General features: G+C 42.3%; 2 protein-coding genes and 1 long non-coding RNA gene across 3 annotated transcripts; 1 reads left to right on the top strand and 2 right to left on the bottom strand.

The window, feature by feature from the left end:
* Positions 1-19,437: 19,437 nt before the first annotated feature.
* Positions 19,438-24,930, top strand: C1QL3 (complement C1q like 3). Its single transcript, XM_067292506.1, has 2 exons — positions 19,438-20,025; positions 24,733-24,930. Exons 1-2 carry the CDS (start codon positions 19,438-19,440, stop codon positions 24,910-24,912), a joined length of 768 nt encoding a protein of 255 aa, XP_067148607.1. The 3' UTR covers positions 24,913-24,930.
* On the bottom strand, positions 21,571-25,355 carry LOC106483596 (uncharacterized). Its single transcript, XR_001292416.2, has 3 exons — positions 24,933-25,355; positions 23,882-23,953; positions 21,571-21,733 (listed from the first exon to the last, which is right to left on the bottom strand). It is a non-coding gene; the product is annotated as an uncharacterized lncRNA (long non-coding RNA).
* A 1,971-nt stretch (positions 25,356-27,326) lies between these two features.
* PTER (phosphotriesterase related) lies at positions 27,327-49,781 on the bottom strand. Its single transcript, XM_067291759.1, has 5 exons — positions 49,715-49,781; positions 38,125-38,570; positions 35,474-35,739; positions 31,847-31,987; positions 27,327-28,519 (listed from the first exon to the last, which is right to left on the bottom strand). Exons 2-5 carry the CDS (start codon positions 38,554-38,556, stop codon positions 28,309-28,311), a joined length of 1,050 nt encoding a protein of 349 aa, XP_067147860.1. The 5' UTR covers positions 38,557-38,570; positions 49,715-49,781; the 3' UTR covers positions 27,327-28,308.
* Between the last annotated feature and the right edge of the window lie 13,253 nt (positions 49,782-63,034).

Here is a 63,034-nt window from a genome sequence, read left to right as displayed (position 1 = left end):
AATGCTCCTAAAAGACCCTGGAATGGAAGGGCAAAAAATGGGGTTTTAGATGAACATGGTACTCCTTTTATGTAAACAAAAAAGAGGATAGGAAGGCCAGGCCATGTAGAATAGCTTCACAGTTAGAATTATACCCATGCAAGGTACAGGCAGTTCTAAAACAAAAATAAAAAGCATCCAGTTCTGCATAGAAGTTTTCTGTTCTTGCAAACCAAATTAAATTAATCATTACATTTATCTACAGACTGTTCTATAAATCAATAAGTTCTAGCACTGCATAGCAGTCAAAATATGACAAGGCACTTAAACTTTGCCAACTCAATCCAATTAATGATATCTTCGTCAGAAAACAGTCATTTTTATAGAGTCAGTTGACTCTTTAAGGACTATAATATAAGCTTGATAGAAGCTCATTGATTTTTACTTTATGATTTCTGGTTGCAAGCAAACAGAGATCACTCGCTTTATAAAACAGTGAAAATATGTGTGTATTTAACATATCAATATTATTTATAAGCAGTAGCTAATATTTAAGTGCCTCTTGTATGCCTTGAATAGAAGTGGTTCATGAATTCAGTCCTCTCAGATGTTCGGAAGATGTTCTTTTATATTATTACTATTGTCATTTGTCTTGTATCTCTGACACGTGCAGTTTTTTATGTAGGAAAAACTCTGTAGATGAGACTCATCAGAGAAGAGTAGGGCAGCCTGAATGCCTTTGTGGTGTCACTGGAAACCAAACTCCTCATCCATGTCATCACCTCTAAAAGTCCCAGATGGGCTCTCCCGTGTTTTCACGCAACAGTCAGCGCGCGTTCAGCAATGTTGGCGCAAGGCAGAATGGTCACTAGGAGACATTTGACCTTAAGCAAAGAAAGACGGGGGTAATATTCCAGGAAAAGAAAGGTGTGGGGACACCAGAGGTAGGGGAAACCTTACAAGGTGGTGAGGAGACTTTGGTGCAAGATTCCTCACAAATACTCTCTGCTTCCAGTGGACCTTCATCTCTCTGTGGGGAGAGATGTCAGGTCAAACGGTAGCACAATGTGGGCTACAGCTGGCTTGCGTGCTGCAGACTGAACCACACTGAACCAGAAGATTTTCTTCTATCCTGTGTGCCTGGACAAACTTCAAAAAATAGGCTCTAGTATTTGAATATAGGAATGGAAATCTGTCAGTGGTGGCAGGAACATCTAGGTAAACCTTAGTGCCTCATACTTCTTAACAACCTTTTATCAAGGCAGCAATGTTAGTAAGTGCAAAAAAAACCCCAGCAGTGACATGTGCTTGGATTTTGATTGTTCAGTATCTTTAGTAGGAGGATCTTGTTAAAAAAACCTGAATCTGGGTGGGCAGAACGAACCTCAGCTGGGAAATTGCTTCTGTCCCATCCATACCCAGATCTTCCCAAAACCTCATGAGGGCTTCTAGGAAAAACAGAGATGAGCATCTGAGGTTTCAAAGAAAAAGACAAAATATGAAAAAAGGAGACAATTTTGTTTCCTATCCAAAAGTGTGAGTCTGTCTTCACTCATGAAAAAGCAGAAGCAAATGAGACCCCCCCAAAAAATCACATTTGCATAGTCATTATTTTCAGTTATATGGAGCATTGCTCTTAGTTTCCAAAATGTTTCACAACACCTACCAGCCCCCTCTTTCCAGCAGAGCAACACAAGCCCAGGGCTGTTATGGACGCTCGCCCAAGGTGCCGGCCAGCCCCGGCAGACCGCAAGCTCCCACGCAGGCTTGCTCGGCCACAGCTCCTGCCTGCTCTGCACCTGCAGCTGGGCTTGCAGCCCTGCCAACACCGTGCGTGCGCTGCAGCAGGGAGGCTCGTAAAGGTTGACCAGCTGTCAGGACCGCCGCATTAGCAGCGGTGCTTCAGCCTGACCTTTATTCAGCAGGTAGGAGAACATGCAACGGAGGCACTTTACGGCAGGAGCCACTTGCAGCATGTTGTGGGATGCAAAGGGCTACGTGCCCCTGTGAGTTTGCATCTTCAGTGGTGCGCATGGTAAAGATCATACAGGAAAGATGGTTTCAGCCCTCGAGCTGCTCCTTCCCCCTTCTCCACAGCTTTAGGATGCTGGAAAAGGCATAACAGGGTGAATAACTGGGTGAATCTCAAGACAATTTTTTGACAGTCTTCCAATCAGTCAGGTTAATAAGAATTCCTCAAATCAGTGACAGGGAAAAGGGGGAGAAAACAGTGACAAGAAAAGGAGATTAACAGACTGCACCAGAGGGAGCTCAGCCCGAATCAAGGGGAATGGATACAGAGCCAGCAGCTCTTCACAAATATTGAGGCTTGGCTAGAGCAGAGGAGGCGTTTCTGACTAGAATTAAGTGTGAGTGCACGTAATAGAGACTTCACTCCTGTCAGCTGGTGTCTCCAGGCTGACTGACAGGCGAGGAGACAGCATCCCCTCCGAAGACGCTCAGACCACCTAATTTGGGTCTGAAGGTCCCCGATTGTGAACAGATGCCACAGAAGAAAATAGCAAGGTAAAAAATCGACATTTAGGCCAAGGGCAATTGTACTGTGAAAGAGCGGTTGCGCCTAGCTGTGGCTGAAGCTGGAAGAGGCACCGGCGCTGGGTCCCATGGGCATGGATTGGGTGGCACTGGCCTGTGTCCCCCGAGAGCTGGCGCCTCAGCAGGTCTCGGGTGGGCAGCCCGTTCCTCCCGTGCTTCGGCAGCGCTATCCTCCGAGAGGGAGCCAGCCACACGCTGCCAAACCCTTCCCGTGGAGCCGTAAGGAAAAGCCCCCCTGCTGAAGCAGAGCCACCCGACCAAGCCCTTCGCCAAAAAAAGGGAAACTCGGGTGAGCCCGGCGGGCCGGCGCCATTGGGGAAGCGCGGCCGCTGTCCAGGAGCCGACGTTGTTATGCTGTGACCGCAGCCTGTCTACAGCAGCCAAACACTTCTCCTTCCCCACAGAGAGACTCTGCCTTACATTTGTCATGAAAACACAATGGCAAGAAATTCCGTACAAGAGTGAGTGACAGTAATTGGAAGTAATTTCAGCAACGCAGACAGAAGAGTCTTTTTAGTAATTCACTACTTCCTATAATATAATATAAATAATCCCCCCTAAAATGATGGTTATGACTGCAGCCTAGTAATTTGGGGGGTTTTGCCTTAAAGCAGTTGTAAACTGAGATAATCAGTTTCTATGGGATTATTAAGAAAATCGCACATCTATTACACTTTTCAAATCAGCCATTTTTCAGCCCTGTCTTTACTTAATGTCTTTTGCCTTTCATTCCTGCTTTAAAAAGAAGAAGAGAAAACAAATCTCATTTGTTACTCAGGCCTGTTTTCCTGGTTATGAGGGTCCCAGTGGACATTTCCTACGAGGAGAGCAAACAAAATTTGGCCCAAATTCTTGAACATTTTCACAAGCATTACAACTATTAGCTCTGAGGTTTTCCAAGAGCTTGATCTGCTTGGAGGCAATATGACATTAAAAGACACCTAGGCAATTGTCAGCAGTCAGTGCAGGAGCCTACTCTGATAATACGACTTACCCAGAATTTAGGTTGATGTGTGATTGATGACAGCAAGCCCCAAAATTATGTGGTTATACAGAAGGCTGACAAGAAGTACAGGTGAAGTTGTGTCCCACCTTGGAAATGATACAACACAGGTATAGCAGGAGTCATCTATACTTGAATGCTGTCCTAGTTTCAACACAAGGTCATTATCCAGATACCAATCCTCAGACTTGTTTCATGTGCAAAACTTCCAGTGAAGTCAAGAGCATGCACTGGTTGTCCTACTCCAAACTTTTAACTGCTGCAATGCCCCCTGATTTCTGGTATCCCCGCTTTCTCCATTGTCTCATCTGTTCTGAAAATATTGTACTGATCAGAGTTGCCAAACGTGTTTGCCTTGTTTACAGCCTCACTCATGCTCCTTCAGAAGATGTTGTGTTCATCCTTCAGTCTCAAGACTCTTTCTAGCCTCTATCTCATGCTCCTCCCCTGCAAAAGGTACTCATGTCCCTGGCTCATCCATCATTCCTATCGCCATATATTTTCTTGAGATGGGCCCATATGTGTGGGTATCTATAACATCAATTTATTGTCTTTTCTCATTTCAGTCAATCTTCAATTCATGGATAGAGTTTGTGTAGAGCAACCCAGAGCCTCAGCTTATATTTAACCTTAGCTTTACATTTAACAGGGCTTCCTACCTTTTTTCCTTCTGTCTCCCAGATTGTATCATGTCTGTGCTGGGAGGAAGGAATGGTTAAAATATTCAAGTGTGAGTGAGAAGGAAAGGTGCATGTTGTGTTTGGAATAACTCTCGTTCATTTGTACATTTTGTGTTTCAGCCTTACCAGGCAGCAGAGGAGGCTTGGCTGACTTCAGTGCCACATTTGTGCATACTTCTGCTTTGGCGGAAGCCTCTGTGAAGGGCATTTCTGAAAGTCTGTGGAGCCAAGGCTGGTCTTGACAGTCTCAGCTTCTAGGAGTCAAACGGCTGCACTCTGCAAGCGAAAAAGAAAGGATATAGGAAAACATGGCCAATGGGCCAAACTTCTCAACCGAATGGGATTGGGAAGATACCTGTGAGGGAAATACAAAAAGTTACAGAAAAGAATAAACCTTTAGGACACAAAAGAAAGTGCAGAGCCCAGCACAGTACAGAGGTGAGCGTGCAGTGTACGTTGGTGGGTGCTCAGTCTCCTCTCGCACTTTGTGCTGCTGCCTCTCATTCACCCTGCTAAAACTACAGTGGGCCAAGGGTGCTCCTTAAAATAAATCTCCTCAGTATCCAAGATCTGTGGCCAGAAACGTATTTCTGAAGGCCAAGCCCCTTATTTAGGTGTCTGAAAATGGCTAATGGCACCACAGTGGGAATTCTCTGCCCTTATTTCACAGAGTATCTCCCTCACAATTTTGAATAAAATAGGTTCATCAAAAAGCTGACAGATTTCCTGTGAACTTTTCCTCTGAACAAAGTATACTAAACTGCTTCTGAATAATAGTTTACTAAAATGAAATTATTTAATCTGACATTTTTATTCGTCTTGTATTCCTGTTTCCATCACTCACAAGTCGTCTTTCAGACAGCCGATGGAGTTACTGCCCCTTCTGCGCTTGCAGGTAGGTTACATAAAATGCAAAAAGGTTGTAAGGAAACTCAGATATCACCCACTGTAACATTTAAGTGACACCACTCTGGTGTGCATAGTAAATGAGGTGGGCTGCAGTGCAGCTTAGAAAAAATACAAATAATTCTGTAGAAAGGAGATGGTGCAGAAATTAGCACACATACCAAGGAGCGGAGGTCAGAGCAACATGACTAGCGCATTTGAGACAAGGAAGGTATGGACCTGGCTTTTTTTTAACTCATTTGCAACAATTGTTTTACTTGACCTTTTATTCTATAAAATTTGGAAAAAGAATGGATAAACACATAATGAATTACGGTTTCTCAAAACTGGGACATCTTTGTGCTCTCATGACTATTGAAGACTGAAGTGTCAGCATTCAGTTCTAAAAGAAAGTCGTGATAACTTCTTAACACTGGTAACAATCAGGCTTTTCTTTTGCAATAGTGCCCTAGCAGAGATCAGAGCAAGCCTCCTGCGGGGCATTTCTGGGTGTCTCCTGCTCCTCCTTTTCCCTTTGGAGCCAGCCACAAGCCATAGATGAAGGGAGTTCAGCACAGAGCGGTGCCCTGTGTCAGGATCTGCTGTCCTAAATAGAAAGTCTAGGTTCACCCTGAACTCGCAGGGCAAATCTGCCTTTTTGTAGAGTTCGAAAAAAGCGCCAAATCTGGCTCTAAACAGAAAATTAGGCACCATTGCTAGAAATAATCTGGCCTCTCCATAGTAACATGACAAAAACTTACCAATACTGAATTTAAAAAAAAAAATTGTCTGCTTTGCACGCTCAACTAACTTTCGTATCCATCATGCCGGAAATATCCGCCAGACAGTAAAGCTCACTTATCATACAGACTCTTTCTATACCAATACCAAATCCTTTTAATTACCCACTGAAGAATGACCCGTCTGCCATCACGCAAACTCACTCAGCTGAGCTACTATAGATATAAAAGCACCCTCTTGGGGACTTCTCAGAAATCCCGCCAGTGCCTGTCTGGGTTTCCGTATTTATGGGATCTTATGAGAACAAATTAATGCTTATCAGTATATGCAAGAGCTGGGGTTGGGACACCCTGGATCTTTCCTAAAATGTGGTTTGCTTGTGCAGTTGTCCCACCACTTGCATGGCATTGGTATCTACACAGTAATTCAAATAAAGCCGCTAATTTCTGGGGAGAAAATTATAAATCGTATTTCCCTAGCAAGCCATCAAAAGCAACTTTTTCGAATACTAGGTAAGGCAAGCAACTGAATCAACTCAGTTTCTCTGCAGCATTTTTGGTATTCAGTTGGTGTTTCTAAGATTTCTCATTTCTCGACACATTGAAACATCCATCTTCAGTTACAGTGAAAACCCACAGGTTTGTAGAAAAGTCAAAAATTTGTCCTCATCTGCCGTCTGTGATCCAGTCAAATGTTGCAATCCAGCAACTCTAGAATATCTCACTGCTTTTGCAGTGTTTGCTCAAATAGGTCCATTTGTCCCTAGGTTTTTGCTCCTCTCACAGTGTTTCTCAGATAATGGCTGTGTTTGAAGAGGGCTTCACTATGCACTTGCAGCAATACAAACATAAAGAGCATTTGAGGTGCTCTGTGAAGAGGCTTTTAAACAGCAGCGCAGCTGTGGGGAAAAAAAAGTGGTTGCAAAAGTAAAGCCAGTGGGGCAAATTGAACCTTTATACCTCACAGAAACAGATCAACAAAAACATGAGGAGTATGGAAATATCAAATTAAACAAGTAACTACAGGCCAGTGCCAGTGGGAAAAACACTAAGAATAATACATATCTCAGAGGAAAAAAAGAAAAAAAAAGAAGAGACATTGTAATTCCATACAAAAATCTGAAGTAGAATATACCTTCCAGCTGTTGATTGTTTTTTCCTGAGCTGCTGAACAGAGTAATTCTTATGGAAAAACACAGCAAAGATGTGAAGAAAACATATCAGTAAATCAGAATACATTTGTCAATCTAAATCACCGAGCTTTAAAAATGCAGTGGGATAATCCCACGCTGACACACGCAGGCTGGCGGAGCAGCTCCGCGCCGAGGTGGTGGGGAGGCTGGGGAGCGGCTGCGGGGCAGGCCGGGAGCCGCAGCCCCCCTCGGGCGGCCCTGGGGTGCCTGGGGGGAGCAGGGTGGTGCAGGAACCTGTGGGAGGCATCTGGGGGTCGCAGAGGCTCTCGCTGCCGGTGCCAACGCAGCCCCGAGCGCTGCAGCACGGCCTGGCCGGCCGGCAGCACATCACCTCTCTGAGCACCAGCATCGCCCTGACTGCTGAGCTCCTGCTGCTGCGGAAGTTCGGATCTGGGAAGGGAAAGCCCAAACTATGCTGGAAAGGAGCAGGCCCCTGATACAGGGAAGGGTTTGCCCCCTCCTGTAATCCCCGTGGATGAAGCACTGAATCAGCGGGATTTTTTAAGCAATCAACTTGTAGCGCATGCACATCGCCCCTGCGTACCAGCCAGCAGGGTTTTGCTCAGGCGCCGTGCTGGGGCATTGCTTGCTGGTAGCTGTGTTCGCGCTTCCCTGCCAGACGCTCCCAAACCCTTGCAGGCTGCAGGTCCGGCTGCCTGAGCCGGGAAGATAAACCCAACCCAGTTCAGTGTGGCCACGCTGAGCGCTTTGGGGGAAGAAGCTGCGGTTCCTGTGACTGCCCTAGTTTAACAGGGACAAGTAGCACTTCCAGACATTGGCCTTTTGCCTCCCTGGCTCTGACAGGTAGTGGTGATCATGACTGTGTCCTCTGGAGTGACTCTGATCTGGACTGACGGGCATGTTTTCCAGCTGTAAAAGAGAATATATTTCACTCATTTCAAAATTTTGTGGTGTTGTGACTATGAGGGATAGAGTGTATTTTTCTGGATAGAAATCCAAAATCCACACATTGCTGCCTCTGTGAAATCCTCCAGGTAATTAAATTTAATTTTAGAGCTGGCTGAAAAATGGATGCCCTTCGTTAATTACATCAATTAGAAACCAATTTCATGTCATTGGCACACTCCCCTCATGTGGACACTCTGCCAGCAGACTGAGTACTGTATTTTGATTTAGCTGTAGTTGGGAAGAAATCTAAACCAGATTAGTTAGACTGTAGGATGTTTGGTGTAAATGAGGTGTTGGTGCTGTTAAATGTTGCACTTGACACTTCTGCTGCAGGAATTCTCTTTAGTATGAGGATTTCTTTTTTGTGTGTCATCAGACTAAAGCATGTTTAATTCCTGACTGGAGTTTGCTCTAAGAAGCTGTAGCGAATGCACAGCATGTTTCACGAGCTACAGCATCCTTTAGTATTGCTTGGGCTTGCTCTCCTGCTCCCTCTTTTCCTACGGCAGAACAGTTGTACCTGGCACATCTGTAGTGGACAAAGGAGCTATCGGTCCCTTTCCCCCACAGCAGCTATGAAATTAATTGTATCATCTACTGCAATTTTTTTTTGGCTAAAATATGCTTTTTCTTTTGGAGAAAGGCTCTTGATTTTTTTTAAGGCCTTGGATCTGCTCACCTTCAGTCTCTCTCTATGCAGAATGTACATTCAGAAATATGTTGTTTATTTATTCCCTCCATTCTCGTGGCACCTGAGTGCTTCAGCAGCTTCAGTGCATCTACCCTTACAGGCACTGGGGATGGTAGGAGGGAACTGCGGGGCAAGCCAGCAGTTTCTCATCTTTCTGGAGGTGATACCCATTCTGCATAAGTACTAGGAACGCTGCAAGATCCAGCCAGACGACGTTGGCTCTTGCCAGACGGCACTGCTTTAGTATCCTCAGGCAACTTGATATATCAGCTGCTACGCATGCATCCTATTTTTTCAGTGGGTCCCACATACACTCAAGCACTCTGCTTTCCTGGCACAAGTGGGCAGCCTCATCGTTCACCATCTTCTAAGCTTTAAGAGCCTCAAAACAGCATTCTCTTCAAAGGGGAGCAGTCAAGGAGAGCTATGTTAATTATCCTGAGTAGAGGATCCTTTAGGTCTTTGCCAGCTTTTATTAAAGCATTAAAAGCAATTATTAAAATTAATGCAATTTGCCATGTGTTCTACTTCTAGCAAAGCTATTTTTGGCAAGGGTTGCCATCTGTCCCATTCAGCGAGATCAGCCACAGACTTTTGCTCTCTGTTCCACTTCCCACAGCTCTCATGTAGCACTAGGCAAATGCATGCCTCCTTGCAGACGCGAGTGCCTTAACCGCAGCGTCTAACTTACCTGAAAATTGCCATCATCTGATGGCAAGTGTCATCTGCATGCCAAATACATTTTCCCGTTTCCCCTCTGCCAGCGCTACGGACGCTCCGATGCAGCGCTGGGGGGGGGAAGTGCAGTGGGGCAGCTGGTGGCCCCGTCCGCAGCGCGGGGACCTGGCGAGGGGCAGCCTGAGCTTGTTCAGGCAGCTGCAGCTCAGAGCTGCAGAGCTCCCAGTGCCTCTATATGCAAAATCCTGCGCTCTCTAGGAGTAAATAAGGTGGGCCTGGGACTGTCACTCAGCACTGGGGCCCGGTGACCTGTGTCCATACTGTTAAACACTCTCACCCTCCAGAACCAGGACTTGCAAACCGCCTACAGGGACTGGTTTCTGCCCTGGGCTGATTCCCGAGCTGTGCATGTGGAAATGCTAATTGCCATGGGACTGAGGCCATCTGAGGACTGGCCCGACAGTGCAACAGGATAAATGATGGAGTTCCTCTGCCCAAAAACAGTTCCTGGCACTATTTAATTTACTAGTACAGACATAGCACTTCAATCCAGCAGCATGGCTCAGATCTCCCCCTCCTGCTTCTGGCTTTACCCATTTCTTCTTCCTCATCTCAGGATTTGGTAGTGCATTTTATAAAAGCAGTAGTTCTACTGTGTTCCTCAGCTCAGTACTGGAAAGCCTGTTCCTAGCCTTTTATAACCCTTTATGGTCCTTAAACCCTTGCTTTCTTTGTGAAAGCATCAGAGCCAAGCAATAGATCACTTTGTCGCCAGGTGTCTGCAAGATATGTAGCCAGAGCCTCAAACTGGACCTAAACATTTTCATTAATAACAGAAGATCAACTTCCATGTGGATTTCTCAGTCCTTCCCAGCCTGTCTGACCTGAAGCAAGTGGAAATTAGTTTATTCATATTTTTATGTCATTGAAGATAAACCAGCAGAATAAATATTACTGAAGTGTGTAGGGAATAAAGACCTGAATCCGGGATAGTGTTGTGGGCCCATGAACGTTCAAAGTGTTCTTGTGAGGGGACTTCGGAAACCTGGCACAAACATCTACATAAATGGCAACACAAACGGCCTGATCATTGATGGTGGAAGCAGGTGAATGCTGTCCTCAGAGGGGCTGGCGTGTTGGTGATGGCTTCGTTCTTGCCCTCTGCTCGCACTCCTCTGTCAGCATCATCCTCTGCATTGAATTTTCTCCTCTGTGCAAACTGAAAGAGAACCCTGCCATGAAAATAAAAAGGGCAACTGAGTTTATTCTTTGTGTAACTCCTTTGAAGTTGGGTGTATCAACAAGACACAGTGACATACCAAAGTCATAGTTGTGAGCCAGTGAAAATCTCTGCTCATTTGAAAATAAAGAATCTGTCATTTTAACTGTCTACTAAGCATAGTAAGAGGAAGGGAAGCCCTAATGTGATGCTATCACTGAGATGCCTAGTTACTGGCTTCGTATCGGCTACATATTAGTACTTTAAAATGTAGAAAGGTGTAATAAATGCAGTGAGAAGGTAAGATAATGATATGATTAAGAATGGAAGCCTATTACAAGGTATATGTTAAATGCAGAAGAGATGCCTAACCACAAAGAAAAACTCTGGTATAATCCATAAGGAAATGATTAAATGTATAAGGAGGGAACTATGACTCCAAGTCCATGCTTGACAGTATATTGCTTTCCACTTGCCATACTCCCCAAATAAAGGAACCTGGGTGACAAATCTGACAGCAAATAAATTTGTGTTCAAAGCAATTAGTATTCCTACCTTATGGGAGACAAATGTTGGAGGAGCAGTTACCAGACAGGTCATCTGGAGGAAGAATTTTGTCAAAGCTGCCTTGAAATCACCTGCTGTTCATCGTCACTGCAGTGCTGCTCCAGGCGTTAAAACACGAAGACTCCTCCTGAAGACAGACTCTCTGCATTGTGATGTTCCTTGCTTACAATTAACTTAGTGCTATTTTCAAAAAAATACATGAATATATTCATCTGAATACATTATCACTGCAACACCATTGCTGGAAATGCTGCTCTCAGGCAATGGCATTCCCTTTGTGAACGAAGTCCACAACAGTCTCCCAGTCAGATGGTCTTGCTCTGCTCAGAGGCGATGCCTTCTCCCTGGATATCCCGTTTCTGATTCCTCCCAAGACCTCCGAGAGCAGTGGCATTTATCAGAACGCTCAGTGCAAACTCTTCCCATTTCATTCTCCCTCGCAGGTATTAAACTTGATAAAAGATTCTTGCCTGTTTTAGATATTTAAAGACTGACATTATAATGTAAAGTTAATTAAACAGAAAAGCCCAGGCTAAATTCTGTTCTCATGAGTACCAACAAAACTCTAATATACGTTCAGTGAACTTCACTGTATAATAATACAAGAGTGAGTGTTTCTTTTAGGCTAATGGAGTCGCTCATGTGTTAAGTGCAAACAGCATTTGGCACTCTGTCAATTAGTTCAGTAGAGTAACTCCATGTGTACATCAGTGATTGAGAATATCTTCACAGACTATTCAGTATATTTTCCTGCTATTTCTGTTTGTATTTAAACAATAAAACACAAAATGGCAGGTTGCTGAAATATAATAGCCACAAATCTTAGGGTTCTGTTCTGATTCCAGCAAAACATACTCATTTTTATTTTATATATGTGTGCATATATGTGCCTGTGCTTGTGTGCATGTGTATTATAAACACACATATAATGCCTCACTACATAAAAGGAAAATTCTAACTGAGATTTTATCTTCCTAGAAAGTAGAAAATCCCAGTCCCCAGATGGCACATGTGGTCTTCAGCCAGGCAGATTCCTCTTCTCACCTGATGCTTTTTGGATTTGTACAGTAATTGTGCATACTAGATTTGCATTACTGTATAGAAAGCTTACCAGCTGTCTAGCTAAGAATGAATGTATAGCGTAAGAGCACAAACCTCTCTCTGAAGGCAATGAAGACTTGGATTTTTCTCCCCAATCTGCATCCCTTTTTTTTGTCATTGCTAAATGCACAATGTGAATTTAATTTACAAATACCAAAACCAAAGTTACATGCAGTGTAAGGCAGGCTACTAAGAGCAGCGTCAGCAGTACACGACGCTGCGAAGCGCACACAATGGCTCCTCTGCGTGGCTCGTACTGCTACAACGGCGCACAGGAACGGCCCAGGCTCTTTCTCATTGTGAAACCACAACCAGGCCCGTTTTGGGAAGAGACTATTCATTGCATTTCTCTACGCTTCATAACTCTCCCAGTCTGATGCAAACAGTGGACCTAATTCTGATCTTGCATGCACTAGTTAACTTAAATGTAACTTACTCACTTCAGTGGAGCTGTTCCTGAATTTGTGATGGATCAGGCCTAGAGATCAATACAGCGACAAGCTTTTTCTAACAATGCAAGGCCTGATTTCACAAAGTCCTGAGCATAGTTGCCTACCACAATAACCGAAGGCTCAACACCTTGCAGGATCATGCCAAATACCACTGTATGTCATTTTGTTGAAAAGAAGATTATTTAGGATCAAATAGTCTCCTGATTTAATTAATGAAACATATAGGAAGAAAAATGAATAATGAGAAATAATTGCAATTCACAAAGTAAATTGCACCATTAACTACTCCAGAAATCAATAATCAGGCACAAAAAGAAAATTATGTTGAAGGGATGACAGAAGAAAAAATAAATCTCTTGGGCAACTTGCCATTCTTGGGATTTTAATTTTGAGTTTTCCACTCCCAGCTATCTCTTACTGCCCATCCATCATCCTCTTGATGAATATAAAGGACTCTGGTCTGTAACACCATAAGATTGCTAGGTTGGTGTAACAGTGGAAAGTGAGTCTTGGAGGTCTGCAGGAGTCAGGGTAGATCGCAGACAACAGTTTAGACAAGCATGTCTCTGCTCTTGCTTTTTTCCCCAACATCTCTCTTTAATGGCACTGGCAGTCTAACAACCATTTCAAAGGCATCCAAAATCATACTCGTGGGCAAATCACCTGCAAATCTCCTGATTGACTCAAACAACTGACATATTTCTTAGGAGAAGTACAACGTGATTTATGCCCTTACTTATTGGTGTAGTTTTAAGTAGGGACACAGTGGTTGTTTAATCTTACTCGCCTGTTAGAGGCATTTATCTTCCACCTCTTTGTATTTGCTATTTACATCTTCATAAGCATGCCGACTCTGTAACTTTCACTATTAGCAATACATTACTCCTTGATTTAATAGCATTTATGAAGAACCAGAAAATCTCAATATATTTCGGTTTTATTAATGAACACTGTGAGCCCCTCTGTGTGCCTGTTTATGACAGGTTATCTGCTACGGATTTTGATCTAAAGGGCATTAAAGTAGGGTCAAGCAGGAAGCCTACATGAGAAGCATCTCAACTAGCATACAAACACTTGTTAAACAAGCACCTGTGCACCTTCTGCTGCTGATGTGGTACCTAAGTTGCACAGGGTTGCACAAGCCCAGAACCTCTAAATCAAAAGCGGGTGATGAGTTAAAATGCCATTCCTGCAGAAGGGAAGCCAGGTGAGGACGGAAAAGGGTATTTGCAGCTGCTACAGCTGGCCTGGACCAAGTGTGAGCTGGACTCTGCCACAAGCAGGCACTATCAATCACAGTCTCTCAGGGAATGGGATACCCGAACTCCCAGGAAGAGAGCTAAGGAAAATGCTGTTGCATTTCATTGTTTTAAACCCATTTCTTGAAATGCAGGGCACTGAATAGCAAAACTGATGCTGCAGAGGTGGTGTTTATCTGTTGGTGCAAGCTATTGCCCAGGGGCAGTTCCCAAGTGCCATGGCTCTCAGTGTGAGCCCAGACCACATGCGAGCGGGGAGGGCATCCCAGCACCTCGCTGGAGACTGCCCAAAACACAGCCACTCCCCCCCCCCCCCCGCAAAGGCAATGGCCTGGCACTTGGAAGGGGTGACAGATCAGAGAAAGGGTCTCAGCAGATACAGCTTTACCCAGAGACTGTGACGCTGGCCCCAGGTAATAAGCACAGCTCCTGTGGTTGTATATTGTCAACAACGCAAGAGCAATCAACTGATCAGCTTCTACTGGGACTGGAGAAGAAGTATTGGTATCACGATTAAAAAATACCCCCAAGGTTCACCGCACATTTTATGTGCATCACTACAGCTTTATATTTGAGACCTTTTAGAGAATTAGGAGGGAAGGGAGGAGACAGAAGACAAAGACAGAAACAGTTTGCAACACACGTTTGAAAGGAGAGGAGAAACCTGCAAGAACAATATTTTATGCTTGCAACTAGTGGTTTAATCTTTGGAATAAACAAGGGCATTCATAATTATGAATATTGTTTATGGTTACTTACTGCTATTTATGTTAGTAATTATCAAGCGTCATGTGTGATTATTTTATAACCTTACACTTGGTCAATTAAATGTGTAATCTTTAGCTTTCTATTTGCTTAAGACTTATTTTTGCATACCCAGTAATGTTTTTATATCTGCAGCAATTCACCAGTCAAAACATGATATACATGACTTGGGTACAGATTTTTCAGTTTTAATTTTTTTACCCAAGTAACCAGTCATGTTTGAGTGATCTTTTCAGATTAAAAACTAAAAATAAAGAGATATGTGGAATTTATTTGGCAAATCACCCTTGCTGAGCCCTGTCACTTTAGTGACAGCCCTCCCTGAATTCCCCCCTCATTTTGATTTGAAAAGTGGTTGCAACCCTTTCAAGACTCAACACATTTTCTTCAAATCATTTTCTTGTGCATTTTCTGGTTAAAAGAGGCCAATTTTCCTGATGATATCAAAGGTAATTATTAATTGTGATAAAACTTAACCTGGAATATTTCCAATTACCAAAAAAGTGGCTTAAATCCCTGAATAGTAGACAATATCCTGCAGAAGGACTTGCTACATTCCAAATGTAAAGGAAAAGCTTCAAAAAAGTCAGCAAAACCATTTTTTTCTTTTGTATACAGAAGATGAGTTGCCCTCCAAAGCATGAAAACCTTAATTTTATGAAAACCCAGCAGGAAACCTGCATCACTATAAATACAGGCATTCTTCACGCATACTGACTGGAGTGAGTTTCTGGGAGAGCTTAGTTAATGCTTCTTGCACTAATTTCTACCAAAAAGTGGTACAGGAGTCTGAAAGGACTTACCATATGACACATGCCAACCCTGAGATCTGTCATGGGCGCAATGCCACAAGATCTCAGCAAATTGGGTGAACATAATTAAAATAGTGCACCAGGAATGGTCTGGAAGAGCAGGAATGGTATTTTGAGTGCTCACGATGGTACCTTTGAGCCACCAATAAAGACGCGAATATTTTTCCCCCATGCATAATATAACTATTTTGTAGTGTGGAACCCGATTCCCTGCTGAAGCGAGTGCAAGTCATTTTTTGACCATACCACAGCTTAATCTGGCCACTGATTTCCAGGTTGAAACACTAACCTTAACATATGTAGTTAAAACAGTATTTCTAATGATACAGTACAACACAACTTTATTTTTCGAGTTGACTGAAATTCGGAATGCTTCTCTAAAATTAAAAAAAGAGGTAATATATAAGCAATAGCAAAACAGATGCAGATAGACAGGAGTGAACAGAAGCAGTATGGAACTTGGCACAACATTAAAACAGTCCTTTGTTTGGCATATGTCTTCTTCCAAGTTATTCCTGCTAACTGCAGTTAGTAAAGAGTTGCCCTTTTTTCCCAGAATGTTTTTTGGGGGCTAACACTTTGCATTTCGCACTGCAGGCATAAGGAGCCATTTTGTGACTGGCGACTGCAGAACATTTCTTTGTTCCAGTTGGTAAGTTCTTACTCAGTTTTTTCCAGTTTTTCCCTTTCTTAGTGCAGAGGCAATGGCACACTCACTCACACACACACAAATTAACATGAATGTTATGCTTTATATCTTTAAGGCTCTCTATGACCATTAACTAATTAGTCAGTAAGGAAAAGAGAGGTGGGCAGGCTGTTCTGAACGGCAGAACCTGCAGGGGATACAGCCGCAGCACCAACTGTGGGGCTGAAAGTGTAAAGGCCCAAGGAGAAAGGGGAGGGAAGTAAACAAACTCGAAGCCTAGAACAAGCCTGCAAGAGGCTTTCTAAACTTTGGACAGAAATTTAGTGCTGATTGCTGTGTTAAGACTGGCAGGATCTAGCACAGGTATAACAGGTACATTATGAACAGACTGTTGATCTCAATTTCTAGCCTTTTGCATGGAAAGGAAACCATATTGTAACATAAATGCTACTCAAGCCTTGAGATCAAGGATGATCTAGTAACTAAAGCAGTGGCCTAGCATGCAAAGATCCTAGGTTATGTTCCCACCTATATACTATTCTCACGCAAGTATTCCTTCTATTCTTCTTATTTTAGACTTTGATTTTTGCAGCTGGCTTATGGATCTTCTTTGGGAGAAAGTCTGCAAGAATCTAGAGTGAATGAGCACCAGAGATTCTTGGCAAACATGCAAGAGGATAAAACTGTATATTGAGGTGTGTCATCCAAAGGCCAGGGAGAAAACAGGATAGGTACAGTAGGCCCTTGCTATCTAAACCAGGCTCACCTTAGCTGGAGTAAGGCAGTATGTTTGGCAAGTTACTGCTAATATGCCACCCAGGGTCACTGGGCATTACATGACAGGCCATAACAGGTTTGTGTCTATCTGAAGGCAAGAGATTTGCTATTTTCCCAGTTTGTGGCATGGCAATTGCAATGGAGGTTTACATGCATCCTGATGTCATGAAAGCCTCTTGGGTTAGGGAGGACTAAATACGATACCTCAAGGGCCCAGCTACAGTTTGAGACTGACCTGTCACTCTTGGCACAACTTTTCTTTTTGCCTTCCAAAGAAGAAAGAGCAGCGTTGAAAGCCCCTTCCTATGGGACGAAGAGAGTGATGAGATATAAACATGATCCTCCAAATGCGTTCAACTGCCTTCCCAGGTCTTGAGTGGAAGCCCTTAGCTAAGGGAACTGGCTAGCTTGTGCCTGTACCAGATAAAGATTTTTTTTTTAAGACAGAGCATTAAAGAAAAAATAAAGAAAGGAAAAAAGCGGCAGTGGGGGCGGGTATTTACAAGTGCAGGAAATGGGAGCTTTATCAGGAGTTTTCTGTAGAGATAAGGAGCTGGGTTGGCCCATCTCTACGTTGTGTGGACACACTCACTGCCTTTGAGTCTCTTAGGAAAGAGCGAAAGGAGCTGCTGACATTTCTGCCTAAAAGGAAGAATCAATGAATCTTTGTTTCCCACTGCCTGCTTGTTTGACCTTATTGTGTTCCAGAGTAGAAAAGGAAGAAAAGAGAACGGGCGAGGGAAGAGGGGATTCATGCTAATAAAATCCAAGACGAGATCACAGCCCTCTGATCAGCACTGGAGATGCTATTATTTGGTTGTTGTCCTATTTGCCGCTATTGCTCATTTCGGATTCTTGCCCTGCTGTAATAAGTCACACTCTTTCCAACCATCATCCCTGTATTGACAGGCAAATGTCACCCACGTTTGATTGACGTCCATTGCTCCTGAATACAGAAGTATGATTTAGGAATCAATTCTGTTTGTTTATTTAAACAGCTCTTTGTGCACCTTGTATATTTGTTAGTGGGACAAGTTGCTTAATATTTTCTCAAGGGAAATGTCACTAATATTACACATTTACCTTCCTACTCAGCCACAGAGGTGCCCACCAGCCCACGGGGGAGGAGAAACATTTCACAAAAAAAGAAAAAAAACAGACTCAACAAAATACTTTGCTGCCCCCAAGTTAAGCCAGACAGACCCTTTTCTCCGGTCCTGGCATCTGTTGATCAGCAATGCCCCAGCACTTCCCCTTGGCTTCTAAACAAAAGGGAACCCGTTTTCCTTGCTGCTACCTGGATTAGCAAAGCACTGGCTGGCTTTAACACTGGGGAACAGTGCAACCAGTTATGACTTGGTCACTTAGTTTTAATTCGCAGAAAGAAATTTGTTTTTTTTTTTTTTGCATTTATAGTTGTAATCGGGGGGGGGGGGTCAGAAGTTGTGAGAGATGCTAATCTCCACTGCTGCAAGAGGTGGGAGGTATATTTTCAAATAACTTCCACTTAGACAACCGAGCAACTGTAAAGCATCCCTACATTTAAAGTGATATTTCCCAGAAAATACTAATATGGCAGAGTGGCCTCAGGGAAACATTAAGCAGGAGGTGGATTGACCTTTTAATTCTCGATCGGTGACCTGAAGGGTACCCAGAGGCTGCTAAGCAGATCTCTTCCTTTCGGTCTGCTACAGAAAGAGCTGTCATCACAAGATCCAGCTAGTGAGTGAGGCTCACGATTTCGCTGTTCATCCGTTTGCGGGAGGTGGGGGGGGGGAGAGGAAAAAAATATATATTTCCCACACTGCCAGAGTAATGCCAAACTCTCTGTGAGTGGGAAGAGCAGAGCAGATGCTGGAATGAGATGCCAAAGCAGCTCCCCTTTCCCCTGCGCTTTTGGGTGCCTATAAATTGCTCCAGCGCGCTCGTCAGCCTCCTCCTCTCCTGGCAGGTGGCACCCGGGCAGGCTCCCGCTCTCCCTGTGGCTCCGGCTCCGGCTCCGGCTCCGGCTCCGGCGCGGCGCGGCGGCTCGGGCTCTCGGCGGCGGCGGCGGCGGCACCGGGGCGGCCGAGGGGCGCGTCCCCGCTGAGCCCTGCCGAGAAAACAACAGCAACAACAAAAAAGAGAGAGAGAGAGAGAAGGAAAGCGGGCGGTGGCGAGAGAAAAGGCAAGTTCACGGGAAAGTTGACTCGGACTGGCACAGTGCGCAAAAAAAAAGTCGATCGCCCGCGGAGCATAAAAGTGCGGGCGGCCGGGGCGCGGCGGCAGCTCTCCCCGGCGGCGGCCGCTCCGCAGCGCGGGACCCGCCGGTGCCCTGCGCGCCGCCTCCGCCGGCAGCGGGCGGCGGCCAAGCCCCAGGGGAGCCGGGCTCGGCGCGGGCTCGGCGGTGTTTTCGGCTCTGAGGAGGTCCCCGCACAACCATCAAGATTTTGTCCAAAAGCAGGCAGGAGGATCGCCCTGCGCTGAGCCGGCTGGTGGGCAGCAGGCGGCGGCTGATCGCGGCCGGCGCGCTGGGGGTGGTCATGGTGCTGCTGCTGGTGATCCTCATCCCGGTGCTGGTGAGCTCGGCCGGCACCTCGGCGCACTACGAGATGCTGGGCACCTGCCGCATGGTCTGCGACCCCTACGGCGGCACCAAGGCGCCCAGCACGGCCGCCACGCCCGACCGCGGCCTCATGCAGTCGCTGCCCACCTTCATCCAGGGGCCCAAGGGGGAGGCCGGCCGGCCGGGCAAAGCGGGGCCCCGCGGGCCCCCCGGCGAGCCGGGGCCGCCCGGCCCGGTGGGGCCGCCGGGTGAGAAGGGGGAGCCGGGGCGGCAGGGCCTGCCGGGCCCCCCCGGGGCGCCGGGGCTGAACGCGGCGGGGGCCATCAGCGCCGCCACCTACAGCACCGTGCCCAAGATCGCCTTCTACGCCGGCCTCAAGCGGCAGCACGAGGGCTACGAGGTGCTCAAGTTCGACGACGTGGTCACCAACCTGGGCAACCACTACGACCCCACCACCGGCAAGTTCACCTGCTCCATCCCCGGCATCTACTTCTTCACCTACCATGTGCTCATGCGGGGCGGCGACGGCACCAGCATGTGGGCCGACCTCTGCAAAAACAACCAGGTGGGCGCCGCGACGGCGCCGCGGCGGGCGCCGGGGGCTGCGGGGGGAGCGCGGTGTCGTGGGGGGAGCGGGTGCCCTGAGCGGAGCCGGCTGCCCTGAAGGACCCGGGCGCCGCGGGGGGAGCGGGCGGCGGGCGGGGCGGCGCAGAAAGCGCGGGAAGCGGCGGGCGGGGAGCGGAGCGGCCGCTGGAGGCGGCGCGGGCGCGGGCAGCGGGCGGCGCGGGGCCCGGGCTGCCGCGGGGGGCGCGCAGGGGGCAGCGCCGCCGCCGCCCGGCCCCGCCTCAGGTGCCCGAGGAGCCCGCAGGGGACGGGGGCTCCGCGCCGTGCGACGCCGGGTAAATGCGGATTCCACGCGCTCTTTTGCCCCGGGGGCTACTCCGCGGCGGAGCGCGCTGGCGGCCCGGGCCCCTCGAGCCCGCGGGCCGATCTCCGCCCCCCGGAGACCCCGGCGGGAGCAGCGGCGCTGGCGGCGCTGCCCGGGCCGGGGCCGGGCGTCCCCGCGGGCTCTCGCCGCCCTGCTCGGCGCGGCGCGGCGCGGCGGGAGGAGGCGCCGGGAGCGCTGCGGGAAGCCCTCGGGAAGGGAGGGCGAGGGGGGCCGGGGCGCTGCCGGGGCGAGGGCTCGCTGCGCGGCCGCGGCCCCGAGGGCGCGACGCGGGAGGAGAAGGGAGCCGCTGTCCCCGACGGGGCACCCGCGGAGCGGGGCACCGCTGGGGAGCCCGGTCACTTCGTGAGCTCGGCGCCTGCAGATCTCGCTTCCTCGCGGGCGAGCGGCGGGGAAGGCGGCGGCCGGTCGCGGGTGTCTGCGCGGTTTTACAGTGGAGGCACACTGAACACCCTGAAAGCGCAAACGTCGCCTGAGGTTCGCCTTCATGCCCCGCAGGAGGACTGAAATATTCAAAATAATTAAAGATCTTGCGATGCTACAGTATGGAAGGCAGAGGAATAATCCATTTTAATTAGGCTAAATGTTGCCACTACGCTTGCAGAGGCTGCGACTGTAACATTGCCCCCGGGGAGCCCTTCTTCGCAATTTTGCGCTTCTTTCATACACAGTTAACAGATACGAATGCGTTTGTTCTAATTATTACAGCATTTCGCTGTATTGGGTATTAGTCACCCCGCTTGCTCAGGACGCTCGGGGAAGAAACTAAGTGAAACGTGCCCAGGCGGCCGCGGGAGCTCGGCGGCCGCGGGGCGCGTCCCGGGCGCGGGCGCAGCGCAGGAGCCGCCCCGCGCGGGCGCGGCAGGTGCCGCCCTGCTCCGGGGGCCGCGGCGGGGCCGCACGGCAGCAGCCCCGAGCCGGGCCACGCCGCGGCGGGGCGGAGCGGAGCGGCGCGCCCGCCGCCTCGCGGGGCTTCGCGGGCTCGGGGAGCCCGGGCCGCGCTCGCGGTGCTCCCGGTCCCTTGCAGACCGCTCGCTGGGTGGTTTGGGGGGTCTGATCTGCCCTGGGTGGTTTCCGTAGCACCGAAACCCGGACGCCGTGTCACTACGGGGCTTTTCAGATTAGAGAGGGGTCAGTTCGTTTGCTTGTCTCCTCCCCCGACAAGCGCTCGCACCCGGGGGCCGCGGAGGACTCCCACGCTGCGGCGCCCGGAGAGCCATCCCGCTTCGCCTTTGTGTTGAGCGCAGGATCGCAGAGGGAAGCAGCAGCGGCCACTAAATGAATCTGCTCTGCCACTTAACCTTTTGTTTAGAGTTTCTCAGAAGTCCTGCGAGAACAGAATAATGAGGACATCGGCAGCAAGCGATTAAATGAGAAAATGTCTACCATAAATACTATCTCACCACATAAACCAGGACCAGTAAAACAAAGTAAATTGTAATATATTTGCTTTGATTCCTTTCCATAAAGGCAATACTGTCCATAGTGAGAATACTATTTTATTTGCAATTAAGATATTAACCTATTTTTGGTCATTGCAATTTATAAAGTGTTTATTTTCCCAGAAGCAGGAAAATAATGAAATAACAGTAATCAGTAATACCAGTTTTTTTAAAGTAACTAACTATAAATATTAAATTGAGCCTGAAGTCTAACCGTTCCCAAATATAACTGCTTCCTGTATCAGACGTGAGACAAATACAACTTGAAGTGATTCAAAGAAAAAAAGGTTTGTATATTTTAAGGCATGCAGAATTTGAATATGTTTATGCAAAGATAAATGATTTAGGTAAAAATTGCATACAAATTATTTTAAATTGACACATAGTTTAAATGCAGTAGTGCTTCCTTTTGATTCTGATTTACACTTGAAACACTAAACGCTGATGTGATCTGACAGGAGTTAACTGTGTAATATCTGTAAGAAAACTTGGAAATACTGAAATTAAGTTGTTAAGTAGAATCTGACCAAGATAATATTATGTATTCAGTGTTCTCTATCAATGAGAAAACAAACAATTGAGAAGTGCATGATTTATAGAAAAAAAACATTCCTAAGCAATGCATATTAGGAATCTCAAGGTCTCCATTATAGCACACTGTTTTCTTTAATACGTACAGAGCTTAAACGGAGAAGAGCTGAAATCACATAGCTTAGCTAGTAAGTGTATTTGCAGTCTGAATGTCCCAACATACCTTTACAAAATGATGAGATGAGCAGTCATGCAACTTATGAAATGTTATACTCCATTAATAGTTTAATTTTGAGATATGTTGCTCTTGCAGCAGTATGCTGAGAGTTCATTTGAGATTGTACTCATAGGCTTTAGAAATTACATTGGGTAACCAAACGAGGTAAAAACCTTAAGGATAGCACACTGGAGTTTACAGGACATTTGTCACTATATACAGGACAGTAATATCTACACTTTGGTTTCTAGGCTTTCAGTATTCCAGTCATTCTTTTATTTTTCTGGCAATAAGCCCTATCCAGAAGCTTAAAAATGAAATGTCCGTTGTTATGTTCAGTGCTCATATGCTGACTTCCATATGATAGGGAACATGCTTAAAGTCACTAATACAATTTGAATTCTCTTTTACTATCCACAGGAATATAAAATTTTAGGTAAATCCACTAAGCAGCATTTAATTATGATATTAGTGGAAATGTGGAAAGTAATTTAAACCATTTGGTTTGCCAATATGCAAGATACTACCTACAGGAAAGCTTTTCTACCTCATCTATTGCCTTTTTACTCCTTCCTATTTACTTGACCAACAACAGTCTTGGCCCACGTCATTTTCTTTGGAGGGTATTTCTAGGGTTAATGTTGCAAGGCCCTCAATCCCACCCCTGCTAGTCATTAATCCAGAGGAAATACCCTGTGCTTTGAATAATTATTGCTTAAACAGTAGCAAAACAGATGATCTCTGTAAACAATATTAGGATCAAGAAGTCCTGAAATAGTTGTGGTGTATTATCATGCAGTGCATCAGTTCAAATTTGCACACTGTCAAACCATTACAAATCTTTTAAGCTCTTCTCACTCTTCTTATGGGATGTACAAAGAATTTCCACCCACTGTGATTTTTAAGCTACATAATATTGTAAGATCTTGCATGGTAAAGAACCTTCTCCTTTTTAACATTTCAATATTAATGTGAGATCGTATCACATGAAAATTTAATTTGGAAATTTATCATTTAAACTTTGAAAGGAATCCATGGAAATTTGTGACTTATAGCCCATTTTTTCAATTCTGAACAGATAAAATCCAACATATAGTACACCAAGTCATGCATTATTACTTAGTTCAGGTTTGCAAAACCACTAAATCACTTACTGCTCTGTATAACTATGCTAGAACAAAGACAAGCAACAAGGAGATGATGTGTTATACCTAAATAAATCACATACAAATAAATTAAAATATTTGACCAAATGGGGTAAAATTATATATAAATGGAGACTTACAATGCCACAGACTTTTCACTGCTGGAAACCAACATGCAGCTTGAAATTACAAATTTCTTTCGGTTTGCTAGTCTTGTCAAATGAATCAGTAGTGAAATGGCAATGGAGAAAAGGAAAAAAAACTATGTGTAAGTGAAAGTTGTGAATACAATTAAAAGTCCTCAATTATTAGTAAATTCCATAAACTCTTGAAGTAAATGGAGACTTACCTGTGATTTTTAAAATGTGCATCTTTTACAATACACAGAAATTAAATGTTTACTTAATGAAATGTGGCAATAACAATCCTTCTAAGCCTGGACTAGATTCCTTACCTGCTTGTGCATGCACTCTGTGTGTGTGTGTGTGCACGTGTGTGTAAGTATTTTTTTTTTTTAATTCATTTTGCAGCATGATCCTATTAGTAGTATGACAATATATCACTTCCGGAAAAACTCCAGACTGGTATCGGTAGGTCCTTGCTGTGGATCCTCACCAATGTCAGTCAATTGTTCCACTGACATAAAAGTCACATCAATATAAAACTTGCACAAACCAGATTCAGTCCACAGAACTCTAGCTATTATTATATATATATTAAAGAAAAAAAAGGCTCAAAACATGTATAGGACTGCAAGCAGTGTTGTATTAATCAGATGACTGAGAAAGGGGCAGATTATTGCTTCAAATTCAAATGTATTATAGGAGAAAATAAGCAATATCCATACAAAAAAACCCTACAATGTATATTGTTAGACATTTAAAGTGGCAACAAATGCATGCTGAATAGAACATCGAGGATATGCTTTAATTTCACCATGGAGGAAAAATTATCTGAGTTTTCTTAACCATTCGTTATGTATTTTATGTAGGTTCGAGCTAGTGCAATTGCTCAGGATGCTGATCAGAACTACGACTATGCCAGTAACAGTGTGGTTCTTCATTTGGAGCCAGGAGATGAAGTTTACATTAAATTAGATGGAGGAAAAGCACATGGAGGAAACAACAATAAATACAGCACATTTTCTGGATTTATTATTTATGCTGACTGATAATGAGTAAAAAGACCCACCAAACCAACCCAAAAATGAAGCTTGCTCTTCTAGGAAATGGATTTGCGTGGCAAAAGTCAATGAATCAAGCACCCCAGCGGAGATCAACCACAGAACACCTCAGTAGCGGGTAAACAATCAAATGCTACCTGATTCACATCTGTACAACACAAAGAAACCTTATGTTAAAAAATTACAAAGCAAGTTAAACAGATGTGTGATCCACTACCGCCAAAGCAAATACTTATTGTTAGTGTCCATGTGAATGAAGTCCTACATAGATCAAATTTTTATAGAAAAAACCCCCTAAAGACACTGAGTTGTTTCTTCAGTGTATCTGATACTTCGATGTGTTATGATCTTGCTGCTTTATCCATACATCAGCTTTGGTTCTTGTGACTTACTTGCTATCAATGATGCTTGGAGTCCACTCAGTGTGGTGAGGAATGATTTTACAATAAAAGGAAGAGGTAATCAAATATACTTTTTCTCTCCAAAGGAATTGTTTGCCTTGTACTTTTCTTATCCTTCCACTTAAAACTAGAAACTAATCAGCTTCAAGCCTTAACTCAGTGTTCCTGCTTTGTAGGTTTACATTAGATTTTTAACATAAAATCAAACCACTGAAGTTGTTTATCTTGTCTTCCCCTTAGCTGTGTTCTAAAAGAAAAAGGTAGAAAAGGGTAGAAGAAACACTTTTTTTTTTCCTGAAAAATTTAATGGTTGACAAACTATTATATTGGACCAAATCTCTGATTCCACTGGAGCCAATGGCAAATGTCCCACTGATTTTAGTGGAAACAGGATTTGGCTCTTAATATGTAAACATATGTATATATATATTTAGACAGTTTTACAGGCCCGTTCTTGATAGTTTGTTGTGTAAATATTTAGCAAGCCTAACATCCATACCCTCAGACCAAGTTAGAATGGTTTTTTTGCGGCAGTCAGTCCCCTCAGTTAGTCTTTCAGCACTTAATCTGTACATGGATACTATTTTTAATAAAATAGTTATGACAACATACTGCAGATGTTCAACTAGAATTTCGTATTAATATAATGGGTCAAAACCTTATTCACGTTTAGTGTCTTGTCTCACTGAAGCTGGTGGGATTATTCCCACAAAGGAAGAGTGGGAGATTTGACACGAGAGAAAATGTCACACAGACCTTTTCCATTGTAGCTTATTATCAGTCTGTAGTAAGGTGTGCCTATGAAATGGACATTAGATAAGCATATTACCAAAAATGATAACACATATGCAAAGAAAGAAGCAGATATTTAAATGCAAAAGAGTGTGTATTAAAACCTATTTTTCTCATTCATATATATACACATATTATATATATATATATATATATATATATAGTCTCAAGGAAGTTTAATCCATATAAAGGATTAATGACTTGGAGAATTAAACTAAAGACAGGTAATATGAGTTACATAGTTATAAAAATTCTTTAAAATCAGTCATAGAAGTAATATCCACAGAATATTTATATTCTGAAAAAAGAATGATTATTTGTTTTGTTTTGAGGAGGGGAGGCTGTCTATTTCTCTCAGGTTAAAATTTGCAGATTTCAATCCAAAACAAAATATTAGCAAGATAATGAATGACCTTCTTAACGTAGTTGGTTATGTTATTTAACATTTTGGCAAAATCAAGGTAGTATTTGTATAAACTGTTAAAGAGTAATAGATGCTACCCCTTAGCATTTCTATTCATGTAATTTGCCAGAAGCAACTTTGTCTAATCTACTAAGTAAAGGGTACAAACTCTGATTTATCTGCATTAAAATGTCAAGAGTGTCTGCCATTGTGACAAAAAAAGCTCTTCTGTGCTGACTGCTCAACAGAAGTTTGGTGAAGATTTTAAGAATCTCGCTAAAAAATCTCTTGTTTAAACGAGTGAAGCTTTTCTTAAACAGAACATGTTACTCTTTCTGTTCCCCTTTTGGATAGTTGTCCGGTTCAAAATACCTGCCTAGCTAGTCTATGTTCACTAAGAGGATAACCAGTCTGGCTCATCGAGGTTTTATAAAGAGACATTGCGCTTCAAATCGCTCCTGTATTATGTCATCAGACTAGTTAAGTTTTTACTCTGTGACAAAGCGCCAACCTATATCCATACCCTGTAGTGGTTACTCCTGTTCTTTTCTACTACGTAAGGTATTTTAATCATGGATGTGTAACTGACTTCATGTCTATTCGTTCCATAGTTGCTTTTATTGGTTAGCGCACTCACAGCAGTGTAGCTAGAGATTTTCTATGTAGTATCAAACAGTAATGTATCAAGCTAGAGATCGTTTACAACTAGCAATGCTTATTTACTAAGGTATTTATTGGAAAAGTTCGTTACTACAAGACATGTAAGGTCAAATTTGAAGAAGCTTTTGAAATCAGACTACCATTGCTACTGAATAAGACCTTTTATTTGGATAAATCACTTGCCCTGGTTAATGTTAGACAAAAGGAAAGAACAAACTTTATGTGAAAAACACATATAAGGCAAACATTTCTTCCTTTTTCATCATATCTTGATACACTGATTTGTAAAGACTTATATCACAGCCTTTGTTATAACTATAGCAACTCATTAAAACTGTATTATGTAATATATATTGACTTTTGGTGTTGCATCCTTACAAAAAGAAGCTGTCCTTCATGAAATTTCACATCACCATTGCAAATTTCCAAAAGTTCTATATAAAAAATTTGATGTGATTAAAAAAGCCATCTATAACAATACTGCGCACAGTTTAAGAGGTCTACAAATTGCTTTATTCAAAAATATATTTTTCCATGTATTTTTTACATTTTCATTTAAAAATAAGTAAATTGTTAGATTAGAAAGAAACAATATATTTTTAGAATTATTTGAAATTTCTGCTATCTTCTGTTGTCTTTGGAAGCTATTTAAAAGTGTCATACCTTTTATCAAGCATTACTTAAAAGGATATGAACATAATTAGCAGATTAGCAATATTACAAAGATTAAAATCATCCCCAGAAGGGGGAGAATTTAATTGAAAACACTAAATTTCCTCCAAAGCACAGATGATGCATCTTCAAAAATATTTTTGGATAACATATAACAACAGAATTAGGTTACTCTCTGGAAACAGTTATTTTAATAATTCCATTGAAAAGATTTTGCAGGTGGGCTCATATCCAGTAAATCATTCATGAACAGATTTTTAAAAGGGAGAAAATGTAGACAGAATACATAATTTTGTTGTGCTAATTAGAAAGAGAAGTCATGATCAGTTTGTTGGTATCTTATTAATACCTTATAGTTTATCTCAAAAGAGCCAGATTTTAAAATGACTGGTCTCCTGAAACAAATCTGAATTTTATTAAGCTTCACTAAAAAATAGGAATATTTTTTCATTATCCCTACTTAAAAGTCAGCCATCGCTTTGGATTTTCTAGGAGTATTTTATCAATTTTACTTTGGGATATGCCTCTAATTAGCATTTTAGGAACTATATTTTTAAGGATATGTGAATATCCATGACCGCCGTATTTCATCAGCCTATTCTTAGTGTGCACATCATGAGCAATCACAATTCTGTCTTCATAGCCTTCATTGATCAGCATCCGAATCCTGTAAAAGTAAAAAGTATACCTGTCAGTGAAAGGTTCTCACTCTGCAACACCACCAAAGTAATCAGTATTTAACCTTTTTGCATTACTGTACTGCTAGACTGTATTAAAAGTGAAATTAATTATTTTCAGTTAACACAGAAGACATGTTTCTTATATTGAATTAAAGCACTTATTTTATAGACTGAAAGAAACACCTCTGAAAGCAGTGTACCACCACACCTCTCAAGGTGCACAAGGAAAACTCTCTTTCCAATTGGCACACTGCTTTGTGTTCCCAATCCCATTAAGTCCATGGAGAAGTTCAGGAATTTCACCATCAGCAAGCATGGGTCGCGGTTTGTAAATACACGTGTTTGGAACAATTTCCTACATAAACTGCTTTTCAGCATGACTGATTCATGGGGTTAGTTCTTGCTGCTGGTACCGTGCTAGCCCCATTGCAATTGTTAAGGATCAGCCTCAGTTTGTTACAGTTGCTTTGTGAAGTCTGGCTCAGTTATGCAAATACTTTCACATCTTTAGTTAACTGTCATTTAGAATAACCAGGTTAATAAAATTTTTATGTTGTCAGGATCACACTCCATACAGACAGTAACATCCAAACACATTTCAAAGATGTTCATCAAAGAAGAAGATGAGCAAGACAGGCTTTGTACAGGGCTAGCATATGCCAGCAAATAAGAGGAATTAATACAGCAGCCCAGCGGAGCAGATTTGGCAAAATGACAGCAAGTCAGCTTGGGAAAACCTGTAATCCTTCGGGTCATTCCCTTTTCCTGTGACAACCAAGTCTGCTACAGAGGCTTGTGCCAGTCCTTCTGTTCCACATTTCTCTCTGGTAAGCTTAACCCCTTGCTTGGCTTGTTTTTGAGAATTTATTCTGTAGGCATATAAACTTCTGTATTGTACAATGGTTAAGTGTTCCACTAAGTTTCAGGTTTTTTACTTGCATTGGCAGTAGTTTGCAAGCATTAAATGGCAGAGATTAATATAACAAACCTGGAGAGTGTTCATTCCTCACTAAGCCACCCAATTCCATCATTTTCCAGCACTGTCCAATTTGAATTTTTACTTTCTTGACTGCGCTTTTATCAGCAACAAAGCAAATATTACTCTTGTAAGTAATCACACTATCTGAAAGCTCTTATTCTCTGTTCTGATTATAGTTAGTTATGAAGAGATACACGTAGCAGGGTCAAATCAATATGGTCAGTAGGAAGATGGCAAGTAAGATAGAACTTGGCAAAAAATTAGCACCTTTCATAAAAATACTGTAAATAGTGCCATATAGTGCACAACACTATGTATACTGTAGAATTACAACATCACAAGTGTCTTCCCCAGCCTTGAATACAGATAGACTACATGCAAACCAGGGAATAAGAGCAAAGTACTGTCTTACAACAACCTCCTTTTGGTTTGGACTCATTTTGTGGTTTTGGGAGGCAGATGGTCCTTTACATTCTGTATTTATTGCTTGTTCTTGCTCATGTCTATAGCTTTAGTTAGTACCTGTTTCTGATTCAAAACAAAAACTTTCCTAGCAAAATTTGCTACACAAATCCATAAATACACACACAGTTGAACTGCATTTGAGTAGATTTGTATGACTATAGAAGTTTATTTAAGTTTTGAATACTAAGTTTTGAACAGACAAGACTGAACATGTTTTTCTCATTTAGTATTTTCATAGACAAATTTAAGGGTCAATTTGATTTCTACCACTCTGGTGCTGTTTGATCAAAAAATCCCAAGGAGATTGCCATAGTCATCATACATCCAGTGGGGATGCATCAAAAGCACATCCAAATCCATTTAATGGTATTTCTAACCCAAAGGCACATATTCACACCAAACAAAGAGAAGACAAACTTCTAGTATTTTCTTCCTATAAGCAGGCTGCTGCAATGCACACCCAAGCACCAGGCAGTTTAAGGAGAGACATCTGCGGCTGGGGGGATATTATGGATGGAATAAAACTTTGCCATGCTTGAACAAACACTTGTTAACCAAGGCCCAGTCTATTCTTCCATGTATTTTCCTCCCAGTGCTTCTGTACATGCTGACCTACTGTGGAACAGGAGAGGGGAGATGAACTATTCCAAAAAGCAATGTTAGCAATTTTAAACGTGAAAACTGTAGATTCATTACAACAGTTCGAAATACTGAGTGCAAGACTGAGAGCTCAGTTAAGAGTGAGAAAAGACTTCCAGTGTGAAAAGCAGCACCCAAACTTGGCAGTAAGTGGAATAGTACCCACAACACCTTCTTAAGAAGAAAACAGCCTGAAAACAGAAAAATTTTGAAGCTAACCTGGCAGAGAGGGGCAGAAAAACAATGTCTGAAATACAAGTGAAAGCTAGAAAGTAACTTCATTAGCAATCAGGGATCATAAAAGCCATCTCATCAAAGAGAAGGAAAGAACTGTTTCTGACGCTGGTAGGCGGGATGACATCCCACCCCTCAGAAAGCTGCCACTTGACTACATGTGAAACAGCAAAGGCAGATCACACCTCAGAGCAGAGAGGAAGGAGTGAGAAGCCCATTCCCAGCTGACCATACCTGTCTCAGACAGTCTCTGCAGGGAATGCATCTCTCTGGCAATACGGTGTATTAGCCCAGCACAACAGATTTGTCATGCAACTGAGCTGAGACTGCGCGCACTGATGAGAAACAGGGAGGAGAGAGCCTGCCAGTAGGGCCAGTATTTTCACATTGTGAATGTGAAGAGCACGACAGCTCTGAAGAGACAGGAATCTCATCCTTCACGAGGGAGAAAGGGCAAAAGGAGACGGGGGGAGAAATGATAAAGTGCTTGGAAGAACAAAAGACTGTTTTGTAGGATAGAAACACAGGACCAAATCCACGCAAGACAACCAATAAGTTTAGCTCATTCAGCACATTCATGAGAAGATATAATAGGCTTAGATGACGCATACTAGCAACACCAGATTTCAAATACTGTTTCAAACAAAATAACATAAATCCTGTACTTCCAGCCTTTTGTTTCACAGCATGACAGTCTATAAATGCAGTAAATGATAAAATTCAACCAAATCAGCATGTAATTAGGGCAGAGAATTAAGTTAAAATAGCTTTTGATCTTTTTCTCAAGTTACATTCTATGATTCTACATCTTCCTTTGCAGATAGAAGAAATTATACATGCTGCTCTAAACAAGTGACAGCAGCAGAAAAAAACCCCATGATTTTAGTATGACAATGTGAACAGCCTGCAGAATCACTGTGATGCACTTAAGATGTGTATCTATACTACTCATTTGTCAGTGGAAATGTTATTACTTAAACTGCATTGAAGTACATACCTTGCAATTCTTTCATTGTCACTTGGCATATCGATATCAGGGTGGAACTGGTAATGAAGAAATTCTGTACCAAATAGGTCATACTCTAAATAGCATCCAAGTTCAGCAAATTCCAGAAGTTTCTTTGTATCAAATATAGTCCTGCAGAACATACATAATACAAAGTCATCATTGTAAAAGGAAGAAAAACTCATGGCATGAGGACAGGTATTTGGGGACTTCCTACTTCCAAGGAATTGAAACAACTATCCAAGAGTTAATTCACCCTTTTGAAAAATGGAACTCCTGTTTGACACATGCGGATTAAACTGATACACAACGTTGTCTTTCTCGCATTCATCTGGGATTTCATGCATCAAAAAACAAAACAAAACCAACCCTTCCCCCGTGATATAATAAGTACACTTATAATCATCTTTAAATGGAAAGAGAAAAGTTACTTACTTTTGATTTCACTAAACCTCTCAATAGACAACCTAACGAGGAAGGACATTTAAGGAGGAGGTTAATTCAGAATGACCTTTAAATAAAGACAATGGATTACTTACACAAGACAGATTTACTTTCCCAAAAGAGTTACAGGAGACAGCTACATCCAGGGCTTGTTTCATCCATCAAACACCGTTAATACACAACTTTGTCCTTAGTTTCTATTATATACAGTGATGCTACCAGATTGTCATTAGAACTGCAATATATCATTGCTTGCACTGGAATCCGGCCAGAACACCTTCAGGAAACATTCTTACCAAAATACATAACAGCACTGTGAATTCTTGGGACATGGGTTTTGCATCAGATTTGAAAAGTGACATGCTGGAAGGAACAAAGCTCCTAAAACCCAGCACTCATTCAGAAATGAATGATGACTGAACTAACAGCTCTCTGAAATAATTTGTTTTTTCCCTTTTAAACATTTCTACCCAGAGTATAAGCTCACCAAATGAAAAAAAAACCAACCCTCAAATAATACATTGCAAATTCATCTTTGTAACCATAACGCTATCTTTTTCATATAGGGAAAAATCGGATTTCCATGAGGACAGCATGTTTAACCAAGAAGGAAGCAATTTTATTTCATTATTATTGTGGATACTGATGTCACAAAGTAATTCTACCCTAATCAATTACATCACAGTCTGTTGCTATGGAAATGACTGATGTCACAACTTCAATATTATGACATAACAGCAGGATCAAATAGGAGGAACAGATGGGTTGAGGGAGAGAAAACCCATGTTCAAACAACCTTGCCATCAGCAGGAGTCTAAGAATTGCCAACTGTAATTAATAAATTAATAAAAAAAATGTTATTTTTAAATAGACATTACAGTTTACAGAAGATGAGCATTTGGAAACCAAATGGGTTTGCACAGTGCAGAACAAGAGAAGGGGTAATTTTAGGTCCAGCCCTGCTCAGTTCACAGAGAGACAGTAACCAAGAACACTAATACCTGTGTGAAGGTGGCAATGGGAGGTGGGTTTTTTTAAATCACTGTATTTCAAAATCACAGCCAGATTATTTTATTTTGGTAAACTACTGTTAGTCTTGCACTTCTTGGCACTCTGTCCTAGCAAAGAGCAGGAGAGCTTAATTTCATCAGCCACTGGGTCCCCTTGTAAGCCACACTGATGCGGCAAGGGCAGCAGTTCCCAGCTCTGAATGCTCCCATGTGCTTATTCAGTTGTCTGGGCAACAAGTGTCCCTGAAAAGGAGACGGGACACAGGGAAGCATCCTGTGGTTTGGGTCTGATCCATGACTCACCACAGGGACGCCACCAAGCCATTATCAAACCGGCCTTCGTAGCAGTCATATAACAATAGCTACCGAAATGAATGAATGCTGATCTCTAGGAACAGACCTTGGTATCCTTAATTCCTACTAAATGACCAAACCCAAGATTCATTAACTTTTGCTTCCTAGCCTTCATGTATGCCACACAATTACTATAGATACTTGCTATCTTTTGTTCTAAGGCACTAAACTGCAAAACATGGTAGCTAGCATTTTAGTTGTATCATTTGACCATAACTCCACCTGAAAACTATCATTATGTCTATGTCAAAGGCAGGCAGGAAATATGAAGCTATGTACAAATTTATCTCACATTTAAGGGACTGGGATGCTCCCATATAGATTCTTCTTACTGAAAGAGACTTAAAATGTTAAATGTGCATTGCAAAGTCAAACTTCACAATAGTTTAGAGCTGTGTTATAGCAAGTGCCAGCTGGAATGTGTGAAAGTAATGAGAGAAGTGGTATCAGGAAATACCATACTGTCTGTCAGCGGCTGTTCACTGAAACTGCACCTCTGCCTTGACTATTTTCCTACTTACACTGTTTATTTTTCCACCAATAAAGCAGTGAATTCAATGATTCCCAACAGCGTACAAGGGCAAAACACACACGCTGAACATTTATGTTGTATTAAAATGGCTACATAAGTGCTGACACCTGCAATTTGCTTAGTCTTCTTTTACACAAAGATATAGGTCATCGGTTTTTCTTAAAAAAAGAGAAAAATATATAGTTACACATAAGATGGAATACAGGTAAATACATAAAGAAAGCACATGTCATTTATCTAATCAAATATAAATAAAATTTCATGGCCCTAAATTTTATGCTTTTAAAATGCCCAAATAAAACCTGCAGCTCCGTATGAACGCAAAACACTCGTAGTGTGATTTGTAAGCTCATAGAACATATAATCATCAGAAATTTGGAGTGTAGTGCTCATGCCCATATTACACTCACAATGGGGACAAGCAATCCAATTGCTGAGCGTCATATGACCACAGCCAGTCTCCATTATTCAGCAGCTAGCCAAACTAATCAATGCTTGGACATCTTCCAATTCATCATGAACTGTACAAGGTCACACAAAACTCATTTGGTAAAGAGGCTGTGTTTCTAAACTGGAAAGAGAGAAGAGCACCAATTCCTCTCCATGGCTGATGTGGGGCTTCTGGTTCTTGCTCTTGAGGAAACTAGAAGTTAGCTCTTTGGTCTAAGACAAAAACTACCCAAAATCCAACTAAATTGGTTTTTTGGTTTTTTTTTGTTTTTTTTTAAGCAGTATTTCTTCTGTCTGGCAGTAGAACTGAAAAGATCTGTTTCCTGCTCTGATCCAGAATCCAGCAAAATCAATGAGTTCTCCATTAGCATCCATGAGATTCTGGTCAGGCCCTTAAGGGTGCCCCGGTTTTCAAAAGTGCTGGCAGCCCAGCAGCTTCCCACCCAGTTTGGTAAGAGCTGCTCAGTGTCCAACACTTTCTGAAAGCAGTGATTTGTGAAGGCATTTAAATCAGTGTGGAATCTCCATTTCTTAAAATGTGGTTACAGTTACTCTTAATTGCACACCCAGACCTTCAAAGAGAGCATTTAAAGTCCTTAAATCTCGTTATGAACAAGGACTTAAGAGCTGAGCCAGGCTGACTTTGTTGGCAGCTGATCAAGCCCTGTACAAGCAGTTTTGTATTTTCAAAATCAGTAAACTTGAAGACAATTCTTCACATAATGATCCCAGAGCACTACAAAAACCTAGCTGTTTGCAGAGCAATTCCCCGAAATCTTACTGGGTCGTGGCAGCGCTGCCAGGACAACTGCAGAATAGTCTGCTTACCTGTCAAGGTGAGACATGACTATTTTTGAAGCATCGGCCCCAGCTTCCTGCAGAATGCGGATAATCTGGAAAGGTGCACCACTGTTCCTGCCAGGATGGATTATAACGGGGCACCCAAGTTGTGACTGAGCGTGCGCGGTTGCCTGAAGCACTCTGTGTTCGCTTGGAGTCAAAGGCCAGGAGCAGCCGATTTCTCCCACCACACCACACTTGATGTTAGTCCCATCCGCTCCACTGAGTATCTCATCAACGATAATGCCTGTAAGCTAATGAGCAGGAAAATAAGATTTTTGGATATTAATACTATTTGTGTTAAAGAGCAACAGATCTGGCCTACGGAAGCTGCACTAGTTATAATCCTGAGATCCTTCTAAACTCACGCAATTAACAGTTGTGCGTGTGAAACCACTACAGTTTAAATCTGGTTTCTATCAACTAATGTTATGCTAGCCATTAACTAAGACCAAAATAAACACAGATGAAAATCAATTAACAGTATCCACTCACACAATTGCCCAGGTTTGTGAGAAAAGCTGGTCTATATATAACTTGAATACCGACTTAAGCTGAGGCTAAATTTTCTTTAAAAAAACGACCAAACAAAAAAATTTAGCTCAGCATAAAATCTGTGCCTCCAACCCTGAAACTGGTTCCCAGAACAGTTCAAGGTAGTTTCTTGTTAAACAAGGGCTCAGAGAATAAGGAATCCTTGTCATTCAGATAGGAAAGGGTCAAAACTGGCAAAGATTACATATGACAAATCCTGAAGAGACAAGTTTGAGGCAAATCCTGCTCTTGAGAATGCCAGTGCAAAACTACAATAACTCCAATTACTTCAGAACTATAAAAGCAGAGCTTAACTGACAAACTTACAGGGTCAAAGTTAGTTTGTTTTTAAAACATTCGTAGACAAATGAGACATCAGAATCTCCTAATAAAATCAGTTTGTTATAACATATGCAGTTTTTCTTTACCAGAATAGGCCCCAAGTCTTAACAAATGCATTCGGAATTGAAAGCATAAAATGATATTGATGACCTTCTAAGTATTTGGCCCCGAATGTTAAAGAAATCATGATTTTAAGGAAGAATAAAAATAAAGTGAACACAGGAGGCAGAAAGATTTGCAAGCAAATCCAGCAAACCAAAAAAAGAAAACAAAACACATCAATTTCAAAATAAATCTGTGATGTATCCTTCCTCCATCTTGTCTCCTCAATAGGCCCATACAATGTACTGGTTAATATTTAATTTACATGCTGAAGTCAGTTGAAGCTACTACATTTTACAGCAGGTGAGGTTCTGCCCAGTACTTCATCCTGTGATAAGGCATCTTTTGCTTCCTGTATAACCAGTCTACCAAGCATCCCTATAGACAACCAGATACAGAATTCACTTCTCTCCTAATAGCAACCTAAGGACCATCTCTCCTGCTGCAACATCTTGTGTCACTAAACAGCTCTGCATCCTGACTCGGGCTAAACACCCACAGATAGCCCCGCAGATAGCTAAACAGCTAAATACCTCCCTTGTGCAGCTAAGGCCTGCAACAAAATATTCAAATTATCTTTGCCTAATGAGAAAATAAATCATCATGTCAAATTCACTGGCAAATGAAGAACCACCTATTACCATGGATCAGTCACGGCACAACCCTTTGGAGGTAACAACTGTCTTTTGGACTGGATTGAGTATTGATTAACTGCTGACTACCAGGCAGTCTGTGGGTCTTCAGCAGTCCATCAAATACAGCAGGGAAACCTTTGCCCTAAGAAATCTATTTGTAACAAATTCCAAGTGATGCAAGAATATTTAGGAAAAGCAGGACTGTTGCATACAGCTTGGATCCAGGGAGGTTGATAGAGCTGTATCATTTTACGTCTGCTGAGGTTCTGACCACTTATTTTCAAAACAAATCTGACTCCTTTGTAATCCATGACAGATTCTTTTTTTATTTTTTCTCTGCTCTGTTCATTCACATTCACAGGCTCCTGCCTTAGAGAGTTCCATTCCCTCTTCTCCTATCATCACCTTTTCTTAATAAAAGATGAATGAATATTTATTATTACAGAAGTATCTGGGGACCACAGTCATTATTAACACATTGTCTTAGGCACTGTACCAACAACAGGACATCGCCCCTGCTCTGAAAAGCCTGGAAAAATGGTAGAGAAGAGAGGTATAACAGGCAGCTTGAGCAGAGAGATGATTTACAACTGTTCTGTAAATATCACAATTATTTATGCTTTTTACAAGAATTCGGGGTGATCTTATTGGGAAGCAATTAGCCAGAAGAAGAGACAAAAGAGGCAGAAGGGATACACTCCTTCCTCACAAACTGCAGAAAGAACAGGATAATTGGTGTTGTACCAGATGCCTACACATGAAGAATTTTATTTTATTTTTACTGTTTCATTATAACAAATCCCTGAGAGAAAACGGAGCTTAAGAAACGGAAATGCTGACAGATAATCCCAGTACACGCAAATAGCGCTGGTCCAGCTATAACACACAAGCAGTAACACTACTGTTCTCTGTTTTTCAAGTTCAGAACTTTTAGATTTAATTTATTTGTTTGGACTTCTCTCCAGCCTTGACTCATTCAGGGATAAATCACAGGAGAGAGATTTCTAAATAATGGTCAAGACTCACCTGCTCCACTGCCATGGCCTGTGTATGAGAAGAATGAGTGGAATCCACATAAAACCCAGCCCCAGCAATAATATGGACTCCAGTTTCTTCAGCAAGTTTCTTCAAAGTATTCATATCCCGACTAATTCCTGTGGTTGTGTTTTCCACTATAGTCCCACCACCTGCTGCTTTAAAAAGCAACAGCTCCTCCTTTACCGCATCGGTTTCCTGATACAAAAGAAGATTTTCTTTATGGCTGTAGGGATTCTGCTTAATCCAAAACAAGTTCTTCATCTCAAGGGGCCCCTCCGACAGAGGTTCTTGGCCTGGTGCAGGGGGACAGTAGCAGCAGCTGTAGTTCATAGTCAAGTGTTCATGAGTCAACGTGTAGCCAAGCTGGTCCGGTTCCACAAGGCCCAAGACAGTCTGCACTTTTCCTCCCAAGGAAGGCATTTTTCTTCAGCAATCTTAAAAGAAAAAAAATAATCAGATTCTAAGAGAGTCTGGTAAGGAAGAAAAAAAGGAAATAAAAATGAAAATAGTTGAGAAAAAGCTGTAAATTCTCATCCAATTTCTATGAATTCCCTTCTTTCTCTCTCACATATACATACACACTGACACTACGCTTTCGTTAAAATGTTTTCAAATGCTATTTCAAATGCAGTGGTTAATGTGAAAAACAAAGTATTTATTTAACCTAAGTAAGCTTGTATCAGTATTTTAACAATGTAAAAATGTCTCATTCCAATAAAAGGAAAGCATCATCATTTATTGTGCTAGAGTCAGCATCACATTAAGATAAATGTTTCTTATTTAATAACAACCACTGTATGTTCATTTAGGATTCCTTGCTCTTCAGCAGCTGTCATATTTTGTCAGCTTGAGTCACCAGATGAACATACTTGGCATCACGACTGAATATGCCTTACTGATACTTTCATTTTATTTATCTGTGTCCTCCAAGTCTCACCATCCCCTTCCGTGCCGAGGAACCTGTCTATGTTCAGGCACCTTGTTGACTCCTCTGCATGAGGAACGCAGGGACGGAGATGATCATCATCTTAAATTTGTAACAAGGGCTCCAGTTCTCCTGCCAGCTGCACTTGGTAAGCCAGGAGTAACCCCAATGAAACTCCTCAAAGACTGACAACAGTAACTGAAAAGAGAGTTTGGTCCCCAAACAGCAGGGCAGAAATTCCAACCTAGCTCCAAAGTGTTATTTTCTGTCAGCTTCATTGGCAAAATATTTTACCAGTTAGAAATAGACCTTAGCCTAACATTTCATTTATATGGCTCAGTCTCTAAGATTCTTTTTCTTCAACTTTAATATGAATTAAACCATGTTATTTTTCTAAACTTCAAATGAGTGGTGACAAAGATATACCTTGAGGCTACTGCCTAGAATTGGTTCATGTCAAAAGCATCTGGTCTGTACAAGAATAGCATGAATCTCTACAGGTTAGAATTAGCTGCAGCTCTCTCCATTAGGATTTTGGGGGATTTTCTTGGGGAGGGGGGTCTTTTTTGTTTGTGTGTCATATTAACATTAAACATAGCTGACTACCCAGGTCATGTTAGATCTTCCTGATGCTAGTTGCAAAGGCTTGAGGATAATGTAGTTATAATACCAAATCAACGAAAATCATCAGTTATGAAAGAAAATACATGTTTAATCATGTCCAGAGGACAGGACTAACTAGAGCATGCATTATTGATTAAAGAGAGAGATCTTTTCCATTTGTGTCTCTCTTTTAGTGAATAATATCATAAATGTGGATCTGTTACTGGTAAAGCGCTCAGAGGACATTTTCCTTTTGACTGTTAGTGTTAATCTACCAGGATGACAGAAAAAGTGAAATCTGAAGGGCATTGAACTCTACATATCAAAGGGCACAAGACCATCTCGATCTCTTTGGAGATACCTCCCATCACGAGCCAGCATCACTGTCAGAGTACCAATGTAGGAACAGCAACCCAGCTCCTGCAAAAGGGAGATATCGACTGCCTAGTGAAGAGTTTGCAGTGCTTGCAGTTATTTTAATATGAAAACTTGGCCATCCTTAAGAAAGAGATAGGACTGACTGACTATGTTTGCTTCCCTTGTGTACAAGCAGACATGTATGAAAAACCCACTGAGAAAGAACTGTTCTTTTATGAATTTCATTTGTAGACTAGTGTGTCGACTTGTTTGAGAAGGCAGAATAATTACTTTGGTAGAACAGACTGCTGGTTGTTTAATATAATGATTTATTTTTTGCCAAATAAATTAAGAAGTGCATGATTTCAGAAAATATTTTTCTTGAGCAAATAATTAAAAGCAAAATACCTGTCTTAGTCATAAACTGCTGCTAGCTGCAATTCAATTAAGTTGTCCAACCTAGTCATTAATTTAGTTCTTGAATAAACCTGGCACTCCATAGAGCAACCCACAATTCTGGAGAAGTTCAATGATCTGAGTCATTCTTACATTCATAGCAAAGAGATTAAGATAACTGCATTACCTTTATTTTTTTGCAATAAATTTCTATGCTCTGGTATTCAGTAAAACCCTGACAGCATAAAGAGTGATATTTACACTCTGTACTGGAGACACACTTTTCTTCCCTCATGTTCATTGACCATTTTCAAGTCCATTTTGGTATATAATTAAATATAAAAGTATTTAAACATAAGTATAATGAAGTTCTTATAATAAAACTAGACACTAAGTGATTAGAGTCTGCTTTCTTAACAAGTTTCCACTTCATTTTTTTAGTTGTATAGTGCTGTTATTCAACAAAAGTCATTTTAATTGCATCAGAATTTCTGCTCACTTTCAGGTTACAATTTTGATAAAATGTTGATTTTCCACACCTGTTGCTGCTAATTCCTTTCTGACCTAGTTAAGTTAGATTAGTCTCAATTAATCTGGTCTGAACCCTATGAAGATCCATGGTTGTGTTTGGGGGATCTACTTCTAGCCTGAAGATGCTGTCTTCTGATTTATAACAGGGGTGAAAAAGGTCTAAAATCTGTTGAATTTTAGATATAGACTATAGCATATTTACAGAACTAATACATACTTCCAAACCTTTTGATTTAGACCAAGTATTTTCACAAATATAAGAAGCATCACAAAGATGGAAAATGAAGCAAACAACATTTAAAGTAGGCCTAATTTTATCTTCCTGAAAAATAAGATTACTATTAATTAATGTCAGTACTTGCTTACTAACAGTTTCAAAAGCCACCGATTTTAATAAAAAAATATGAAAAAGGACAGCCAGTAACTTCTGATTGGAATTATTTTTAAAATCACTGTCCTGATATCGCCTCTGCTGTCATTTACAGAGACAGCATGCCATGATTATGCTATAATGATATATTATTTTTAATATCATTCACCTGATGGTACCATAATTTGTGTCCTTAAACTAGAGTTTAGTTGCAAACAGCTTTTAAATTGAGAAAAAAGTGCTGCTTAATTTGAGGGCATAAATGTTACCACAGAAATCAACATTCATGTGCTTTACTAATTACTTGCATTCCACATCTTATACCGAACTTTTTTTCTGAGTACAAGTTTCTTCTTTCACATACAGGAAACTTAATTCATATCACCTCATTTTAGCCTTCTAAAACGGTGGATGTCTTGTCCAGGATAATCGTATAGACCTTTTTCAGAGAGACAGAGGGAGAGGGAGTGTGGAGAGAGGAAACCATCTCTATAGGCAATTCATCCAATCTATTTTTCATGGAATAGGACAGGGCAAGTTACTTGCTAGAAATATCTGCCTCTTTCCATGGACTACAAGTGGAGTCAAGAAACAGTCCTGGACAAGACACTTGTATTTTAGATGGCCCTCCATAAAACATGTGAATTATATTTCCTGAATCCTAACCTAGTTCGGGGGGAAGGGAGGGGTGGTATATTCCTAGCACAAGAATAAACAGGCCTGCTGTTATCTGACAACTATAGGTATTTTGGTTTTGGAAATCATTAATTTATACTGTGCTAGCAAAAAGGTAGGTGATCCATCCCAGACAACGACTTCTCTGTCCTAGGTGCTGCATAAATAAAGAACTAAATGATAGTCCCTGAAAATTACATATTTAAACAAAAGGAAATGAGAATTCCTTTAACATATAACCAAAATCAGTATTTTTCACAACAGCCTTGAAACAACACCCTAATGCTTCTGTAATAAACTCTGGCCAAATCTTTAGGACAACTGATTTTATGGCGCACAAAACATGACTCTCACAGTTAGGCTATTGTTAAATACTGGTGAAGTAAATATTTTTCCTAGAGGTATTATTAAGAAGAAAGAGACTTGCTGCTAAAAAGACCATGGAACTGCATTCCTCACACCGGTAAAAACTCCAGTGAGTTTGCCTGAATATGGATGACAAGATTTGTGTCTCCACTTTTCCCATCTGAAACTTGCACTTCAATCACTGCACTTCAGTCATTGTATCATTTTAATGGTCTTGTAATGGGAAGTCTCTCTAGGTTTGGATTAGCTGCTTCCTACAGTAATCTCATATTTCTAAAACATAATAATCACATAAATACAGTTTCCACATGTTAATGCATTTGCTTTGATTTGGTAAACACATTTTAATGGTATTAGCACAGATTCTCTTTAGGTTTGCATGGGAATCATTTTATTGTCATTACATTACAATGTGGGATTACAGCAACACTACATCCAGATTGCTGTGACAGAAAATTTACAACAAAGCAATAAGAATGGCTCAATAGGTATTTATTATATCTAGAAAAAAATTAAATTTAGCTGCCATTTAGCAATAAGGGTTGCCCCGCCTGCACGATAAGCATTACAAAAGGGTCTTTCCTTGCATAATCACACAATCCCAAGAAATGTGACATGGCACAGGTCTGCTATATATTTACAGCTAGGGGTAAATGCTTTGAGGGTTCAATTCTACCACGAGTGACCTCTACAGAGCATGGAAAAGCCCAAATTAGAAATATATGACACATCCGTAGTAAATAACTATTATCTAGTCTATGCTATGTCACCATTGCCCACGTTTGAACATTTTGTGATGACAGAAAAAGGTTGGCAAGACAACACAAGAGGAGAGACAGAGGGTAAGTACAGAATATTTCAGGAAGCATTTAAAAAATGTGTCTCAAGCTGGCTTTAAGTAGCATGCCAAAATGAAGCCAATATAAAAGTATCACACCTTTTGTGACACTGAAACTCATTTTCACTGTATTTAAGTGCTTTAAAAAATTCATTGTTGGGCATTACAAAAAAAAAAAAACTATGCAGGATGCTCTTGCTATAAAAAAAAATCACAAAGCATAGAAAAAGCTGGAAGTATGGTATTACTTGTACTCTTTTGGGTTGGGGTGGGTAGCTTAAATATCTGCTTTTTTCCTCTAAGATTTTAGTAACTTCTTTCTCTCATTCCCAGTGTTTCTGCTGAATCCATAGAGGTTTATGGGATGGAAGGAACTTTCTTTTTGCCACCTGACAAGCAAGTTTTCTAACTTCTCTGACAGACAGGTTCCAGGTCTACCTGATCTTCTTCAAAAATTTGTTCACAAGCTCTGATTACAGAACAAACATGCCTAGAAGCCAGCCTCATACACTGGTTTCAATGAGCGTGGCCTTTTGGCCCATGCATAGTGTCAGGTAACTGCAACTATGAGGGCACTGGAGCAGAGCCCACAGCTGACTGGCAGAGAGCACAAGCAGCAGTGAACTTGCATCCACTCCAGAGGGGCAGATTTAGGCTCATTTAGGTCAGTTAGCCTAGCAATTCCCTCTGCATCAACAGCTGCAAAGATGTTCAACAGTCTGTGTGTGACTACACACTCCTAAACTGGCACTCTCATTTCAAACACCTGAAGTCTCTTAGACTGGGTAGAAATTGGCCAACATATTCAAAAGTTGGAGATCTCTTGAGGGAAATATTTAAAAAGCATCACCTATCCCTACTTTTTTTTTTTTTTTTCCTGAAACACATTGTTCTGGAGCTATTCAGAGCAGTGGATTAATGCAGTTGCCTTTGACAAACTAGCTGTGGTTCCAAAACCATTTAGACACATTTATTTCCTTTAAAAGCCAGGATAAAGGACACACCAAATACTGTTTTTCACTGAATTTCTTATATAAGCTTTCAGCAATCAAAAAGCTATCATGCAATTGAAGTGAGAGGGATCACTAGAAATAACTTTGTATTAAGTTGCAATATGTGCTACGAAAACAAGATACGAGAGATCTAGCCCAGTGTTACATACCTCTACAATGGTGAGCAGTAGTCCAGCAAAACATGCATGTACGCACAGAACACTAGTGCTAAGCATTGCCTTGGAGGCTGTAAGAGAGGGACTTATTTTTTGGTTGAAAACAGCTTCCTGCTGCATTTTCTTTCATGAAAACCTCTGTTATCATCTTTCATCCTTCTGCTGATCCCTTTTATGCCTTGCATTCATTTTTCAGCTGAAATCATGTACAGTAATTAGGGGTAGAGAAACCCCACACCTTTTCCTTTGCTTGAGTGAAGCCTGGCAATGTGCCATGCAGTAAAAGCAAAGTCACTTAAATTGTAGTGTAAGAGATATTTAAACACTAATAAACATATGTGAAAGGCCAATATATTGATTCATTGTTCCCACAACCTCCAAAAAGTACACTTTGGGGAAAGGAACAGGGCAAGTGAGAAGCAAAGCTTTTAAAAGTTCACCTGAAAGTGTGAGAAGTGAAAATTCTCACTGCATAGTTTCTCCATTGCTTAGCTAATGGCAGACAGACAGATCTTCCAGTTTTGGGGGGTTTGAGGGTCATATTCGTGCTCTACCGAGGCTTTGAGCCAACCATACATAAAACAGATTCCTTCCTCGCAGTTCAACAACCACATCAGAACGAAGTGCTGCCTCTCATATGGATTTCATGGTTGGGCCACACCTTTGTGACCAAAGCAAGCACACGTGATCTCCATGTGACCATGCATTCATGCATCCAATGATTTGTCCCAAAGACAGAGTCTGAGCAACTGTCCTAATATTTAATACTTTACACACTTTTTTTTTTCCACTTTGGTTGAAGTTCAGCTGTTTTTAACCCAATGGACTCAGACTTTTGTTTTACCTTACATCCGTGCAGGTAACAGTCTCAACATCTAGGCTTCGCACAGCAAAGTCCAATTGAAGTTTCTCTTTATCAGAGAGATTTGAGACCAACATCCCCGCAAGTATTTTCTTCATCAACATCTCCTCTGTAAGAACTTCAGGGGATTTTACATTTTGGGCAGCTTCCAAAATTACTCCTGATAAAAGGTCAGATAAAAAATCTCCCCTATAGACTCCAACATTACATTAACTATATTTTACATGGTCACATAGTGTTTTTAGGCCAAAAATCAGGATTGAAGTCACATTAAGCTATATAATAATATATGCAAATATGGTCTGAGTGCTGCATGCTGCTACATGCATTTGTGTTCTTAGCCCTAAATAGAATCATATTTGCTTCTAATGGGTACAGGGTTACAAGCACGCACTACCTTTCTTGCTAGGACAATGTGATATGGGAAAACCTTCTGTGCTTTTCAGGAATGAGTGTTGAGTCTTCATTCCTTCTAAATTTCAAATTTGAAACTTAAGCAGGAATCTAATTCTACTCTTATTCTCATTGACTTTAATTGGTTTTCTTTCTACTTAAGGTCACATATGCTTAAATATTTTCACATAAGCTTAAATATTTCACTAAGCATGCTGGATGGAGCATTATCACTCATTTGTGCGGCAACTTCACCAAAAATCACAGCAAATCACTCTATGAATCTTTACATGCAGAAGTAAAGATAGAAGAGATGGAGATCCAAGACGACAGACAACAGACATCATCCTGCTCACCACACAAATCTATGCAATGGAAGAGTGATATTCACTACAACTTTTTGATCAAGACTGGAAATGACTAACTAGAAAATTCAGATGAATGAACTCTGAGGTCAGGTTTGTGGGGAACATAACAGTCACTGATCCTATAAAGACTGTGAAGCAACACACAGCTGAAAATAGCCTAGGGCCAGGGTTTAGTGCTTCATTCAAGACAGCAGACTGCAACAATGATTGGTTCCTGGGATAAACTGGGACTTTCACAGAACCACTTTAATACTGAATGTTGAACTTAGATGGACGGAACTAAATTCAGTTTCCCACTATCACAAACAACAGTATTCCAAAGTTTCTCACCTACCTGGAGACCCACTGGAAAAAAACCACCCTGAGAAAAGCCTTCATAGTTTCCATTGTGACTGTTCTACTATTGCTGTGTTAGGCTTTGGAAGCCAGATGCTTTTCTCAAGGTCCACTTTTGCTCTAACAAGAAACTAGTGCACACAAGAAAACTTAATGTGAGCCCAGTGAAAGCCTGCAGGTGATGGGCATAACTTAAGAGAGTATCTTTTAACTTAGAGACCATCTTTATAGAATCTGCATGCTTTGTCAGTGGTCAAAGTCAATGACCTCTTGCTTGTACAGCTCCTTGGTACTAGGTTCTCAGCCTTTCTTGGGTGCAATAATGAAACAGCAGGAACAGCTAACACACTCAAAAAGCTGATAAGACCATCAGGTTTCCTGCATATCCTTCTGTTTTCTTACCAGGTATTGCTGAATCTTCAGTCTTAACAAGAACTGGACACAGAAGCCTACCACTGTTCTGTATTTTTGTATCACAGCATGACTAAGTATTTTTGCAAGAAGACATAAACTCAGTATCTTTGTCCTGGAAACTATTAACTTTCTGTGATGTAAAAAATCTTTGCTACCCAGTCTTAAGTGAATAGCAAAGAACCAAGTTCTGCAATAAAGTTTACAGTCCTCAAGAGTTCTAGCAGCAAGACCAGTAGGACATTTTCAGGTTCCCATCCGTCAGAAGGCACAGAAAAATTTGTAAAGAAAGCATTCACCTCCTTTCATTCAGTGACTACGCCTCACTACAAAGACTCTAGACAGGGCAAAGAGCTGTGGGTTAAAACAATACTCCTTTTACACTTCTAGTGGGAGGGGAGATCCTGAAACAAAAGAAGAGAGAGGATGTCTTAGCAGGTAAGATGTCACCTTTTCTTTGGTCCTTGCTCCTCCACAAAAGTTACCTTAGAAAAGACCCTTGTGACTTTGGCTCCCTGTAGGACTAAAGTTTGACTGAAAAATCATGGTTTGCTTAAAACTGTCATATACAAGATGTTGTGGTGGTCTTTCTTCTTAATAAGCAGTTAAATAAATGCATTTCTGATACATATTCCAGCCATTGCTAGGATAAATGGATGTGACCAGAAAACAATGATCTGCTAAAGCAGGATCCTACAAGAAAACCTACCCTACCAGTTTTGAGAAAAAGATGAAGTTTATTATTAGAACTAGAGGGATGGGACACTCTCTTTCCCTTCCCGACATAGCTGATAAAATTACCTAGATATTCTCTAGAAACACAGAAGACCTAAGTTCAAATCTCTGCTCTGAATCAAACTGGGGACTTGAACCTCAGTTTCCCACAGCCTAGATGGATTTCTAGCTATCTAGATCTTCTAGCAATCAGACAGGTGGCTAGTTCAAGGCATGGAAGGCATGGAAAAATCTGCCTTCCTCTGTTTTCATGAAACTGGAAAAAGTCTTCATTTCAGCTTATTACAAAAATTAACCTTGTTCAATTTTTTAAGTTTTGTAAGATGGAAAAAACATTTTAGATCTACACAACATGAAATAAGAAATAAAATACACAGAATGTTCAGAGAAACAATTCTTTAATAAATACAGAACTCTTTGGTGCCATATGGTTCAATATATACTGATTTTGATATGTGAGGAGCAAGCTGATGGCTTGCTAACCACAGAGGGAAGCAGTAACACTTGTTCCTGCTCCACCACGCACTAATTAAAGAAGTTAACACTGGTCATCTATACGAAATGTAATTAAGCATCTGAATGCCATTTTTGCCACCTTTGATTATAAAACCACAAAAATGAACGTGATGATGGTGACATGATGGAGAATATTATGTCTGTTAAATTCCCAAACATGAGAGACATTCATAATAATAAATGACACTTATGTAGTCTTTCATATAACAATCTCAAAGTACCTGACAAAATGATACAAAACTACCTATTACAAGGATCACTTCACCCATCACTGAAACACAGCCCCCAGCAGAAAGAAGGTAACAACCTTTAAACACTACAGAACCTATTACGACAGAGAGCATGGAATAATGTACCCAATATAAAACACAGGGGAATTCTAGATGGGCAAAACATAATTTTCCAAAAGAAAGTGACCTCCAGCTAAGAAATTGTTTCATTCAAGAGTTATCACGAGTCTCTAGCACATAGAAGACAACATCCTCAACAACAGACACCCTTAAAATAAAAGACTTATATCCACAATTTTCTTAGAGATCAATATATTCATGTACGCTAGGTCAAAACACGCTCATCTGAGTTCCTCACTAATGCAACTTGTATGCTCTTCATCTCAGGACCAAGACCCGTTCCCAAGAAGTTGCAAAGCACCCAGACCCGCTGCTGGGCAGTGGCTCAGCCATAGCACTGGACCACACCTGGCAAAGCCAACCTCGGCCTCCCTCGCCCAGACCGAGCACTCGTCTGCAGCTCGCTGAGCTGGGCCAAGGGAAGGCGAAAGCAGCTTGTGCCGCAGCCGTGTTTTGTAAAGCGTGTGGCCGGGCAGCAGACGACAGGGCACTGACAAAGACGCACAGCAGATGCACAGTGCCTGGATCCCAGCAGGGCTGCCGGGCACTGCTGGGGCCTTGCTGCAGAGCCTTGTCGAGCTAAAGCCACCCTGGAAGCGCCTTGCAGAGGACAGGGGGCCTTCAGATGGGGAGGCAGCCGGAGGCAGGCCCCGCAGGCCCGCATTGAGCCACGTGTTCCCTCACGGACCCGCCCCAGGCCTAACGGGAGCGCAGTGCTGGAGAGGGCACAGCAGCTGCCCGCAGTTAACTTGCGGCCATACAAATATTAAATGCCAACGCTAACGGCAGCAGCGCGGTCGCCCACACCGGGCTGGTCTCCGACAACCGCCCCTCGCTCCCCGACAGGGATTCCCTGGAAGGCAGAGCCGCTCGTTACTCCTCACGCCGACGGCCGCGGGGCCTCCCCACCAGCCCCGCTCAGCCCCAGCTCCGCTGTCCCCACCGCGGCCGCGGCTTCCGCCCCGGCGCCCGCTCCCCCTCCGGCCGCGCGGGCCGGGCCGCCCCGCGCAGGGCCGCCCGCTCCCCGCCCGGCAGCGCGGCGGGCGCTCCCGCCGCCTCGGGCCGGCGCAGGGCGGGCGCAGCCGGGCGGCCGTGGCGGAGGGGCGCAAGCAGCTCGCGCCTCTCAGCTCCGGCGAAAGTTTCCCGGTCCGGGCGCCCTGCCGCAGCAGCGGCCCAGGGCGCCGAGGCCCAGCGGCGGCAGCGCAGCTCCCCGCCCGCTCCGCTCCGGGCCGCGGGGGGAGCAGGAGCGCGGCGCCGCGCGGCCTGGCGGCCTGGCGGGCGGCGCAGGGGCCCCGCTGCCGCCGCCGCGCCCCGCGGGGGGCGGCCGCGCTCGCCCGCCCGCCCGCTCGCTCGCCCGCCCGCCCGCTCGCTCGCTCACCCCGCGGAAGGACCCTCCGCCAGCAGCACCCCCGCCCCGGCCGCCCGCGGCTCCCGCCCGCTCGGGGCGGGCCGTGCCCGCCGCCGCCGCCGCGCCCAGCCCCGGGGCGGGGGCGGGCGGGGGCCGGGGCGGCGCGGACCTCGGAGCCCAGGGCGCCCCCGGGCCGGGTGAGCGCGGCTGTGCGCCTCGCACTGCCCGCCGCCCCCGGGGCCGCCGGGCTCCCTCCGGGCTTGGGCTTGGCCCCGGCCCCGGCCCCGGCCCCGGCCCGCCGCCTGTGCCCGGCCTCTGGTGTCTCCCCTGTGGGCGGACTCGGCCTGCGCCTTGCACCGCGGCCCGGCGCTGATCCCAGCGGGGCTCTGCATCCCGCTGCCGGCCTTTGGTACCCTGAGCCCCAGAGCTGGCCCTCTCCGGGGCCCTCTCCCCCGTGAAGTGAAACTACGCTGTGTTTCATGACAATTTGGGCTCCAATGAGAGTCGGAGGATGTGAGCATCCTGCCCGTCCTTGCTGGTAACCCCTGTTTACACCACGAGGAAGATGCTCAGATCCACTGAGTCATTTTGGGGGGTTGGGAGGTGGCTTGCAAAAGCTGTATTTTATAATTTGCCCTTGCAATGCAAACAGCAGGAAGGTTGAAGAGAAGCTTCCCAGTATTCATAAGCAGGATGACATTGACAGTGATTCTGGTTAAAAATGCAGATGCAAAGTATGAAATGAAAACAGACCTGACACCTAAGTTCTTACACTTTCCACCTAAGCTCTCAAAAGTGTCTGATTTCCCTAAGGCGCCCGGCATCCGGTGTGCTACTCTTCCATTTCACAGAAAGGTAAACAGATGCTGGCGACACGGCCAGCAAAGGCAGAGAGGACAGTGAACTCCTGCTGCCCTCCCGCGCAGTCAGCACTGTGGCAAAGCCGCTCTGTGCACTGCGCAGACATGCTACTCAAACCAGGTCAGGGGACCTCACGCGTGTCCGAGGGAAGCAGCTGCTGCTCTCATTGCTCCCCTCATTTCGACATGGACTTCTTCCCAATCGCCATTCATACCCATTGGGGCCAGTGATGGCCCCGCAGCCTGCCGGGCAGCATGCAGCCTGCGTGCAGCACCGCAGCGCGGGACCCCTGAATGGCGTCTCCTCTGCCTCCTGCTCACGTGGCTGCTCATTGCCCGTGCAAGTTGGACCCTAGCTTTTATTCAGATCCCAGAGCATCTTCCAACGTGTTCAGTATCACACAGAAAGCGAGTGGGCAAAACTGGGAATTGAAGCCAACACGTTCTGATGTTCAGGCCTGCTATCATCTGTCTTACAAGGAAGGACGAAAGTGGAGGTAGTGGATGAAAAATGAGGAGGTTTCACGAGTAAACAACTTTAGAAAGGTAGGAGGTAAGGCAAAGAACTGTGCTTTTATAAAAGTGATGAAGAAATGGAATTTTGGTTGAAAAAAAAAGAAGAAAAAAAGCATTGTGGGGATGCAAAACATACAGTGACTGGTGATACTGGTGTGGGAAGGGCTGCACCTTTATGAACTCAGCCAAAAGGGAAATTACTGACCGGTAAAGAGAAAGTAACGGTGAAGAAGGTGAAGCAGGTGAAACAAGTTTGGGATCTTTCCCCTTACCAGCCAGTCACTGCGTATATACAGCCGTGATTAACACAGAGATGGCTAGAGCTAAGCTGCTGGCATGGTTCCAGTTGTCAGCATCACTTGTTTTTATTTGCTTCTGATATGAAGTCAAGTGAGTATGGGTCCTGCAAAGATTAAATGAAGATATGAAAGACTGTCATTTATAATGCCTCGTATTTCAACATGTTCATATTGCTGGGCAATCAATGCAGGAGAAATTGTGTATGAGAACTATGTTAAAAATAGTCATGCAGTACTTTATGGGACATCATTTGTCACTGGCCATATCAAACCTGTTTTGAAGATTTGCAATGAATTTTACAGAAGGCCTGCACTTCTACATCTCTTTTGTGTTTTAAAATATAAAAGCAGTATTAAAACTTGGATAGGTACACAGTAAAACCACATTCAATCTGCATTTTTACACAAACAAAATGAGCTACTCTTTACAGCAATCTTCAGTATGTCCAAATCAAAGTAAGGTACTATATTTTTGTTTTGTATGTCCTTGCTTCAACCTGCTCCAAAACAGCGGCTTGTAAACATAAAGTAATGAGACTGTCTCGTTCAGACCAAATGTGTAGTGAACAGAGAAAACAAGTCAGCAGCTGGCAGAGTCTATACATATGACACTGTATTCACCATTTAGGTGATATACAACCTTATGTAATGTATTTGGCATTTGTATCCCCTTTCCCAAGTCTGACAACCAGGCTGTGGGCTTCCTAGAAATATTGAACTGGTTACCACATTAAATGGCTCATGAAATTGGGGGAAACAAACAAACAGAAAAATCTCAGCTATGTTGCCATATGAATAGCAGTGGCAACCATTGGTAACATCACAAATGGCAGTGTCCATGTCGCATGATTCTGGAACAGGGAGCAGTGGGTTACTATTAAAAAAAAAAAAAAAAGTTCTTTCATTTTGTTGAGTCTGCACTAAAAAAAATCTCGGTGTTAGTAGTTTTTATAGACGTTATGGTCTGATAAGGGCTAAATAACGTCTGTGTGTCTGTCCACCTCCTTCACCACGCAGTTCCCAAAGGGGGCACTGAAGTCAATGAATGATGCTCATCCTACTTGAGGCACTGTTGTCAATGGGTCCTTTGGATAACAGGACACCCAAAATAAGGACCGAGTACTCGCCATACATTTGCCTAAGCAGCATTTCTGCTCTTTCCGTGGCTGGGCAGAAGAAGAGAGCAGAAGACGACACAAAATGCCAGAGGCGAGGCGAGGCAGCGCCCCTTGGGGTGATGCTGGGGAAGGGGTGCAGTGGGGCCATGCCCGGGCGCACAGACGTGCCCCGGCCCCGGGGGACTTCCCTGGCCAAGTGAGCAGCGGTGGCAGCCAGTCGCTGTGGCAGTGGCGTGCATCCCCCGGGGACCACGTGCTCTCCTCCAGCTGGCGCGGAAATCTGAGGTGCCGTGCTTCGGTTGCTCAGACAGCAATGGATAATTTGTTGGATATAAAGGATAAAATGGATAAATGGATATAACAGATAAAAGTTGATGCTAGCTTAAGCAAAATGTTTTTTTTCTTTGAAACAAGCCCCTTTGCAAAAATCTGGTAACAGTGGAGCATTATAGCTTCCACTAGGCCGACTGACATAACCGGAAAAATGGACAAACTTTCAGGAACAAGCCCTTCTTCGTTATGCTGGATATTATTATTTTTTTCTAGTATGACTGAAGCCATAAGTCTACAACAAGGTGTTAATTACAGTAGAATTCCAGTTTGCTTTAATAGGAAATAGTAACTGAGACCATGGGTTACTATCCTTTCTTCAGAATAGTAATCAGCAAGGAAAGGAAAAGAGTCAACATGTAATTACAAGCAATATTTCTGCAAGTGCGATTACAAACATAAGTACTTGTACATGCCCTTGGGCAATGTGAAGTAAGAGTATCTCTTGCACGCATGGACAATATAGTCCTGAGCTGGCAAGTGGATAGTGGGAATAGATAGAAACACCCAGTACACAAAAAACGGCTGCCAGAAAATTTACCTGGCAGAGTTTTAAAATGCAAATTTTAATCCTTCAGGAAAACCCTTTATTGATCACGATAAAATGGCTTTTTTTCCCCCTTTCCAAGTGATTCCAAGTGATAAATTGAGAAGGTTAGACAGAGTAGTTTGCTTGTCAGTGTGGTATACACCTGTTGCTCTTAAATGACAGAACAGCAGACACGGGTCCTTCAGTTCCTGCAGCAGATGAATCGTATGGTAGGTAGGGTTTTTAAACCAACCCAGGACTTTTTGGAAGGGTTTTGGGGGGTGCTTTTTAGTTTAGGAAGGGCACCATTTAGTAATATTATTCAGAGAATGGCACGGCTGTTCTTGAAAAATTCTCATGTGCTACAGACAGGGGTACCACTCTGAGCATCAATTTGCAAGTGCTGCAAGCACTAAATAAGAGTTGTTGGAAGACATAGATAATGCATGATATTTAACTGAAAATATCACAAAGTTATTCATTAACTGCAAAAGTAAACAAATGTCTCTGAAGAATACTAAGTTACAGTTTTCTAGAGGCAAAAAGCAGAACAGTGTAGACTTTAGACTAAAGAATTACTTGAGCTTACATTTTTAGTTACTATTGGAGATGGCGGAGAGTATTTAGAAATAGTCAAGCTAGTGCGATCATCAAGAAAATTTGGAGAATTCAGATTTATTACTATTTCAGAATGCCATTTATCTCCTTATATTTAAAATTAATTTCTACTTTAAATACATGGAAAATAAGGCAGAGGAAGATAAATTACTTGTTATTACTGGGAGAGATTGGAGGACCAAGCATTTCTAGAGGAAGCCATAGCTTTCCAGCTGTTGCATGCAATTCTCTCAGCATCTTCATCTGCTTTTCCTTCATGTGATGAGGCTAGAAGCTCTACGCAAGTTACATGATGGTACCTCTCCTGCTGTCTTGTCGATGTTGATTTATATTTTAGGAGGGCAGGTATTTTCAAGCCTTTGTTTGGTCTGAAATATGTCTTTTTTCTCCCCAGAGAAGAGAATGCAGGCAAGTAGTCCTGACAGTCTATAAGCTTCTGAAGTATTTGCAGCAATAAGTGCATATTTGCTGTCTGAGTTGAGAGGAATTTTTCAAAGGCATGTATGTAAATCTGTTCAATCCAGATGATAAGTGACTATACAACCTTTTTTAGAAAATGACATAAGTTTACTAGCCACATATGATCTTGAACTGCAGGTGTCTTACCATGGCTGATTGCACAGCAGAGGGGCAGAAGAGGGAGAGGAATGAAGCTCCTGATTGCGCTGCAGGAGTGGAAGACAGAATGATGGGGCAGTTTACATCATTTGTAACGGGTCTCTAGTTGAGAGCAAAAGGTTCCCAAATAAAAATTTCAGTCTCATTTCAAGAATGGAGATTTTCTTTTGCCTATACAACAAAAATTATTAGACTGACTCTTACTGTTTCCCTCACTATTACTGACTTTGACATCAATTCATAGTACTATGTGGGTGAATTTTGGAACCTTCTGCTGCTCTGTGTCTTCCTCAGTGCTAGGGTGACTTCATTCAGTAATACAAAATTGAAGCTTATTTCTGCCAGTGATCAGAGAGAACACACGTGAGTAAACAAAGAGTGGTCGCTTCAGCCTGCCACTTCAACTTCATTCTTTTGATAAATCCCAAGAGCTGCAGATAAGTGACTTTGATACCATCTGTACTTGCAATTAGTACCAAAGTTACAAGTGTCTTCGCATGGATGTAATTGAGGGCAAAACTTGAGGCCGTTAGATTTCAATTCACTGTTCAAACACTATTTCTGCTAGTTAGTTGCCACCTTTTAAACTTTATATCTTTAATGAGAGAAACTGAGAATGAGAAAACTCCTTAATGAGAGGAACTGAAATGGAGAAGGCTCTACAAGCTCAAAATTAAACCATAAAGGAAGACTAAACTGTTTTTTTCCCCCACTAACTCACCAGATCAAATACTATCTCCTTAAAGCAGTTCCCAAACTCCCATTATTTTATTGCAAACAAGATTTGTCCTTTTTAGCCTCAAATTACCATTGTTTAGGAAAAGGTCTTTGGAGGTTATGGGACTGCATATGTTTAAGAAAAGATAAAATTTGGCTCACAAGTCTCTGGTTTGTTTGCTTTAAGCACATTTCTCTCTTATTTAAATGTGTTTCTCTGCTAATTTGGGTACAGGAAGATGCTATAAGTAGTGTTTTTTAAAACTAGAAGTGAATTTAGGGACATGGAATCAGATTTTCTATGCCCTGTCCTTTAAGTAGTCCTGCTGAAATTAGTGAGGAGAACATAGCCCTTGTTCTGTTCAGACAGTTGTTGAATTATGAACATTATTTAGTGGAGGATACAACTGATGGTAATTTAGAAGCATATGAAGTTAATATGAAACATCCAGGCTGCTATCCAAACTGCAACAGATGGATCTGAAATTGGTTAATGCTAGATCAAGTAAAGCTCAAGTATTTGTACTTATTAATACTGTCTAGGTTACCTCTAGCAATCACAATGCACTCAGGCATGCCCTAACTTTCCTGTACTTTGCACTAAGCTAGCCTGATCCAAAGAACTACATAGACAACAGAGGAGTTGTTGTCACCTGAGGCCTTAATCATTTCCCTCTTGGGTAAAGGCTTGATAGTTCTGTCTCCAGCCATCCACATCCTAAGAGTTATATTTGTGATGGCTTCTTTTTTTGAACTTATATTATTGGTCTATATTTTTTCATGAGTAGGATTTCTTTATTTTCTATGCTTGCGGTATGACCATCTGCTACCACTTCAGCTTTAACAGCATCTTCTTGATCTTTTATTCTCACTTGTTCACCTACCCATTGTTTTCACCTGTCTCTCTAAGTAACACTAAGCATACATCTTTCCATGCTTCAGTGTCCAGCTTTTCGCTCTGCTCCATCTTCTCAGTTCTTGCTCTCTGTCATGGCTCATGAGACACAGGGTTCAAAACTTTATTTTAGAGAAATGAAAGATACTACGTTTTCTCCAGTCTTCCTCTAACTCTTCATTTTAACCTTGAGCCTTTCTTTGAGGTTTTTCCATTTTGATATAACACTATACCCAGTAGATGCTTCCCCCTATAATGTAATATATTATTGTTTTCTCTCTTATTGGAAAAATCAGCATAGTTTGTACTTGCAGCACAAACTTAATTCAGCTTTAGGCCTTACACTTGTAGAATTGTGTTTGGGAGATTATGGAGCAATTGCTCTGATCCATGAATTTAACTAGCAAACACTGATCTTGCCCAGATTTAGCACACTAAAAGGGGATTGAATTAAAAATTTATATGCCTGAGAGTTTTACTTTTGATTTGTAAAGCTGAAGTTCACTCTTACCGTACAGCAACCCTGACTATTTTCTACTCCCTCAGCATCTAACATGCATAGAGAACAGTGATTTTCATATTGAATCTTCTATTTAACATGTCTCTTCTTGGGCAACATCTGCACATTTGGAGGGACAGTCTCTTCCACTCCTGCCCTCCTGTCACATCTTCAGTCAGGAAAGCTGCCACAACAGTAGGTCTGTAAGTGACCTGGAAGCTCCCCGGAGACCAGATTGCTATTTAAGAATTGAGCCCTGTCAGTCTGCCTGCTCTGCAAGGAACGTGCTTTTATCTATGGTAATTGCTTTTAGAGCTGGATAGCAAAGAGGCTCTTCTCCGAGATTCCCATGCTTCATCCTTGCTTGTGGCAGACTAGTTTCACAGCTGCTCCAGCCCATTTAGGAGTCATTTTTCTTTCACCTAGTGGACATAAATCTGCTGCTTTCCGCCTACAATTGACTGTCCCTCTGCTTCACTTTAGGACTTGTCCATTCAGCACTGCTTAATGATCCTGATCCTGCAGTCCCTTGGCATTGACCAGAAGTTGGGTGGGAGAGGGGTCAAGTTTGAGGCTGATTGATAGAAACAGAAATGACTGCCCCTTTCAAGTCAAACTAGGGTGAGCAATTTCTGCTGGCTTGCTCAATCCAGGATGCAGCTACAGTCCGCGCCGTTTAAAAGCAAATGTTTACAGGAGAGAACCAGTTTTCGCAAGGCAAACAATTTTCTCTGGTTCTAACAGATTTTCTAGTTATTGATCAACACAGCTACTTTTCTGAAAGGGAAAGAAAGAGCTACTGTGGGGGGAGCAGCAAAGTAGCAGAATTTACACTATATTGATTTGTATGATACCAACAGTATACTAGATGGTATTGCTTCTAGCCATATTACAGAGCCATAGAAATTTCAACGCTGACTACTCTCACTTCCAGGGGCTATCACAGCAGCTGGGGATTGCTGGAGTGAGGGTGAACTGGATTTACCTTTTCCTGCATAATTCCTCAGTTGCAGAATTTCTTAACAGGGACAAGAATCCAGCTCTGAAGGTAAAAACATTTCCCTTCTGCCTTGCACACACCATGCAGGGAGTGATATAGCCGTGGGGAAAGAGGGGAAAACTGACAGCTCTTCAAGAATAACCAACTGGAGATCAGGCAAACAAATAGAAAGGATTTTCGCATATTGAGTGTTCACAGTGGGGAAGGACAGGACAAAAAAAAATGTTTTCCATTTTGCTATTACAAGGAACTCCTTGAGTTTGTTAGGTTAATTTTTTTTTGTTCTTTAGTCAAATGCCTGCTTTAGACAACATTTTGCATCATTAATTAGCCCCTGATCCTGCAGGCTGTTGTATGTGGGAAGCCCTGTGCTCCCATGTGGAGCTTCACCATTTTTAATGGTGTGCTGTGTGGGAAAGGCATCTCCTCCTGGAGCGAAACTTTCAGCAGGAGGTGCGTTAGTCAGTCTTCCCTTGTTTGTTTCTGTTGATCTTCCAGGCAAAAAAAGGGAAGATAAAAGGTACCAAAGAACTGAAAACCACACATGCATCCCCATATACATGCATACAGAGCCTGCACATGACCAAAGATAGGAGCAGGCATCAAAAGCAGCTGTTCTGATTAATTTTTGTGTCGTCTAAATTATGATTTGACAGTATTCCCTTGTGTCCTAAGACATGAATTCATCTATTGCAAAATCTCACAGGGAGAGATTTCTCATTTTCCTGTTTTGGAAGCTTTATTCTGAGGATATAGCTACAGTTATTTTATATGTTTATATGTTTATTTTTATTCATATTTGTTCTTGAATCTTAATTTTACATCCAGACGAGGAAAGTCAAGGACAGTTCTCTTTTGGTTGAAAAGATTCTCCCTTTAAAAATTTGGCTGCTGTGTTCTTTGATTTATGGCCTTGCTTAAGTTGGACAACATACCAAGCCTTATGTCACTATAGTCCTATTATGAATAGTAGTGTTTTTTTCTCCTCTCTCAGTGATAAATAAATCACAAGAACTTGCATTTTAGGTGTCAAAAGTACAGTTTGCTGTTTTAAATACTATATTAATTATCTTGAACACTGCGCTTGGGACAGTGCACATGCCTATTTAATTGCCCTTCAGAAACTGTAAGCCTGAGTTTCTATTGTCATGCAGATTGTATAATCAATTACCCCATGCAAAAGAGGTGTGAAAATTCTACTTACTCAAATTTCTCCTCTTGTTTGCACCAGTGACAACAATCATACATGGAAGCCCATGTTTTCAGAGATCATTTTCTGAGCAAAACAGATGGGATAAATTCCTCAGAATAATAGGTACATTTTACAAATTTTGGTTTTATTTTTGTTTCCTGTTTGAAAAGCTATCAATTCAGAAATGTTAACTTGCTATGAATATTTAATATAATTGTCTGCAGCACAGGTGCCAATTTGCTAGAAATACTCAGAGCCGGATCCAGCTACTTGTGTTCCTATCAGATTGTGGCTTCCTCTATTAAATGAGGGGGAATACTCACAGCTAAGCTCCAGTGCTGCATGTCAGAGTTTTAGGTCTAGCCATACTCAGTACTCTGTGCTTGATGTGTAGGGGACTGCTGGCCAGTGGTCCTCAAAGCATTAGCCAGAGGGTGAGGATCCTGGCCCTGGCTCCCTTTCAGTCCTGTCACCTACATCAGGGGCCCTGAGAAGTAGATGCCTCCTTTAACAAAGATACATTTACACCAGTATTAAAACATCTCTCACATTGCTGGAAAGTGTGGTGTTCTGTGAAACTACAGGACATTCATTGGTAATTTACCTAAGTTGCATTAAATAGACTGTCCTAACTGGATGTGACCCTGATGAACATTAAAAAATATCTGCTAACATTTAATAAGATGAAAGCTGGGAGAATATATTCAAAAGAGACTGACCAGATGTTCTGAGCAAGCTAAATATCTCTACAACCAATATTATGAAAGCAGCCAATGTTATGAAGCACTAAAGAAAGATGTGAAAATATGTGTAGGACTGTTTATACTTCCAGCCATACTCACACGGAAAGACCTTATTAAGTCAAGGTAAATTGTACCAACTGCCTTAAAGTGGTGCCTGTCTGTTCTAATTTTTTTGATACAGCAAGCTGAGGCTTAGTGTAATAGTGATTGTACTGACCTATTAAGGCTAAAACTGATAGGAAAAGGCAATTGTCACCTACAGCTTTGTTATGCTGACACAACAGAAATATTATTTCTTGCACTGTTCTTACTAGAAAAGAAGACAGCAGTCCACTTCTGTTGTTTTCCAATTAAATAACACTTGTGAGTTTTGCTATAAGGATGCATTTGAAATGGAGTTCTTATTTTAAAATGCATTTGGCAGCCTGAAGACACTACCAGAATAAATTAGTTATGCTTAGTGCGTCATTCTAACAATACCTTTCCAACTGCTTTGAAAATAGAGTCACTTCCACACCGTTATTGGTTTATCATAGTTCAGTACAACTTGTGTCATTCTGCTAAACTAGGTTGGTGACTTTTTCCGTCTTAAATTTTTTTGTGTGAATTTAGTGCTCATGAAAGATGCCAAATTAACAGCCCAAGAGACTTTCCTCTATTTATCTAGAGGACATTCACAATATCAGCAGTGACAGTTCACTGACCCAGCAATGAGACATTTAGTTGCCCCCTGCCCCAAAGGAGCAGGTAGTTCAGATTCCCGCAGGCTGGGACTTTGCCTGTCCTTCTGACGCTGCCAGAAAGGAGGCATTGCAGTGCTGTCTAGTGTTCCAAGTGAAAATCATGGATTTGCTTCCTGCCCGCCACTGCCTTCCTTCATGACTGCAGACAAGTCACTGGCTTTTCCTGCCTCAGTTTTTCCAGCTCTATTGCTTGTTATGGGAAAGTATTTTGAAAGGTTTGGGTAAAAAGTGCTGTACGTTGGCGGATATATTTGCATAAGTTCAGAAAAGCAGTCAAATATGGTCCTGCAGAAGATGATGGGCTGCCTTTCTGCTGTAATTTAAGCACATGCTTAAATTTGATCTCATTTAACTTAACCCATTGATCTCATTCTTTAAGTCCCTTGTATTTTTTTTACTGAAAGCTCTCTGTGGATAAGCACTTTTGGTTACTATTGAACTTTGTTCAGTGTGAAGTAGTGATTTAAACATGAAACACGGAATGTTCTCTCCATGATGAGAAGTCATCAAATCCTCCACACTATAAAGTAACGTACATAGCTTTTATTGTGTGTACCAAAACAGCCAGAGATCTGAGGGTACAGGATGGTTTCTGCAGAGGATATTTCCCATGCGTGTGGGTGACTTAGGAGCTAGCATTCTGACTGGTACGCAAATGCTGTTCTAGTGCAGACGGGACTTCAGATTCAAAGATTTTTAAACACATGATATAGCAGGTGTCAAGCTCTGCTTGCTTCTTGCACTTAGAATTCAATTGTGTAAACTTTGCACCTGAGTACTTGGACCATGAACAATTTTTCTGAAGGTGCCAGTCAAACAGTCAACAGTACAAATACTCCCAAATGTACCTGCATTTCTTTTTTGCAGGTACAGAAGGAAAACTGATTTTCAATGAAGTTGAAAGCCCAAGAACTGTGTTTCTTGGTTAAGAAAGTTTTTTTTTATGTACACAGTAGGGGACTGGGGATGGAACAGGAGGATTTATCTGGCCTTTCTTTAAAGAGCAACTGAAGCACCTTTAAAACAAGTTTCAGTGACATGCCCAGGAAGGAATTATGACACTAGAATATTACCAGTAGAATCATGATAGGTTTTTCCCAGGATTTGTGAGTTAGATTCCGGTCTAGAAATACAATTTTCTACTAAGTTGACCTAAAAAGAGACGGATGAGGCTTACCCAGATTTCTAGGGACAGCTGTGGTAGTGAAGGCAGCGCTCCCTTCTCGGCCGGCCACCCGGTGAATGAGCGAGCACAGGGCCAGGGCCAGGAGAGGCAGGGCAGAACAGGGCTCAGCAGTGTTGAACCTTTCGGCGTGTAAGCGTTGTGTCAGGAGGAAACGTCATCTTGCTAAGGCCATCGCTCGGTTAGAGCTGTGCCTCCGTGCGCCGCAGTGTTAGGGACTGTGGCTTTCCGCCCTAGGAAACTGGACCGATGTGAACCCACAGAGCACGCCAGCTGCACATTACAGCAACGTGTGCACTTGGTGCAATTTAACATGTTCATGGAGGCTTGCTTTGGTGCAGATAACTTACAGGCAAGGTCTTAGGTCTAGGCTGCTTGTAGTCGTACAGATTTTGAGGCTGCAAGCACGTGTTACAGAACGTGGGTATGTGTTATGCTGTCCCCAGATTCCTCTGAAAATGGATTTGGATAAAACATTCTTGTTTTTAAACCTTGGAGTATGGTCTAGCATTGAAGTGCACTGTTAAACAGCACTTGGGTTTCAGATCAAATTTGTCTTTATTTTGCCATTAGCCAAATGATGTGAAAACATGTAAATCAACGTGGAGTCGCTGTATGAAAGGTGCTTCATTTAGGTTAAACCTGTGCCTCTGGGATCTTTCCATGGCAGACTGTTACCATAGAGGTGTTTTCTATAACTGGGGGAGCAAATACAAGCAAATACTCTCACTTGTGACATAAAAATTCAGACACAATTGACTAATAGTAGCTAAGATATGAAATATCTGAAGACTCTAACTTCCTGTCCTGAAAACATTGGCATTTTAGGTATGATCCAGCTCATTCTCCTGTGGTTTTTCATGGCAAGTCTGTTTCTTCTTCCCTTCAGAATATTGTCTTTTTAAATCTCTGTGTATAAAAGGTCTAACTTTCAGATGCCTGAGAAGCAGTGGATGCTGACAAAAGATTTCCTAGACACCTTAGATCAAAATTTAGTTCCTGCCCTCATAATAGACTGAACACAGATAGTGTTTACCTATTCTAAATCTCTTGTCCTTGAATATGTTTATTTTTCTTTCACATAATCTCTCCTCTTAAAAGTACTTAAGCAGAAGAAAGAAAGAAAATAAAATACCTTTTATTAGATAAGAATATTTGATGTGGCTCAAGAAAATAATCATCTATGCAGTATACATTAAATAAAATTAGTTTGTATTTCTGAAACCTTAGTCATCACCCTCCCAAGTGCAGGCTCTAATAAGGATATATTAAATAATTAGTGGTAATTGTATGCTGAAGTAATGCTATGTACACATTAACATGAGTCTGTTTAGGCTATAGTAGACACACAGACTTTATAAATGCTATCTGAACAAAGTTATGGTCAACGTTATGGATGATACTGGTTTGCAGATATTGATTCAGAGACTGCTCAGTAGTTATAGTCCTCAAATAGGCTGAATACTCTCAAAATGAGATGAATATTCTAT

This window comes from Apteryx mantelli, chromosome 2 (genome assembly GCF_036417845.1).
Source record: "Apteryx mantelli isolate bAptMan1 chromosome 2, bAptMan1.hap1, whole genome shotgun sequence".
NCBI classification, from domain to species: domain Eukaryota; kingdom Metazoa; phylum Chordata; class Aves; order Apterygiformes; family Apterygidae; genus Apteryx; species Apteryx mantelli.
The sequence above is the reverse complement of the archived record's forward strand: the minus strand, read 5'-3'. Positions and strand labels throughout refer to the sequence as shown.

Bases quoted from the DNA above. Each gene is read 5' to 3' on its own strand.
- C1QL3 (XM_067292506.1), top strand. From the start codon at position 19,438: ATGGTGCTGCTGCTGGTGATCCTCATCCCGGTGCTGGTGAGCTCGGCC. The intron at 20,026-24,732 runs GTGGGCGCCGCG...TATTTTATGTAG, and splicing joins ACCTCTGCAAAAACAACCAG to GTTCGAGCTAGTGCAATTGC.
- PTER (XM_067291759.1), bottom strand. From the start codon at position 38,556: ATGCCTTCCTTGGGAGGAAAAGTGCAGACTGTCTTGGGCCTTGTGGAA. The intron at 35,740-38,124 runs GTGAGTCTTGAC...CCTGCTCATTAG, and splicing joins AGGCCATGGCAGTGGAGCAG to CTTACAGGCATTATCGTTGA. The intron at 31,988-35,473 runs GTAAGCAGACTA...TATGTTCTGCAG, and splicing joins GTCATGTCTCACCTTGACAG to GACTATATTTGATACAAAGA.